Source organism: Diadema setosum, chromosome 12 (assembly GCF_964275005.1).
Source record: "Diadema setosum chromosome 12, eeDiaSeto1, whole genome shotgun sequence".
Classification (NCBI taxonomy): domain Eukaryota; kingdom Metazoa; phylum Echinodermata; class Echinoidea; order Diadematoida; family Diadematidae; genus Diadema; species Diadema setosum.
The window spans coordinates 21,946,894-22,018,982 of record NC_092696.1 but is presented as its reverse complement, the minus strand read 5'-3'; the positions used below and the strand labels follow the sequence as shown (position 1 = coordinate 22,018,982).

At 37.9% G+C, this 72,089-nt stretch overlaps 1 protein-coding gene across 1 annotated transcript; it reads right to left on the bottom strand.

Annotated features, from left to right (window-relative positions):
• Positions 1-23,109: 23,109 nt before the first annotated feature.
• LOC140235666 (uncharacterized) lies at positions 23,110-57,412 on the bottom strand. The gene is made up of 8 exons (XM_072315686.1): positions 57,293-57,412; positions 55,323-55,603; positions 54,066-54,291; positions 46,307-47,452; positions 32,749-32,832; positions 31,646-31,674; positions 30,482-30,637; positions 23,110-25,041 (listed from the first exon to the last, which is right to left on the bottom strand). The coding sequence occupies exons 2-8, from the start codon at positions 55,596-55,598 to the stop codon at positions 24,970-24,972; spliced, it is 1,989 nt and encodes a 662-aa protein (XP_072171787.1). The 5' UTR covers positions 55,599-55,603; positions 57,293-57,412; the 3' UTR covers positions 23,110-24,969.
• Between the last annotated feature and the right edge of the window lie 14,677 nt (positions 57,413-72,089).

The following is a 72,089-nucleotide window of genomic DNA, read 5'->3' as shown; positions in this document are numbered from 1 at the left end:
ATCTTCATTATGACGTGTTATCTCTATGGGAGGGAATTTATCTAGATGTGAAAATTGACATGATTGTCTTTATCGACGACTAGCTCAATTACCCTTCGGTGAATTTCTTCAAGATTTTAGTATGTTGTAGCCAATGTTATACTCTTTAAGTTTTGTTAATCAAAGTTTTAATCGGATGATGTCTTCACCACGTGAAAATGGATATAATGTAACCTTGTCAAATTTAACCAGTTTACGTGTTATCTCTATGGGAGGGAATTTTTCTGGAAATGAAAATTGACAAGACGGTCTTTATCGAGCACTACCTCACTTACTCTTCTGTAAATTTCTCCCAGATTTTAATATGTTGTAGCTGAGACTTTGGACTATCATCAGTGATTCTCCATTTTTTCATACGACGCCGAGATCACGTCAAAAAACTTGGTTGACATCAAACTTATCTTGGATGTATTGAGATATTTCTTTCTCTCTGCAACTTTCTTTGCAATAACTCAAGAAAAACAGCCCCTATCACCCCCATATTTTGCACATGTTTAGTTTATGTCACGTACATTATTTCATAAAATAACAACTACTTGATCAGACATCATCTTGGGTATGTAAATTAGGGTCAAAGGTCATAAATGTTTTAACCTGTATCTTGGTGAATACATGTCCTATCTTTCCCATATTTTGCACACGCAAAGGCCATGTTACAAGAATCATTTCACAAAATAACCACTTTTTGCTCAGATGCCATCTTGGCTGTGCAAAATTGGGTCAATGGTCAAATATACTTCATTCTGTATCCTCGTTATAGTGTATACCGAATTTGGTAACAAAGATAGCAGACCTGACTCTCTTTTCTAAATGAGAATCCAAATATCACACGTCCAATGTCTCTAAACACAGATGAAACCTATATGGTCATGCCTATTGCGATCAGGATTCGAATCATTGATTAAAAAAAAATCGGATCACCTAATTTGTCAGTCTTGACAAATTCCAAGTCTAGTTATTATTATTATTATTATTATTATTATTATTATTATTATTATTATTATTATTTCTATTATAATAATTTTCACCGTTGATATCATCACTGCATTATTGTTGTTGTTATCAGTATTATGATTATCTTCAGCATTATTGTTACTGTTATCTGCATTGCCATACTCTATTGCTTCTCTCATAGACTGGTGAAGCAGCATTGGTGATTGCTAGGTAATTCGCTGTTCCATGGTGTGGTAGCTGTTATTGGGGATGAAATTCTGTGAAAGATTCAACCTTGGAACTACATACATGGTGTGAGCATAATCTGCTCAGATGTGTGTGCATTTTCTTTGTGTATGTTTGTATCTGTTTGTGTGTGTGTATGTGTATGTGTTGAGTGCGCAAGAATAAATCTTGGACAGTTTGCCAAAATGCATTGAGAAACAATCTGAGCAAAACAAACCTCAAAACAACCAAAAACATACAAATATTTTTTTTTGTCCCGTTCTGACAAGTGAAGTTTAAACCTGTGAAATCAACTGGCTGAAAAGGGTTTTGTACAAAGTAATGACTTCACTATTTCCTTCTGATTTTTGTATTTACGAATTATTATTATTATTATTATTATTATTATTATTATTATTATTATTATTATTATTATTATTATTATTATTATTATTATTATTATTATTATTATTATTATTATTATTATTATTATTATTATTATTATTATTATTATCATTATTATTGGTAAGGAGACTTTATAGTGTTTTATGTTTTGGGCTTTTGAAATGTGATAAAACTCAAGTGTGTGATAGGAAGAAGGATAGAGGAAGCCACCTGATATTCTCGAAAGGTTAAAAACCGGCCCACGTAACTTTACTGTGCCTTGTTTGCCAGTTAGCACACATACTAGAATGCTTGTTTTGGTGATATAGGCGCAGATGTCTGTACACTAATTGTCATTGTATAGAGATTACATAATCCCTGTAGCCTGTATTATGTCACAAGGGTTTTCCTGTAGGAGGGAGGCACATTGCTACCTTTAAAGGCATAACTTACCATTTGCAGATAAAACAAATGCCCAGCATTAGTGCTTCAAAATAATTCTAAAATGTGAGTTAGGGATATAGAAACAACCACTGTAAAAATTAGAACCGGTATAATCGATGTTAAGTATTGTTGAATACACAAAATGTGAACAACAGTTGTAATAGAAATGTTTCCAGACTATACTGTCTACAGTTAAGGTTTAATTAGAAGAATAGTGATATCTCCTATTGCAAAAATTTTATATGGTGGGATGTTTTGTGATACAACTGACCTACACGTATGCATCAAAAGTAATATCTTGAATATTTTTTTAAATCACTGCTCCCAAAAGTAAACAGTAGCTTTAACCCGTTGAGGACGAGTCCCGAGTATACTTGGGGGCAAGTGCCTATGGGAAATATATGCTTCAGCAAATTCAGTCCGTCCTCGACGGGTTAATACCTGAGTGGGCTGGCTAACCTATTATGTAGGTCAAGTTTTGTATAAATTTGTTTTGTATGACTGGGACCAAAGTGAACCAACATTGCTTTGTGCAGTAACTGCTGAAACACGAATAATGACAATTTCTATGGTTACAATAGCCATGTGTGTGCGAGTGGACTTCAATTATTCAGTGCGTGCTGAAATTGCTATGTGAGCAAATGTCTGGTTGTCGGGAACAACTCAGGCTGACATTGTTTGCACACAGTTTTATCATGTAAGTTATTGTGAATTTGACAGTTGACAGAGTAAAGTAGAAATGACATATCTGAGGTGCAGGTTTAACATGTCAAGCTGTATAGCATTAATTGCATGCTGTTTGTAGATGTTTCTTTGATTATCATCCTATCAAATTGATTGATCTGTCCATCTGTCTCAGTATGTAAATCATAATTTATATACCTTCATTGGAAATCTATTTTCTGTGTAATCAAATTCTCATCTGTGATACCATTTTCTGTCCATCACTCGGAGTGGTACCTATATGTATGTTGTAGTCCCACCTATTGAATATGGTGATGGGGTTTAATGCTAGGGAACATATCAAGAGGGTGCTGAAAAAAGAAGAAGCTTATAATGCAATATGTTGCTTTGCAATATCTATTCAGGACAATGGCTGACGACGAATGTATTTTAATTGTGTGAGGAGGGGGGGGGGATGTTGCTAAATACACGTGTGAATAAACGCACAGAAGTGAATATTTTGCTGAGTAGATATTTTAGTGTCTTTTTGTGTGATAGGACACTAGCATTAAAATAGAGATGGACAAATGTACAAATGTTTTGTTCACATTACTTCACCAAGTGCTGCAAACCAACGCCATTAGTAGAAAAAGGGTCAGTGAAATAAAGATTCATGTAAAGTTTCCCTTTCTAGAGTGAGGGCATCAAGAAAAAAAAAATGTTTCCAATGTACAGCACATGATGAATGTTCATGAACAGTCCCATGAAGGCCTACATGTATCTCTTATCTCCTCATACTGCCGCTACAGCTTTTTCACGGTGCTTGCATCAACCCACTTCTTTAGAAAAGAATTGAGAGAGAAAAAAAAAGTAGATTCACCTTGAAATTTTTGTATTTCTATATTATACATGTATATTCTGCAGATGTTCAGACACATGCCTGATTCATTTTGTATCTTGTGGGTTTTTTTTGAACCTTGGAAGTCTGGGTTTGTGAAAACATTTCAGTGGTCCAATGCCTTGAGCTCCGCACATATGAAATATATATAGGAACATTTCTTTAAAGTTGCCTTGCTTCATGCGTCATCTGGCTTTTCTTTGTGTAGATTATGTGTTGTAGATTGTGTATGATATACAATTTTTGTTTATTTGTTTGATTACTTTATGGTTATTATTTTGTGTAAAACATTGTTTCTCCTATGTTCAAGTCCTTTCACTTTATCTCCCCAAAATGTGTCTTTAGTCGGCTTTTGCCACCAGATTGTTTTGAGGTTTTCAGTCAGTGTTGCTGCGTGCACAGTTGAAACACAGCTGAATGTTGATAATATTAAGTAAATTTGTAGTTTTGTGCATCAAATATCCATAAGGTGGGGTGCTGGCATTTGCTTTCACTGGCTGTTTCAACAATTTTATTTACAAATGCTCTTTGAGATTTGGGGAATATTAATCCTCTAGGATTTTTTTTCTTCAAAATTACAATATTTTCCCCTTTGCTTTGTTTTGCACTTCTAACCATGGGTGTGTGCAGCTTGTGTAAATAGCGAACCACATTGCAACATCTGTGTCAGATGATTGCTTTGGTATTCGCAAACAAATGTGGGATTCTATGTGTGCTCTGAAATGGGGGGGGGGGGGGGGAGTGGTTGGGTTGGCTGGCCGGGGGGAAGCTGAGAAAGAAAGGGAAAGAGAAAATGAATGCTCAGATTCTCAGAGTTGGAATGAACTTTTTTTGACACCGTGATGTCATCGATTGCATCTCGAGCATTTTGAGAGGGTGCTGATTAGGAGCAGCTGCAGCGAGCACTCTTCCGACTTTCGCATTTCAAAAGTAATTTCCCCTATCGGCATTTCGGCAAAGGACAGTAATCTCCTGATCATCCATGGACTTTTAGTCTGGAGGACCAACAGCTGGAGTCATTCAAAGCTCTATGTCAAGCTTAGACTAACCCTTAAAGGTCGTACAATGTATATCCCTTCTGTCACAAAATGTCACATCCAAAATTTTGCATGGTTAAAGAATATTATAATGTCCTCCAACATCGTGTATGAAAGTTTCTGGTAATATGCCTCAGAATTCTTCAGACAGAAATTAAAAGAACTAACCCAATGTTACTTGAGAATATGCTCCCCTTTTGTACGGAGAATAATGTTTGGATTTATTTTAGGGATCCCAATAAATTTACTAGAAATCTGTAGTAGAGTTTCCTCCTCTTTCATAAAGAATTTTCCAGTTTAATTATTCCTGAGGAAAAGTCTAAATGTACCTACCTCTACAATATGCCAGCTTATGAAAGGAATCTTATTTTCATCGTTGCAAAAAGGGACATGTGAAGTTAGAAGTGCCCATTCAGTTTTTTGCCCAATGTCAGACATGAAAACTGTTATACTATCACAGTATTCGTAGGTTACTGTTTTGTTTTGTTTTGTTTTTTGCCCAAAATACTGCAGACTTGTTTTGTTTTGCTTATGTTTTTTTTTTTTTTTTTTTTTTTTGCTCCAAATACTGTAGGCTTCATGAAAAATACTGCTTTCCAAAGTTGCATTGCTATACATCTCTGTTGCAGGACACAGGAAAATACTGGTCCTCCCACCTCCACCCCCCCCCCCCCAAAAAAAAAAATCTTTTCAACCCTGAGAATACTGCAGTGCTGTTTACAAGGCTGACATACCTATAATTGTGGTTTGCGAGTTTTTGCTCCCGATGTGCCAGATTTATTTCTAGAAGGTTGGTTGAGATGCAAATATCAAACAGTGATTCTCTTTGAAAGAACATCTCAAAAACAGCCGTGTTGAGGGATTAAAAACAAATAATCAGTCATGCATACAATGCAAGCACACCCTACAGTCCCCACACCCTACACCCTACTGTCGCCAAGGTTAGTAGGCGTGTAGACAAGGACTGAATTCTCATGCAGGTAAACATGGAATATGGGAGCATAAACACGATTGAGTGAAGAAGAATGTGGCATGTGGAAGATTAATTACAATTTATTGTATAAGCCATATATTTCTGAGAGTCTAAATTTTTTTGAACCAGGAATTCCTGACGATTTTGTGAGTGGTTAAATTCACAATTGTGGAGTCTTGTACTGAATGGAGAAATGTACACGCATACGTCACATCCACATTGGGATCAGAGTCAATATTTTCGTGTGTCATTAATTTCGCGAATAGCACCTGACTCGTGAAATTTGCGAAAATAAAAACCTCGCAAACTATTCGGCGTATACAGTACACTTTGGTGTGAGTAAATCGACATAATCACAACAGCAAAAGGGTTATGTTGGCGATGCTTACAAAATTCAGTTGGTAAAAAGTGCATTAGCTGAAAAGTTGCCAACCTTTGGATGGCTTCTCCCTATTACACTTATTAACCCAAGGTTTCAGTGATTAAAACATGTGCTTCCTCAATAAAAGAACATTTTTGCTGAGCCGGTGCCCCGCCCACCTTCTGATCATGTCTGGCAATTATGCATTACATTCTCTAAAACAAATTTGTGTAATTTGAGTATGTGGCATATGTGAACCATATGCACATTCTTATGGGGAGAATGTCCATCTGGAAAAGATTTATTGGCACCAGTGGCAAATAATATCGCTCATGCTTTAATGCTCCAGCATTAATGATAAATCAATTTTTGTGAGTACACTTATACACTCTTTACTACAGGGTAGAATCTGTGCATATACATGTTCCAATGCATGAATACCAAGTACAACTTGTATGCTGCCCTATTGTGATTTCAAAAAAGAAACAAAACGTTTTATTGAATAAATGCATACTGAACCAATCCATTTGACAGTATTTGCTTCGAAGTGAACTGGAATTCCTTGACCTAGCTGGCTTTGTGAACTGAAATATCAGCTGAATGCATATCAGGAACTGAAGTTTTCTCCATTCTTTTCATTTTGTTTCAGTATTTGTTGCATAAACTCACTGGAGCTCACTCTTGAAATTTGCACAAGTTTTGATGCTCCAGTTTAAAGGGAATAATCATCCATAGGAATATCTCTGTATCCTTGTGAATTCTCACCACTTCATCCCTGATCCATTATGTTTCAAGGGGGGCCCGTGTCTGCCAACATCAATATCGGCATCCATGCACACTCAAAATTAACAGTTTCTTTAATATGAAAATCAATTTTTATTTCACAAGATATTTCACAATGTCTTTGCATTCACATTTTGAAATACTGCAGTATTTCATCACAAGTGTGAATTGGCCTAATGTAGGTGTCCAGCAGGAAGGCTATTGGGATGCAGTGATAGATAACAGGATTATATAATCCTTTTTTTCCCTTGACAGGTGTTTCAAGACTTACAGCGTTGATAACTGCAGAATGCACTGCAAGCTAGGGCTAACCCTTCCCATGCCACAGTTGTGTATACATGTTAATTGCATTGCAGTCATACTGTCTGTGCCTTTTGTTCGTGATAGTTAAGTTCACAGGGAGGTTATATCATCAATGATAAGAGCTTACCCCTGAAGTGACGCGGACATCCACGCGCGACACTTAATAGTCTGTAAGATTAAACTTTCAAGGGAAATGAGTCCCACCCCACAGAATGGGAAGAAATACATAGGCACAGGGCTTACAATAAAGCTGGTAATGTGTGTAGATACAGTGCTGTAGTGAAATGTCTTGCGAAATTAATAACTGTGGTTTGCATCTTCACACATGTGACTGATTCCACTCTTGTGGGGTATTCCCTGAGTTACCCAATTTTCTTTCACTGCTTGTTTGTTCAGAAGTTTCTTTGTGAGAATCAACCCCAGTGTACTTCTGTATTCATCCTTTGACTTATTAAGTCTATGAATATATCTTGCACTGGAGGATTATGCCACTCTGGAAATGGCTGAAAATTGAATAGTGGGCTCAAGGTTGGCTAAGGGGATTGCAAGAGGCTTAAGTGTCTAATATGGTACTTGACTTGAAAGGCACTGCTGTTTCGGCATACGGTATGTCCCCCAAAAATTACATTTGGATTTTTGCATTGATAACTTCCAATATGATTAAACTGTCTGAATGCTATTTCATGCTCTAAAAATGTAACATTACACAATGTACCTATATTTTGCAGAAAACCCCATTCGATTTGTTCACAGAGATATGTGAATCGCTGTGAAGCATGTCATGGATGTGATTCTTCCAAATTTAGCACTTGGATGCTCTTGGAATTGCATATTAATGAACACAATAGACAGAACTTGGAGGGAAGGGATTCCTGACATGCTCCACAAAAATCTGAATTTCTCTTTGACCACTGAAGTAAATCGGATGGGGTTTTCTGCAAGACATGAGTAAGTTATAGTTTCATACCCTGAAATTATATTTGGATTGATTCACTACTTTTAAAGTTATCATTGCGGAGGGTTCCGTTGTAATTTTTTTTTTTTTTTTTTTTATACAGTATATTTGATGAGCATAATATTTTGATGTTTGGAACTTGTAAAACAATTTTGGAGTGGACTAAATTGTGATCACTATATACTATAGAGACTTAATGAAAGATGAGCTTTATTCAGCCCTCTCAATTTTTAGCAAACTTGGTAATATGCCACCCTAGGGACAAAGTGATACACTTGCACTTGTGGTGAGGGAGCAAGTGTCAGCAAACCTAACAAATGTGTGAGCAAACCTAACAAATGTGTTAGTGTGTTACAAATTTTGCAATGAGCTATGAACTTGGGAAAGTTGCAAATATTCATGGACGTAAAGTATTTCTCACTCCCTGCTTTTTCTAGAGCACATCTGTATAACTTCCGCATTCTTGCTTGCTATTGCTTGTTTTGTTTTGTGTGTTTGTTTTTTTTTTTCTGTCTCACTGGTCTCATGTATCACATGTCTTCACATTCATCTGTCTTTTTCAAGACATCCTCAAAGTTTGGCAAATATTTGTCTCATTGATGGAGATTATGCGGTCTGCACTCTGTGGTTCAAAGCACTTTGTGGGTGGGTAGGCCTTGAGAGTATGAATGAAAGATTTTTGTTCTTTTTTTGATGAAATACAGATCTTCAAATTTCCTTTGTTCCGTCTTAAATCAGGGGTAGATATGTGGGCACATGGTATTGAAATATAATGGTGGGTTCTGCTTTAATCATCAGATCATTAAATAGTCCAGTCAGGCAGGTACATTATATTTACCGTAAGTGTTAAAAACAAAAACATTGTGTTTACTTTTCAGACTCGTTCCAATCTTGAATACAGTTCAATTCATCTGATTTCATAGTTCAAAAGGTCAGGCTGTTGTTTGTAGTCTTTTCAGGTATGTAATACTCTTTAGAGTGAGAGATTTTCTGCAATCGGCATGAAAATGGCAGAAATGGATGTAATGTGTGAGCTTCAAGCTCAATACACAAGGTTTTTGACATCCTTGTTGACTAACGCATTTGGCTTTTGCAGAAACTTTTGCAGCAATACAATTTAATAGTGATGTGAGTAATTAACATTCTTTTACAAGGCCTGCTGCGAAGCAAAAATTTTCATGTGAATAAAACTTGTGCAAATTTTGCAAGGAGCCATGATTTGTGAAAGTAAAATACATGCGAAAATTTTTTGTGTACACAATGCACTGAATGCTAGTACAATGCTGCACACCATCATGGTCAGCAGTTGACGAAAGTTTAATTCCCCCCAAAACGGACCGCCCTTTATTAAGCTTGAAATATAGGACATACTGTAGGCTGTTTATGTATATCTTTCCTTGAAATTAGATTTGTGTGGTGGATTATTTATTATTCTTGAGTATGTAGACTACCATGATGTAAGATTTTGCTTTTCGCCTGTTCATTTTATTGTGTTCAGTTGTAAACAAACAAATACACACTGTACCGGCACTGTGGAAGTAAACAGCATTCTGTACCAGGAACGTCCGAGTCAGATTGTCTTTAAGGTTCACACTTTTCCCCGTGCTACTTAACATTCATATGGTCATATGTGCTATCTCCTGTCCTACAAGAATTCACCCACCTGTGTTGCTGTATCATGTCTGATGTTCTTGTACTTTGTTACAAATGTAAATTAAGACCGAGAAAGAACATATTATATATATATATATATATATTAAACAACAACAAATGAAGTGCCTTGAACATTTGTGTCTTATTTGAAGTGAGTGGAGGTCTTACTAGATATGGTATGTGTATCAGTGTTGTTACTGCCAGAGGGACATTATCTCTCCAGTGGTTCAGTATTAATGACTTTCTACTTCTAAGGTGGTGATGAGAACAGAATGTAAAATCCCCAGTTTCTCAAGGGGAGGGGAAAAAGCAGTAACAAATAAATGACCAAATATGAAGTATTAGATAGAGTCAACCTTGCTTAAGTCGAATCTATTTGGACTGAAGACATAGCTTCGACTTTGACTTAAAATTTGACTTATGAGGGATTAAAATTAATAGAATACTATTATAGAGAGAAGAGAGAGAGAATTTGTAGGCCTACTAAAGCATCAACTTGCCATGCTAAAGTTTGTAAAAGCATCATGGTTGTGTGTACAACTGGGTGTCGTGTGTGTGTGTGCGTGTGCGTGAGTGTGTGTGTTTGACAAACATGACAGGGTAAATGACTTGTTTTGTAATGGAGCCTTGTATTTAACCACAATCAATCATGTTTGCAGGTATGCTATGGTTACAAAGTATGGCACAAGATTTGCAAGAGCAGGTGTCAAGGGCTCATTTTCCATAAAGTGCATTGATATCGTTGTCGGTCGATTATCAAGAAAGTGGAGAAAGCTAGAGTGTTTGGCTCTCTCATTTTGTTTGTTCAGTGGACGCTAAAGTTTGCTGTCCCCGCAAAACAAAGACATCAAAACTAGAAGGTACATATCTTGTCATCAGCTGAGAACCAGAAGGGCACTATCATGTTCTATGATTTGAGCTTAAATCAGAGACTCCAACTCTCCCGTTTTCGACGGGAGATCTCCCGCCGAAAAACCATTTTTGCAAAATCTCCCGTTCTCCCGTTTGAGATTTAATTTCTCCCGCCCTGGCTCTTTGTCTCCCGTTGGATAGGATTTTTACATATTTCTATCGTATGTTGAAAAAATAAGCCTTAGATAGCACCAGAGAGCATCTAGATCCCTGGGAATTTCGCGTTTCGCACACATCAACTTTGTGTCTCCCGTTTGCTAGGGGTTTCAGGCGGGAGAATCTCCAGATCAGAAGGTACTTTGGGTTGGAGTCTCTTAAATAGAAATAAAACAATCAATTTTTCATGAAATATAAGCTTATTTAATCAAAAGTAGGTAGATTTTATAAGCGATGTTCCAAACATTGGGTAAAATAGCACCCCTGTGGCTTTGTTGTTTACATGTGGCTTTGTTGTTTACATTTTACTGAAAATTAAAATGATTTAAACTTGACACCATAACGTAGAGGAGATTGAACTCTATGATACCAATGATTCAATCGCCCCCCCCCCCCTCAAAAAAAAAAAAAAAAAAAAATCTATAACATCCTTCTGGTTTTCAGCCGTTAATGAATTTTATGACCTAATGATAATAAAAAAAAGGTGTTAAAGGAATTGTATAGTTTTGTTTGAAATGGAGCTTCAGGTTACCAACTTTTGGTGAGATAATGGAGAAACTTCTTACGAAATGTGAAAGAGCATACAATTCTAAGAGGAATTCAAAGTTTATTTCATGAAAACTGGTTTTGAAATGACTGAGATCCTAATAAAAGATGGGACCTACTTTTTATTAGGATCACTTCGTTTGACTTTTTCTTGATATCTCGGCCATAAAGTCTTTATATCAGTTGGCTACATCCCTCAATCCCTAAATCTTTTTTTTTGTCTCAAATTTGCAAGTTATATGTTTTTGTTTTCTTATTACTTTGTTCAATCTGCCACTGGCAGGAGGCTTGGTAAATTTTTAGATGGTCGACATTTTATAATCTTCTTCAATCATTCGATCAAAAATTTGTAGAAAGTTTTGGATTGCGCTTTATACAATTTACTTCTTCCTCATATTCTTACTCTGTAGTTTTGCATTATGTGCTGCTTGTGCAGTACGTGCCGAAGCCGGCTTCATGCGGTTTGGATGGAGCTTCTATGGAAGTATGTTGTTTGGAACGTATTGTCCTCTTTCCAGATCGAGATTCAGTTGGAGCAGATCAGGAATTCGACGGATCAAAAACAATGGTCCGACAAATTTAGACAACTGGGAGGAGTCACTTTGCTTTAAGCTGTGTGTCTGTTTGTCTTGACAGTTGTCTGGTACCTTGCAAGTTGATTAATCAAGAGTGATATGGAATGACTTCTTGAATGAATGTTTTGAGAGGAGACAGTGAGCCATGTATACCCAGGTTTTTCTGGTCTGTCTGCAAATGCATGCCCATATAGTCTTAACCCACAATGGGCACACATTAAAGGGGGAAATCCAGTCCGAGAAGCTGATAAGAAAGAGTATAATATTATGAGTTCAACGGTAAAATATTGATGGAAATCAGGTGAAAAATAAGAAAGTTATGACATTTTGTCTCACTCCTCGCCCCTCAGCTTCCCCCTCTGCTTAATAATCTCTTGCTTTCAAAACCGATGCCATTAACAAAGCCCCCCCCCCCCCGAAAAACCCCCAACAACAACAAACTACTGTAAACATCGATATTATGCTATTATTATGCTATTATGCTAAGCTGTTCCAAAATTTACAAGTTCTTGAATTCATGTATTGCCATTGCCAACCTATTCAAAATGAGCGGAGAAAATAATTGTGAAGATACTTTTGCGGGTTGTAGAATTCGCACTAGCCAAAAGTAGGGCAAAATGTGCAAAAATTAATGTACCGCCAACATTTCTGCATTTCTACAGTACTCTGCTATGTTCAAGCATAACACTGGAAGGGTACAGTAGCTGAAATTAGACTCAGATCATGGATTGGAGCAACCTGAGCGTTTGACGAAATCCAGTCCAGTGGTCTGTTGTGTATACAGACTGTGCATAACAAAGGAAAGTTAAGAAGTCTTAGCTAGTGTAAAGCAGAGTACTATTATTGGAATCTATACTTGGGTAATCAAATGTGGGGTTGTGAGTCCTTTTGTCCTACTAAATCTAGTTTCCAGACACCACCCCCCCCCCCCCCCCCCTGAGATATGTACCAGTTGAAATTATAAACTCACACACTCACTGCTGGATGTTAGTCACTTTCAAGAACCATAGTAAAAAAATGATGATAATAATGATAAAAAATGGCACTTATATAGGGCTTCAGACTGACATTTCTATGTGCATTAATATGGAAAAATATTGAATTAAAATACAGCATATACATTTAGTTGCCAATAATATACATATTTATATAACAAAAGAAAAATGGGATTGAGTAAACTGATAAGTTTTTAGCAATGATTTTAACTTTTCTACACTTCCAGCATTTTGAATATAAAGAGGGAGTTTTGTTCCAAAGAGAGAGAAACGGCATAAAAAGCTAAGGTCTATCACCGTTCCTGGGGAACCATGTGATAATTGCAGCTATTGGTGGGCCAATATAGGCCTTTTCACATGTAGGCCTATGTAATTCTTGCAGAGATGCAAGAAAGTACATAATGTAATAATATATTATTTGAAGGTGTGTGTGTGTGTGTGTGTGTGGGGGGGGGGGGGGGACTGTCATTGGTTCAAAATCCTTCCACAGATGTATACATGTATTCTCAATATGCAATCTATATCCATAGCATGCTTTGTATTTTTGGTTTGTAGCTAGAGTACCAGTCAACAAGATTGATTTTCAGGGTACGTGGGATTTTTTTTTTTTTTTTTTCAATCAGCAATCCCTCTTTTAAAGGACAAGTTCACCTTCATATACATGTGGATTGAGATAATGCAGCAATATAAGTGGAACTCATCAGTGAAAGTTTGAGGAAAATTGGACAATCTGTTCAAAAGTTATGATTTTTTAAAGTTTCTGTGCAGTCACTGCTGGATGAGAAGACTACTGGAGTTGATGATGTCATATGAGTACAATGATATAAGTAAAATATAAAGAGAATTCCGCAAAATTTCATTTTTTGAAAAAAGTACACTTTCCCTCAACTTGTAACTGATATATGTTAAGGGTAATATTACTCCCCCTACTTTCTGAAAGAGGCAAGTCATGTGCTCTTCTATTATGCGAGAAAAGTGAAAATATGTTGAATTTTCTTTATAGTTTCTTGATATGGTTGTACACATATGACATCACAAACTGTAGTAGTCTTCATATCCAGTGATCGCAGAACTGAAATTTCCAAAATTCATAATTTTTGAACGGATTGTCCGATTTTCCTCAAACTTTCACCTGTGTGTTCTACTAATATTGCTGCATTCTCTCAATTGTCATGTTTATGAAGGTGGACTTGTCCTTTAACCAATTCTTATGTGTAAATTACGAGTATACAGTGGAGTATATAAGCAGAGCTTTGACATCTATTGTGAAACTGTTTCTTCTTGTGTAACATTTTCCTTCCCCCCCCCCCCTCCCCTTATCATAATTGGCATTGTGAAAGTGTGCAAGTTCGTCAAAAACTTATCACACAGTAACCAGTAATATATAGTGACACTGTAAAATAATCATGAGTAGAGTAATAATCCCAATTAATTCTATTTATATCTGATAATCCTGTCATAGTAGTCGCTGTGGAGTTTAATATCCCCCTCTACATTTCACTGACAATGAACAGAGTGCCTGTTTTTCAATAAGACCCTTAATTTCAAAAGATTTTGTTTTTTCTCTTCAATAGTAGTATTTCAAGAGGTGTTTTCATTACTTCAGTTGTTAATGAATTTCAAATTTCACTGAGTTGAAATATCATTTTATAGCTAAAAATGTGTTCTCCAAAAATGTCATCACACTGCTAGCAATCTTGAGTTGGCAATGCCTTTTGCAACCTTAAAGTAGCTTGGAAGCTGTTACATGCTATTCGTGCAATCTGGTGGAGGAAATGATAAATGAAGGGTGGGTCTTGAGTGAAGACTAGATGGTACCGAGGGTTTAATTCTACGCAGGTAAGCCAGTGGAAGCATTGTTCCCCTGTGGTAGTGGGCCGGGATTTGGATATTCTCTCCAGTTCACACATAGGTGTGTATATTGGAGGAAATCCAAGGTTCTCATATGACTTCTCTGTGACACATTTACACACACATCAGACACACAGATGCACAGGAACACACACACACATACTTGTAGCAAAAGCATACTGGCTTTAGCGCTGTATCATACCTCAGGTGGGCATATAGGATATGATATGACACTTTAAAAATTACCCATTATATATCAAATCGATCAGAAATTGGTGTTAATAAATGATAGGAGTGTATACCAAAAACAGGAACACAAAACCAAACACACCACACACAATCCCACTACACTATAAATCAATTATTAAAGCCCGGGACTGTACAGTACTGATGGTTGAGGTGGGGATTCATGTTTTGAACATTCCTAAGTGAGATAATAAGAAACCTCTTATGAAATATGAAAGAGCATGTACTTTTAAGAAGGATTCATTGTTTATTTGATGAAAATTGGTTTTCAAATATCTTGTAAAACGTTAAAAGCTAAATCCTCACCTCCACCAGAACTGCAGAACTGTACACACCCTTTAAAGTACCCACATATGACATATTTGTGGCAAAACTGATATCTAACACTCTAATTGTTGTAAGTGTGCAAACATATTTCATTTTTTTCCCCTCCCGTAAAAGAAGAGATCGACTTGGAATATATACACACAGGTGTGTGCAAGGCAAACTAGCTCCAGCAAGAAGGAAGTGTAGGACACAATACACATTTCTCCCCAAAGCAAACACAGTATTGATGCCAAGTACAGTCTGAACCCGTGTGTTAAAGGCCACCTGTTCCTACAGCGGCCACCCGCTTTTATCCACCACTTCAAAACTTCCTTCTCTTACACCCCCCCCCCCAAAAAAAAATATATATATCACTAGTTACATTTGTACTTGCATGCAGGACCTACTAATGTAATAACACGGCCAATGGTCACCAAATTTATTTTCCACTGTTACCATGGTAACCTATAGAACTGTAAGATATCCACAGACTCCATCAACCTGGGACATATTAAATTGTCAGAATTATTATCTTTTTTTTTTTCTTCTTCAGAGTTTATGCAGCTGACATATTTTTTTTCCACATTTTTTTTCCTTTTTATGGATCGACTTAAATAGTTTCCTCATAGTGAGAGAAACTAAAAAAAAAAACAACAAAAAACATTGGCAATAGGTAACATGGTCTTTTGCATTAAAAACTCGTGTACCCGAGTGCATTTCAAATGGTTTGCGATAAAATTGTAGTTGGCACTGCCAACCTGTCTATAATGGCCACCTGTCCAAAAGAGCCATCTTCTATGTTTACTTTGAATTGACAGTGTGTATATTGTCACTGGGGTGACAAGACCATGTATCTACAAAATGTTAGATGTTCAGGAGAGAAACACAAAACAAAACAAACAAACAAACAAACAAACAAACAAACAAACTTAAAAAAATGGCAGCCAAACACTACATTCAATGGGACAAACTTTCCTTTGACATGTCATGGTGGCTTTATTTTGGGGGTAAGACAGCTAGGATTTTGGCAGGACATTTTTATACTTAACTAATTATCTGACCATTAATAATAATAAAAAAAAAAATCATTTTCACTAAAATTTGAGATACAAGGTCTTGTCACCCCAGCAACAATATGTGGGCATGTATATTACATATTTCCATGGTTATCTATCTATCTATCTATCTGTCTGTCTGTCAGTCAGCCTATTTATCTATTATAAAATATAGGCGTACTAGTATACATGTACACACAGTGTACATATATATTTATATGCTATATTTTTGTATGTTTTGACAATGTCAGCTCCATATGTGACATATTGAAAACATAGTTGCTTCGTGATAGCACTGATCTATGCATTTACATTCCAGCTTTGGTACACGCACCCAAACATTTTGTATTTGTAAAGTTAAATTTAAACCTAATATGTAAAACAAACCGTACAAGTAAAAAGAAATATGTATAGATGTGTGCAAAGTAAGCTTGCCCCAGTGAGTTGTGCCAGACATATTAGGGACTTCAGTTTTTTTTTTTTTTCGTTTTTTTTTTTTCTCCTGAAAGCAGAATAGGGGTGCTTTATGGGTACCCATAATGGTTTTCTCCGCCTCTCCTCTTTTTGAACCAATATTTACAACAGCTCGGGTGTTGTATTCTAAAGCCTGTGAAAGCCAAGTTGCCACTCCTTAGACCAGCCTCATGTTTTTATTTTTTTCAATTTTTTTTTTTATATTTGATATTTTTTATATTTGGTATTTTTGATGTATACATAATACATTTTTATTGATACAATTTTTATGTGAAAATAAGATATCTTGATAGAGTTCCACGTAAAAGTACCGACAGCAAATGCTTGCCATAGAAATAGCTGATGATGCTTCCTTTGTGTATATACCTGGTATTGTATGTGTGAATCACTTCGTTCCATCATAAAGTTGGAGATACATGTACTTCTTAGGTGAATATCTAATGCCGTTCCATATGGTATTTAAATAAAAATACCTCCATGTACAGTATTTAGAAATTTCATATTACTGGACATCTTCAAATAAAAGTTGCCATTAAATTTTGAGATATCGATAATTTGTAAATTTAATCACATTTAAACACACACATGTACATGTTCCAATTGTAATTTATCCATTTCCTCTCAAGTTCCATGTCTTTAATACAGGACATCATGATGTCTATGACAACTGCTGGAGGACATATTTAAATACCTTGTTGATCTTCTTTGGCCTCAGCACATATACACAGCATTGACCACACATATAAACTATTCTGCTTTCAGGAGAAAAAAAAATAACCAACAACAACACCACTTGACTATGTCTTTCTCTCTCCCACACTTACAAAAGATAATTTATGTAAATGTACATGGTTGTACAATGTATATTGCGCTGAATGTCAAACTTGTCAATCAAATTTCCCCTGGACTGTTCTTGCCACTCACACACATGCATGCTGTATTCAACATTCTAACAGTTTTGTTATACACAGCAACAGACATATAAGTCCTACTGTATGTACAATTTGTACACTGTTTAAATACATTCTTTGGAATTTGGCTATTCTCACACATACGTTGTACATGCTATACAGAATTTGGTGAATGAAATGTTTGCATCCCACTGGAATCCTTCCTTTGCTAATTGACCTAGATGTATGGATTAATTAGCAATGAATGGAGATTAGCTAATCTCTTTAATCCCCCACTCTGTCATCATGGCCCTTCTGTTGGACTGAGGCACATTCTAATGCCCACATGGGCTGGCTGAGGTCAAGTTTGCAGGAATTATCTGAATGCTGATGCAAAAAGCACGGCAAGTGATGCTCCATTTGCATACACCATGTTCCCGGCCGCCACGGCGATTGTGTTTCAAGTCGCCACGGACAAAACGGGACGGTCATGAAACAACACGAGGACAGCTATGGTGCTGATGAGAAAAATACATAGTAGACCGTAGTAAGACATGGTGAAGGCAACAAAAAGTGACAGCTTGTAGTATGTCGCAACAAAACTTGGGAGGCGGTCTGAGGTGGGAAGTGAAGGGAAATATGGCGTAGTCTAGCCAGACCAGACACTATGAGAACAGCATCTGAGCTGCGTTTTTACTGCAGTGGAGACTGGAATAGACAAGGCTAGAATACAGCGGGGGGAAAAAAAAAAGAATATCCCATCTACCCACAGCGTACTGTATGTTGTGGACAAACGATGCTACTGTGGCTGCTGGGAACATTGTGTAAAAACGTACAGCTATAAGCATGGACACACAAAAGGATAAAGTATATTTATGCTCTCTCTCCCTCTCTCTTTCTCTGTCACATATACATAAGCCAACATCTGCATTCAAAGGCAGACCTGCCCATTGTGAAGATTTTCCTTTCATCATGCAAACTTTGCCGCATCAAGAACAGACACAAGTCCAGCAAGAAAAAACACAAACCAGAATCACAAGAATCTAGTGTTTTTTTTTTGTTTCCTTTTTGCTACCGTTTTAATCTAGACAATGTAGACAATGTACACACAATGAAAAAAAAAAGGAAAAGAATTATAGGAATTAGAGCGGAACAACATACAATCGGTTTAAAGTTGGGTGGAGAAGGCATCCTTGAATTGCTTCCCCCCATAAAGATATGATTTTATATCAGCACAGATTTTATTCATGGAAGGTAAACTAAGATGCTCCGTGACAGCCCAGCGGGCGTCAAAACAGCTTGCGTGTCGTCGATTACAATGGAAATGACAATCGGGGCGTCTCCCACAATCTCTTTCAAAGCAATGGTGTGGATTAGACTGGGCTTTTTGTAGCGTCCTGTCAGTTGAAATGTAGTCCGAAAGATGTTTATGTTTGCACGCCCAGGAAATAAAAATGCAAAATTTTTTGTTACAGGACTAGACTTCATGTACTGTCAATTGCGTTAAATGACAAGATTTGCTCTTTAGAATCACCTCTGAAATGTCATTGGAATAGAATCTTTGTCAAAACTACGAGCAAACAAATGAAACAGAACAAATGAAAACACCCTGCTCCTATCAGTGACTAAAAAATTGGGTTTTCATTGTGAACATGAGTATTTAGGATAGCGACATGAAACGAACAGTGGCTTTTTATTACAAATATGGCATATGAAGAATGAGAGCTATTGAGAAGTGTGTCTTTTTACAATCTTCATCTAATTTCTAACCCTAAAACTGCTTGTTACTTCAATGCTCCTGAACTCATATGTGTTGCTTCGTCACGGTGAGCACCGGAATTACTGTCTTATTGCATTCATGCCTGTTTAAGGTACCGCACCGAAGGAAGCTTTAGATGTGCATCGACTGTACAAAAGGGACAATTTGGGGTGAACATGCCCCATTTTTGAAGTCTTGCAAAGTGATCCTAGTTTGTGCGAGCATGCCCCCTCTTGCCATCTGACACAATGTCACCTGAAATACACAGACTGTGTGTGTTTGTGTGTGTGTGTGTGTGTGAGTGTGTGTGCGTGTACAAGTACATCATCATGTCATCACAAAATCAATACTTAGTCGCAGTGTGAAAGAAATTATTTCACAAATACATGGGAGAAAAAAACAACAAAAATCTAAAAACAAAACGAAGTTATCACTCAAATTTGTAATTTTATGCACTGCACAGGAAAACAATGTGACAGACATGGGCAAAAATGGTTTTAAACCGAAGGTTGCTAGGGCATGTTTACACTGACACTTTGTTTGATTAAAATTGAAGACATAAAACAGGAAATTAGGTTTGGAATACAAAAAAGGGTGACTTCTATGTTGTTTAATCTTAAAAAACCATTTTAACCCTTTGCGTGCGTTGAGTGCCGATTGACATTGAAAACCTCCAGGCATTGTACACACTGTCCAAAGTCCCTGGCACAATAAAGGTTGAAGACATGTTTGATTCAGATCTTTCAATGTGGGAGTACAATCAGTGTGCACATTAGTTAAAAAAAAAAAAACAACATCAACAAAACAACAGTATTTACATCATTTTGACCTCTGATATTACCTAGTGAACACTTGTCTTAATATTTCTTCTTTTTTAAAACATACATTTGGCTAAAACTGCATCAAGATGGTTAAAATACATTTACAATTTTTTCTCTTGTGATGAAATCTGAAAACTCCCTCAACATGTACAGATGACAAATTCTCAAAAAAAAAGAAAAAGAAAAAGAAAAAAAAAACAAACACACTGGATTAAGTGCAGACTTAAAACTACTTCAAAACACAGTCTGGAAAATAAAATATATATAATTAAAGGGTGTGTACAGTTCTGGTCGAGGTGAAGATTTAGCTTTTAACATTTTGCGAGATATTCAGAAACCACTCTATGAGATGTCAAAGAGCATGCAGTTCTAAGGGGTATCAAAAGTTTATTCGATGAAAATTGGTTTTGAAATGGCTGAGATATCACAAAACAAGGTGAAACAAAGAGATCCTAATAAAGTTGTGGCATGTCGCCTTTTATTATTAGCACTTTTTTGGATATCTCAGCCATTTGAAAACCAATTTTCATCAAATAAACGTTGAATCCTTCTTAAAATTACATGCTCTTTCATATTTCATAAAAGGCTTTTCATTATCTCACTTATGAATGTTCAAAACATAAATCCCTACCTCAACCAGTACTGTACAGTCCCTTTAAACACATGCAAGCAAATCTTGGACAGTATGCGAGTGCTGGATCAAACACATCACAGCAATACTGGTTACATGAGCTTACTTTAACGACACTGAAAAAAGAATCTGATATCTTTTGTGTGGTATAACACAGATACCTCATATCCTCTTTTCATACAGTGTGACCGTCATATTGTTGTTTAAATCGCTCATGCACGGAAGTAAAATTGATAATGCACAAAAACACTACCGCCTCCTTTGCCACCCTCACCCCCCCCTCCCCCCCCCTCCCCCCCCCCCCCCCCCCCCAAGTTAGCTTTCATCATCAAACAAAAATGGTCTTCATCATCAGGGAAGACCCTTATTTGACATTGCCTTGCAATCTCTCTCTCTCCCCCCCCCCCCCCCAAATAAGGGTACACTATACAATATGAGAAACACACGAGAAGTTACCGTAATTCAAAATAAACACTTCTCGATAAGGTAACATTCAGAAATGCAAAGAATCGATCAGCATTTTAAACACTTTTCTTTTTCCTTTCTTGGTCAATGAGGCAATATTGAGCAAAGTGAATCACTGATTGTCAAGCTTCAAACACAACTTCGTCACTCGTAGGTGAGGAATTTACAGTATATCAGTGTATTTTAAGATTATCCTGAACAATTCTTAAATATATACAACACCTGCAATAGGTTTGAACCATGCATGAAGTTCAATCCCATCACGGAGGTATCAACAAATCTGAAATATTCATCAAAAATTGCTACATCCTGCAAAGTCAACAACTTGTGTTGACTAATTGATACACACTGTAGTTTTGCCAAATCAATGGCCTCCAAAGTAAAACTAGACTTAAAGAGCAAGGAATTTCATTCACAATGCGTTCATAATAATGATAAAAAGATTGAAAAAAAAAAAAAAACTTCTACAGTATAATCCTGGTACACTGAAAATGCACATACATACAAATGTGACATAAAACTGCGTCTCGATTAAAAAAAAAAATGTGGACACAAAACAACTGATTTCTGTTCAATACTGACAAAATAGACAAATATGTTTCTGGGCAACTTACTGTCATTTAATACCCAGATATCATCGTTAACTTTATCATTTTTATTTCTTAACCATCTTTCTCCTCAACAAGGTCATGATGTCGTACACTGCACACGCCACGCAAGTTGGTGGAAATGCATTCGTACACCTTGTCTCACCCCCTGACTACAAATGTAGCAATTTTTTCTTTCCCCTTTCTGCATTCTTGCTTATTTAATACTTAAAAAAAAAAAAAATCCATTTGAATAAAAGGTCCCTACGAATGTGGGACACACATACATGAACCTACAGGCTGGCGATTTATGTATTGTACACACATATACATGTAGGAGCTTTGGCTCTATGTAATACAGAACATCAGATTAATACTGCAACTTTTTGAAAGTTAAAACCGTACTCGGCATAATATTTGCCAGTAGAAGCTGTGTACGAGAAGAACGCACATACCTTTTCGAGAAGAACTCATCCATTAACAACGCACTGAAATACAAGTAGTAGACCACCAAAAAAAGGGGGGGGGGGAGAAAATCATGAGTATGTACAGCTTTGAAAAGTTGAATCATGCCGCGTTCACGGACTGACGCAACGCAAAGACAGCATAAATACATTTTCATACTTCATTCTGGCGTACAGAGTGATCAACTTGTTTCAATAATCAGCTTTGCACTGCCTGAAATTGTTGGCATTTCGCATTGCCTTACGACCTTGCCCAAAGCCAGAGACATGGGAAGAGACAGAGAAAAAATAAAACAGGAATAAAATATCAATGTCATACAATTTACAAGTCACTGTCTCTATTGTGAAAATATCACTACGCTGCTTCTGATGGGGCAGAGTGTGGTCTGTATTGATTTGCATACAACTCCGCTCAGTAATCCAGCATCAGACTATGCTTGTGACCACCTTTTCCTGAAGTTTGCAGACATCTTTGATAGTGAATCTCGTTAAGAGGGAATCTAAACAGAGTAAGATGTGCTGCCAATGCTCAACATCACAAAATGCTGCCTTCGCTAGTTTCCCCCTTTAACCTATTCAATCTCTGTTGTTCCTGTGCAACAGTACCGAGTAGAATCCAAAAGGTTTGAACTGTGCGCATTTAAAGCATCTCCAGGAAGTGGGCGGGGACAAAAATCCAGTGCTCGCTCAAAGTCCAGTCATCACTCCCCCCCCCCCTCCTTCCAGGTTTGGCAGTAATGTGATGATGGAAGTACAACTGATAATGAGAACAACATCTCGTAGTTTCACAGGTTTGCTGTAGATTACCGTTCTTTAAATGCCGACCTACAGCCCTGCCAGGCATCAGAACTCAACAAACTACCTTGAGAGACCCTGCATCTCTCTTGCGCTTGACTGATCTAACATCCATTGTATTAGGGCGCTCTTACTTCTTCTGGTTTCGTTTTTTTTTTTGTTGGAAAAACTATGAAAAAAATAAACAAAAAAACCACACAAAGTGGACATAAGTATTAAGTCCGGTAGTACGAGGAAATTATATTTTAATCATCGTTCATTCCTTACATTAAATTCACACGGTGAAGTTGTGTCATCACTGCACAAAAATTGCAACATTATGAAAGCATACAACAAATTATCTCATGAACAATAACTCACGGTACAGCAACATCGAAATGCACTTCTACAGATGGGTCGTATGTGTTGGAAACAGCGAGGCGCAGTTTTCGAGAATGTCACCTGCAAAAATCTCAATTCTAAAATCACAAATATATTCAGGTTGAAAATGTCAATTCTAAAATCACAAATATATTCAGATTACCGATGAAAACAACCAAAGTTACGACATGAGAAGAACATCGTACCCTACGCAGAATTGGAATGCTTTTATTTCTTTTAAACCTACATGAAAAACCCGAAAATCATTCGAAGCAGACTGAAAGAGGATGATGAGGTGGTTAAATATGCTTTTTGAGCCGACAGGTCGCATCACTCTTTCATTTGAACACACATCTACTTGTGGGCCACGCCAAGCACAGGACTACCAGAGAGCATTGGCCATCATTTCTCTGCAAAGACCAGGACAATCTAATCATTTGGGCCATTGTTCCAATGTGGTATGTGAAATTAGAAGATCTCGAAAACAAAGGTGGCTGCACTATTGAATAACAACTGATTAAAAAAAAAACACCCAACAACATAGAATTTGAAATAGAAAAGCCCTTAATTTACTCTGTCTTTGTAATACATTGCCTCTTCGGTTATTTTCTTGTTTTCTTTATAATAACGGCTCATAATAACACCTCATCCTTAAAAAAGCAGGGTGCGTGTGTGTGTATGTGCATTCATGCTAACACCTAAAAAGTTTTAATCTGTCTATGTACATGAGCATACATTATGAAATCTACAATACTCACCAACAACTTTTTGAAGGTGACTAGATTATTAAAAGCAAACTCTCCACCGACGTGTATTTTTTTTTTTTTTTGTATCTTACCTTGCATAACTCATTCTTGAACACTTCTGTCTTTTCTTACACAAGAGTATCTTTACAGCATGCTGTTTTCAAATCTCAAAATTTTTGTACAAATTCTTTCTCATGTCTTTATCCTTTTGTTGGTGTTGTTGTTGTTGAAGTGAGTGAGAGCTAAAAAGAGTAGAAGGATACATAAACCACTCCTGAAAATTGTAAACACAGACCTGTACAAAATATTCATAATTCCGTTTCCAATCATCGCAGGCGGTTAAAAACATTTACATGGAAAACAACATCAGCTATCAGGATTCCCAGTGAAAATCTCTCAGACATATGGTGTAATACCGCGTCTACGCTGATCACAATTCTACGACGGGAACCCATGGAATTCTAAAAATAGCCTCACAGAAGATACACCAGATTACGCATGTTTTATCATAATTATATTCATGGTAATTCTTTTTTTTTTTTGGATGTCCTTTGAACTTTTCTTTTCTTAATCAGTCTGTAAATCTAAAAATAGACATTACTTTTGTTGATGTGTTTTCTTTTTTGAATGGTATCCCTGGAGTGGAGAATTTAGGTCAACGACCTCTATACAGATGGGACGACCTCAGTTTGACCCCACGCTGATTGAAGGGGGCGGGGTCTGTGAGACTGACGATGAATCCTGGACGCCATCGACCTGTAGAGGGCGATACAGAGGAAAGCAAGAAGACGACGTGAGAGAGGCGCCATACTGAGGAATTTTAAGATGACTGTGAATTTGTCAGAAATTGTGGATAGAAAATAACAAAATCAGATACACAGATGACAGAAATAGAAACATCGCATCATCAGCATTTGAGAACAGCAGAGGTCTTCCCTCTAGAACAGGCTGCTGCACTGTGGTTAAAGGGATCATATAGTTTTGGTTGTGACCAAACTTCAGGTTTCTAACATTTTTGGGTGAGATAATGAGAAACCTCTTATGAAATATATGCAAGAGCATGTAATTCTAAGAGGAATTCAACGTTTATTTGATGAAAATTGGTTTTGAAACGGCCAAGATACGCAAAATAGAGCAATGTAATAAAAGATGGGACCCACCTTTTATTGTGATCACTTTATTTTACTTTGTTTTTGGATGTCTAAGCCATTCCAAAACCGATTTTCATCAAATAAACTTTGAATTCATCTTAGAATAGTATGTTCTGTACAATCTTATAAGTGGTTTCTTGGTATCTCACAAAAAGTTAAAAGCCTAATCCTCGCTTCCACCAATATTGTACCATCCCTTTAACCTGGAATTGATTAGAGACAAGAAAAGCACAAAACGAAAACAAAACAAGCCCTTGACATGCTTTCATCAGTACAGGAAAGATCAGACAACTTGCACTACTGTAAAACATGATATTTTTGTGGCATGAGATTTTCGTGAATTGGAGCCGACGGCCTTTGTCGCGGCATGAAATTTTTGCGAGTTGCCTCTGACATTCAATGCATATACAATGTAGTGTATACAAGAACTTTTGTGTGCATTTAAATTTTGCGAATCTTGGCTCCTGCAAAATTCGCAAAATCAAACTGCACATGAACACTTCTTGTTTTACAGCATCTTTTGGAAACTAGACAAGACGGAAATCACATCACACAAAGTGTGTTAGAAAATGCTGTGATTCTCTGTAAACGCTAATAACGCTGATGGCAAATCACTCAAGGAAGTCCACCATGCAGTGGAGGCAGAAAAAGTAGTAACTTTGAAGACTGACTAGCACAATTTGACTTGTGCATATTTAACCCATTGAGGACGGTTTGATTTTGCTGCAACACACATTTCCCATAGACGCTTGCCCGAGTACACTCGGGACTCGTCCTCAACGGGTTTGATTGGGGTACCCGCACTTCTCACACAATCATAATATCTGCCAGAAACGCATCACCCTTCATTATCATTTTGATGAGGTTCACTGACATCGATGACCAACCCGGAGAACTGATTTCTAACCCTCTTTGCACACGGGGAATATTTTCTAGTTTATTTTGTCCATTACGATGCGTATCAAAAACAGGTAATCCAACTGCGGAGGGCTACCATTTGATAACTGTCAGCTTTGGAGAGTGCAATGTTGGTTATAAGGAAAGAAGAAGAGTTTCCTTTTCCTCACAGCCAATATTGTGCTCTCCATAGCTGACAATATTATAAAATAGCAGCCCTCCAAAATGGATTACTTTTTTTTTTCTTTATACGCACAGCACAGTTTATAAATGACATTAAAACAGGACTTGCCTAGTGAAATTTACTGCAACAAAACAACACTTAAACCAGGTTTTGGTGACCTTGGACTTTGACCTTCGACCCCATCATTTCAGAAACTAATAGTTCATTCATTTCTGACATTACCACACAATATTGCTGGTGGAACTCTCCTTGACAAAGTACAGTTACCTTTGACCCTTGATCTTTGCTCAACTGCCACATTCATAATCACGCAAATATTCATCAATTCATTTCTAATATGTCCATTGAATTACACTAACACTGGACATAACATGGGTGAAGTAATGCCTAGAATTTACAATTTAAGCAAAAGTTTGGATTCACTCTTAAAACGTTTTCTCTCTTATCAAGATAAAAGAGGTCTGGGTGAGACACACATACAGACAAAAGGACAACCTCAAAACACAACTTAGCCTCTGTCATCCTTTGGTACAGAGGAATGAAAATGAAACCATTAGTAGATTATGACCACAGGTAACAAAGCTTCTAGTCAAAGACATTAATAGAACTCTCCAGGAAACTTTGGGGTGGGGGGGGGGGGGAGAAAATTATGGATCTCAAATGATATTGATATGGTATGGTTTCTCCCAATCACACAAAGAAAGACTTACATTTAAATTCCAGTATCTTGTTTCCTTTTAGCATTTTTTGCAGGTATATTGGCCATCATTATCATTATCTTGATATTCTTTTTTTTTCTACTCAGCTCCAGAATCCTTCTAGGCAAGTTCTTACAACTTTGTACCACCAAGCAAATATTATGAGTGAGTTTTTGGTGTATAAATATCCTTTTCTTCAAATTCATGAAATTCTTTCGTCGAGATGTTTTCATTGCAACTAATTGTCAACTGATTGTCGATGTCGGGCAATTTGTCAATCAGTTGCAATATCCTTTTCCTCTTTCTTTTTTTTTTGGGGGGGGGGAGGGGGGTGGGGTTCCTCTCATAGCTGCAGTAATATCTATTCTAGAAATTGGTCATCTGCCATGATCGGATACATTTTTGCTCACATGACAGGGCATTAAGCTGTTTAACTAATGTACATGCTGAATATTTTGCGAGGTCTTTATTTTCACGAATTTTGGAAGTCAGGTGCTATGTGCGAAATTAAAGATACGCAAAATAATGACTCTGCTCCCGATATGAATGTGACGAAGATGTCATACATTTCTCCGTTCAGTACAGTACTCAACGATTGCGAATTTAACCACTTGCGAAATCGTTGGGAAGTCCCAATTGACGAAACTTTAGACTCGCTAAATATATGGTGTATACAGTAGATGGTAGAACTGTATTAGAATGATTGGGTGAGTGAACTCCACACACTGGGCAGCACCAATTACATGCAGTAGTCCCCTCTGCGTGCTTCAGGAGTGTGCTGTGTATAAACATGCTCTCTCTCTCATATCTCGAGAATCTTGCAAAAAGATATGATTTGTTTAAAGTTTTGTTTTTTAATAAAATCAGAAAACTGTTTAAAAGTATACATACAGTCAACCTTGCTTAAAGTCAACATCACATAAGTCGAACAATTGCCAAAGTAAAAGGACTTTTCAAGGCCTCTTATCTTTACATTTCATTGATATTCCAATTCCTCATAAGTTAACTTTTCTGTAAGTCGAAGCTATTTCTTCAGTCCAAGTAGATACGATTTAGGCAAGGTTGACTGTATATATGGTTCATAGACTATTACGTACACTTTGATATGACGTAAAGGCAGGCTTTCAAGCGGGATAATGTAAAAAAGTAGGAATAAAGTAGGAACAAAATCTCTAAAAAAGTAGGGAAAAGTAGGACATGAGAGGGAAAAAGTAGGGCATTAAAGAAAAAAAAGTAGGAATAAATCAGGACATGTGCAGGCTTTTTGGAGTAGTTTTCGTTGATACTCACCAGAACTCTGGATCAGTGGCGTATCTAGGGAAAACGGTGCCCAGGGCAAACGCGAAAATTGCGCCCCTAAATTCTGAAAAAGTGTTCAACCCCAACCCCATCCCGGTAGGGACTTTAAAAAATGTCCACATGATATGCTTTTTCAAGCACCTAAAAGGGGTCTTTTGAGGGTGATTTAAATGAAATAAATTTTGATGAATTTTGGCGAGCGAGCGCAGCGAGCGAGCCGAACATTTTTGTATTTCAGGTGACAAAACATGGAATTCTTATCATTTTTTGCTTATTAAATCTTACAATTCCAATCAAGATACAGTGACGGCCTTATAGGTAACGATTAATATCAACAAACTAAGGACTTGAAAAAATACTCTCAATTAGTATGCGCGAGTGAAGCAAAATTTTTATATTTCTGCATCATCATCACGTTCTGTTCTTTTTTTTTTGCTAAATTTTGGCGAGCGAGCACAGCGAGCGAGCCGAGAAATTTTGTATTTCAGCTGACAAAACATTGGATTCTTGTCATTTTTTTTTTTGCTTATTAAATCTCACAATTCTAATCAAGATATAGTGACGGCCTTACAGATAACGATTTATACCAACAAACTAAGGACTTGAAAAAAAAAAATACTCTCAATTAGTATGCGCGAGTGAGCGGAAATTTGTATATTTCTGCGTCATCATCACGTTTTGTTCTTATCTTTTTTTGATAAATTTTGGCAAGCGAGCGCAGCGAGGGAGCCGAAAATTTTTGTATTTCAGCTGACAAAACATGGGATTCTTGTCATTTTTTTGCTTATTAAATCTTACAATTCTAATCAAGATATAGTGACGGCCTTATAGATAACGATTCATACCAACAAACTAAGGACTTGAAAAAAATACTCTCAATTAGTATGCGCAAGTGAGCGGAAATTTGTATATTTCTGCGTCATCATCACATTTTGTTCTTATCTTTTTTTTTTTGATAAATTTTGGCGAGCGAGCACAGCGAGCGAGCCGAAAATTTTTGTATTTCAGCTTACAAACATGTCTTTTTTTTTTCTTTTTTGCTTATTAAATCTTACAATTCTAATCAAGATATGGTGACAGTCTGATTGATAACGATTCATACCAACAAACTTTGCATTGTTTGCATTTCAGCTTACAAAACATGGAATTCGGAATTCTTGTGTGAACACAATAAACATTGTTATTTGTCTGCGTCATCATCATGTTTTGTTTTTATCTTGTTTGATTTGGTTTTCTGCCCCTCCCCCCCTTCTCTCCCCCCCCCCCCCCCACCCCGTCTTGGCGAGGTTTTTTTTTTCCTTCTTCTTCCTCTTCTTTTTTTTCTTTGGTTTTCTTCTTCTTCTTCTTCTTTTCGTTTTTTTCGTTTTTTGCGCCCCCAAGGAGTGGCGCCCGGGGCACGTGCCCCCCTTGCCCCCCTAGATACACCACTGCTACCTGTAAATCTTAATTTGTACTCACAACCCTGCTGCCTCAGTCTCAATTTTGCTCCTTTGGAGAGCTTGGTAATTTTGAGCAATGATGAGAGCTGGATGAGCACTGCTCCATGTCCTAGGCTGCAATATCAGTGGGATCAATCACATCTGCACAGGAGCAAAAGCTGAGGCTGGCAGCAGTCTTGTGGTTGATTGGTTTGTGTTATACCTCTTTCATGCTGAAGAGGCTCCTCCCCACCAGTAAGAATCTGCAACTAGAGTCTACTCATCACTTCTGAATATCAACTATTCAAGTAGCCTTGCACATTTTTTTTTTTTTTGCGGGGTTTTTCACCAAAAAGTAGGAAAAAGTAGGAAAAAGTAGGATTTTGAGCAAAAAAGTAGGAAAAGTAGGGACAGCAGTAAAAAAGTAGGAAAAAGTAGGAAAAGTAGGGCCACTTGAAAGCCTGTAAAGGATATACCATCGTAAGTTCAGCATTAATTTTTTCCATCAAGAAGAGAAGCACGGTACCAACACTACGTGTGGCTTCTCACCTTTGACGCTGGTGCTTCCTCCTCAGCTGTACCATTGGTGGTGCCATTGTTCTGGGGGACCTCTGGTGCTGGGGCCTTGACAGGCTGCGCCGCGGGCTCAACGGCGGCTGGTGCATCTGGCGGCGTCACGCAAACCACGGGCGGAGGCGGGGTGCTCTGGAAGGAGGTTCGGGCAAATGCGAGGTCAAAAATTGTCATTCCGTCAGATTCTGTGCTTTTCTGGTCAAATTCACACTGACCTTACATGCCAGTACACTTGGCTCTGTAACATTTTACAATGCTTTATTGTGAAAGTGGAAATTATTGCAAGAGCAATTATTCCCTCTTACACATAACCATTGGGTAAGATGAATTTCGCATGTTTTTAGTTCTGCGTAGTCAAAATATAAAATATTATTACATGTTACGAGGAAAAAATATTGTGTTTTTATTTTTACGGTGTGTCACGTCATGCAGAGTGAAGGCAATTTTCCACTTTTACAGTAGTGTACCATCACAGTGATATTTACTTTCTTTTTTTACTGTCACTACTATTAAGATGGTATAGTAAAAATTCATGTTTTTCAATTTCATAAGAGCCCTTTGCTACTCACACACCTGTTTCACATGCAGAGGTACTGTTTACCATTGGGTGCAGTGATTTGAATAATGTCCAAGTTATCACATTTGATGCGTATGTGTAGGTCAGTTGTATCACGAAACATCCTACCGTATAAAAATTTTGCAATAAAGCTTAAAATATAAAGATATCACTATTTTTCTCAATAAACCATAGCTGCAGATGGTTTAGTCTAGAAACAGTTCTATTATAATTATTGTTCAAATTTTGTACATTGAACAATACTGAACATTGACTGTACTAATTACTAGTAACATTTTTACATTGGTTGTTTCTATCCCCAACTCACATTTTAGAACTATTTTGAAGCACTGAAGCTGGGTTCTTGTTTCATCTGCAAATGGTACATAATGCCCTTAAAGGCTAAGGACTACTGTAAAACGAGGAATGTTCATGTGCATTTTAATTTCGCGAATTTTGCGAGTGCCAAGATTCGCGAAATTTCTTGTCTACACTATATGCACTGAACGCCAGTGGCAATTCGCAAAATATAATAATGCCCCGAATATATCAAGTTTTATAGTATTGGGACTAAATTTACTCACCTTTGGAGCCTCTGCGGTGGGTACTTCATCTGGTGGGAAAGAAAAACGAAGGTTTGAATGGTGAATCTGAGATGAAAACACATTATATCAACCAATAAAAGAAGCAAAATTGAAACACCTTCTGTGCTACTGGCAAAACACAAATGTTAGCATTTGCAGGTACAGTTGAACCTCTATTATCCGGCCTCCCTTTATCCGGATCTCTCTATTATCCGGACGCAATCTCGCCGTGATTTTTTAAAAATAATTACGGGAAGAAAGGGGGATTCCCAACTCCTTGAGAACTCCTACCCAAACACACATGAATGACATATTACTTCCAATACGATTAACATACATTGCATCAAATTTCCTTCCAAATTGCTTACCTTCAGACATTTCAACATCCCGAAACATCCCAAAATGTAACAATGAAAAGGTTGCAGTATACACATTACTACATGTGGTACTACAATGGGCTACATCAGTACATGTGTATGTATATGTACATGTATAAAGCATTGAGTCTCCCGTATCCGGCCAAATCCCTTATCCGGATGAGCCCCGGTCCCGACTTGTCCGGATACGAGAGGTTCAACTGTATGTCATATTTCCGACTCCAATCCTTTCTAACTGAAAAGCAGGGACGAGTTGGCTCAAATGTACATAAGAAAAAGTAGTTCTCTTAGGAGTGTGTAATAAAATCATTATGAAAAACAAGAACCTCCAATTGAAAAGAGAGCTGGGAAAGGTCAAAATTTGGATTCTTTCTCACAAGTTCAGAATTGCTGGGAGCTTCACATATTGGATGAAAGAAAGACTCACTTGCTATGATGAATCCAATATAATCATCACTCACATTGTCAGTTGGCTCATAAACATAACTGACAAAGCACTTTCTTGTATTTCGAAAACACAAATGCTAACATAAAGATCCAAGCCCCACATCCGTGGCTTTGCTGACTCGCGCGATTTGAGAACGGGAAATTGGGGTACAAATTTCAGGTTTTCTCTCAACCCTTTTGGGGATTGATAAAATACAATTCACTGCATGTCATATACATGTAGAGAAAGTAAAGAACCATGCTCAAGGCTACCCCCATTCATAGCCAGCCTCCGCTCACCCTGCGCAGCTGGTGCTGCCTCCTCGGTGGAGTTGGAGTCCTTGGCACCATCCGTTGCCTCGGTTACGGCTGCATCTCCGGCAGCTATCAGAGTGTGGCAGGGATGGAGAGCAGGAGGAAGACAACAAAAGAAAACAAAAACAAGAACAAAAATGAGATGTGAGTAATAGTCTCTGTTACCAGCAGTTTATATGCAAGGGCATATCTATGGCTGGAGTGCTATGGCTAAACCACCAGTCATGTTCTAACCCACTGTAAGCATACACCATTAAATTAAAGATATAAAGAAGAAAAAAATATGAAACAAAATCACAACAGCCCCACGAACAAAAAATAGCAACAGGTTACCACCATTTCTAAAGCATCGATCAATCCCCCCAAAATGTAAACTCTGAATCAACGTTCTTTGCTATTTAATCATTTTTGGTATTGCATAAAGAGTAGACATTTTGATTCTACATTTGTCTAAAGTTTGTCTAACAATTATGAATATGCACATAATTTCTATGTGACTACAGAAGGCTAACCTTAGTCATCAGTACAAGCATTAAAAACACACATCATTATCCAAATAAATAAATAAATAAATAAATAAACAAATAGATAAATAAATAAACAAATTTTCTGCTTGATAATTTTTCTGATTGCATGTATCTGACAAGTTAGAGATGATGGTAGAGGGCCATTTAACAGTTATGTCAATTATCAAAAAAATAATATCAGAAATGACTTCAGCTCTCTGCAAGCGCAAGTGCAATTGCAGGCAAAAAACAGCTGCACAGGTTTTCTCAGACGAAGTTTGCAGAATCAACAGATTCACCCACATCAACACTAGCCTGCTGAGGATCTACGGAAATGTTTGAGACAGTAGGAAATTTGCCAGTAGAAGAAAAATTCTATCAAGGAAAAAAATGTAAAGAAAAAAAAAATACTGAAAGCCAAAAAGTAGAATTAGGCATGCTCCAGGTGTGCTCTGAAGAAGGCATAAAAGTTCTCAGGCTCTTTGCTCAAACAATTTACATACACTAGCATTCTCTGTGATGCTGGGATCCCACTGTTGCGCAATTCACTACACATGCCACGATTGGTCATTAGTATACAAATAGTGAATGGTCACGGGTGTGATGGTATAAGATTTCACACAAGATAGAGAGACACTCTATTCAACGAGGTGAAGCCGAGTTGAATAGTGTCTCATCTTTCACTGAGTGCGAAATCTTGTACCATTGCATGAGAAAAGACCATACACTATTTGTTTTATACAACACCTCAGATGTCAACAGATGTCCACAAAGATCCTTGAATTTAGTGCAGAAATGGCAACCATTTTCCTCAGAAGACGAGTAGCACAGTCACAGTCAGCTGTGCACACGTATGTACACCCGCAAAACTGATCAGTCGGAGTTGTTTACAAAACTGAGCACATTTTGACAAAATATGCGCTTGCAAGCGCACTTGTAATTGTTGAGTGCATGCAGCAAGTGTTTGTTTATTGTGACATCAGAGCCATGCAATGGCACAAAAACTTTGAGTCGATTGTGAGTTTAACACGGGAGTCAATGAAAATTGGCGACATTAGCCGTGTGATATCCATTTTTGCTTGCACAAAATTGCACTGCTGCAAGAGACAGCGTGCGATGGTACTTTTAACTGCATGTCACGGGCAGTCAACCAAGTGGGTTAGCTGCAGATTGCACAACAGTGGGAACCCAACGTGCGTTTCACTAGAAAGAAAAAAAAATTGTTAATTAACATCTAGTCCCCTTCTATTTTTCCCTTACCTTTTCATTATTTCCCTTCCCCTGGATTCCCCCTTCACTCCCCCTCCCCAATAAAAAAAGAATACACATGAACAAAGCCTGATCTATCAAAAGAAAAACAAGCAAACAACTAAAGGAGCTAATCATAACTCTCACTAGCATTACAACAAATCAAGGCTGGTATCTCTAACACGTCAGCATGGGCAAAAAACAAACAAAAAGGCGAAAAAAAATGATTTGAAGGAAGCAGAGGTACATGAAGTCTGGGTGGTATTTGTTTTCTGTCTACCATCACCCACATTAAATGTGTAATGTTGCTTTACAGGGCTGCACACTAACTCATTTTTTTCTACTGATCTGACCTGTCTATGTTGGACCAGTCGATACCCAGGTTTTTTTTTTTTTTTTTTTAATTATTGGTCAGAACCTGAACTTTACTGGTCCTGCTCTTTTCTTCGACGGGCCCCCGACAATATGATTATTATTATCACTTTTTTCCCAGTCACATAAGACCTGTAAATTTGGCAATTCCTGAAAAGTTACAAGCCCAACAGTGATTTTTACTGGTCTGGGACCGTTGGACCAGTGCCAGTGTTAAGTACTGGCTTGTAAATGTCACTGCCACACTTCCTGATGTTGTTACAAAACTTTTCAAGTCGCTTACCTCTCAAATACTCAAACTCATAAATACTCAAACATTGTTCGAATGCTCTGTTAAATCTATTCATAGCTTAACTTGGTACAGCATTATGAGATATAAATCTCACAAAAACAAAAACAAAAAAACAAGTTGTCACTTAAAAAAAAAAAATAAATAAATCACAAGACTTAGTTGGAATTAAACAAATTGTTAAAGACTTGTTATGTTACCAATATGACTGACCACACCAGGTTTTGTATGAACACTGAAATGAGTGCAAGTGATGGTTTATACAGTTTGATGAATGTTACGTAATGACTGGACATTTAATAACACACAAATGTATGGTGCTTTCACCTTTAGTCTGGGACACACACACACACACACACACAATGATGAAAAAGAAATAAACCAATAAAAAGACAAAATATAAAAAAAAAATGACTCTACAGGATGGCTTGTTGTTAAGATAGATGCAATTGTAGGAACAACTTATTCAATGACTGTAATAATTTAAATTTCCTAGCAATATTCTGGGTGCACAGCCTGCATTGTGCATCCACAAACACCGGCACGCCCACTTAACTTATGATTGATGAAATTACAAATAAAAGATCTTAAAACAGGTTAACTTGACATTTCTATGAAAATTCAGCATTGCATGTACATGATCCCCTCCCCTGTTCTGTATTAGCTTTAGCATATATGCCATCTCGGGTTCAACAAACAAAGTTGCACCTTCAAATTTGCCTGTTTAGCACAGCAGTCCTCAGTTCATTAATGCTATCAAGGCCTGTGTACTTCAATACATGGATGAAAGTGGCCCTACTACTTTTCCTTTTTGCAATCCCTGTTGGGCTCCCAGAGTATGAGGGGATTCGCAGACAAACAAACAAAAAAACAAAAAAAAAACAAAAAACCAAAAAAACCCCAAAAACACACACACACAAAAACAAACAAACAAACATTATATTAGTCTTACTTTCTACCTTTGTATCCTGGCTTATCGTATGTGTAGACTCTTGCTGACTATAAACTAACTGCATTCTTAGATTTTCAAATGACTGCAGCAACAAAATTCTTAAATTCTAAAACTTCTTTAGTATCATAGAATAATGGCAAACTGAAAAGGTAAATAATAAGCTCCTTGTCTTACTTTGATTCAGTATCTATCAGACACAGGGGTGCTACCATAGAAAATGATCTTATTCGAAAACCAAAATCCATATTAATTCACATCTCGACAATCCTTCATCTCCCATGATAAATATGTTACAATGTATTCTTGATGATCTGCAGAAAACTGCATGCCAACTGTCACAGTAAAAAAGCATAAAATACAAATAAATGAAAAAGGTTATAATGTACCGGTACTGAAGATTTGTAGTCCTCGATAAAAGAAAAAGATAAAAACTTATAATGTGTGGGCAAAATAAATGGATATTACTCTTCTGTCAGATGTCCTATGCACATCAGTTGAAAAAATAAATTAAGATTGATAATATGCTGGGAGAAAAAAAAGGAATAAACTCAAATAAATCTGCAGCTGCCTCAAAAGTATTTAAACTACAAAGATTTAAGAGAAATATTTTACTTTGTCCATGCCACATGAATTTCACCTGAATAAAACTGGAATAAATTAAGATGAAAAACATATTAAATTGGTACAATCACAGTCTCCTAAATAACACAGCATAAAAAAGGAGAAACAAAATAATCCCCATGCACACGGTAAGAAAAAAAAATGAATAAAAAAGGACAACAAATGTGAAAATAAAAATCACAGGTGCTTCAGAATCCAAACTCTTCTGAATAAAAATATTTGAATAATAAAATGTCCTCTCATTGCTGTGCAAAATTATCTGCGTGAAACAAGGATGAAATGTAAAAACGTTAAGTTTAAAGCTCTGAATAATCTGCCGTCTTCTGAATAAAACAATAAATGGCCTCTTAATCCCTCGCTGTACGCAAATCATCTTGTTTAAGTGAGGACTAAATGGGGGTAAAATAATAAAGTGCTGAGTAAGCCCGTCTTGGGTAAAAACGCTGATAATAAAATAAAATCAATAATAAAATAAGCATCAAAATAAAATCTTTAAATTAAGTTACTACTTGTACTTCAAGAGGACAGTCCAGTGCATATCTGCAAGAGAAGCCAGTATCTGTCATAAATATCATGTTCAGAGTTCTTCTCCTTCTCAGCAAAGCCAAGAAAAGGTTGTTTAAATCTGTCTCACTATGTTCTCTTCGAGATTGAAATCTTAAGATGGATGGAGAAGGATCAACAGCTCATTCATTTACCTTAAAAAAAAAATCAGAGAATAAGCAGGCACTCCCATACACCATTCACTGATAATTTAATTCATGCACACATCCTCCTGAACAATCTTCCAGCAAAGACATTGCACTTTCTCAAATGCAATCTATACTCAACTCCAAAGACAATTATTGTAAAAAATATATATTTTAGATAACAAAGTTAGATCTTCTGCCACGGGAAACATTGATTCACAGAGCAAATAATGTTGTTTCGAGGACATTCAACTGGAATTTTTAAACAATGCAAGCAGTTTCACCTGTATGAGCAAAAATACAAATTATACATTTCGTTAATAAACATGTTTGGTATTTCAAAGTTGGCAACCTGTAAATGAAAAATGACATAGTATGACAGTTGATATCTAGATCTCAGAGAGAAAAAATACATGATTTAGCATATAAGGCAAGTGATCTCCCAAAGCAATGAAACATGATACAGTATATCGACATTAATATCATACACGGATATTTTCAATATTATCTGTGGAGAGAAGAGAGAGAGAGAAAAAAGCAAAACATGGAATCATTAGAATGAGAAGTCTGGAGGAAAATCACCTGCAAAGAAATGAGAAAGTGGAGAAACAAAAGAACACAAAAAGTGGATTAGTGCATGCATGTTGCTGGATACGGTTCTCATACTTTCCTTGGACAAATCTCGGCTTTGAAGAAATATCTTTGAGATGAAATTCTAAACATTGAGATAAAATTGGCAATTGCACCTGAAGGATGAAGACGAAAACACATTCCTGCTTACATTAAATTATCATTTACGTTCTTTTGATCTTAACGTTAGTATGTGATTTCTGTATGTATGCGTGCCTTTGTATCTTCTGCATGACCATGGACTTCCAGAAAATATAAAAATATTTGCAAACTGATATATGACTTTGATACAGAGATTAAATTGGAGTAAGGAATCACACAAAATAAAAGTACTCAAGGGATTCAACAGTGGCATGTGGTCCTAATAAATTATATTATTAAAAGCACAGTCCATTTGCTAAGAATCATCCACAAGATATTTGCCTGTCATACACTCCTCATCAACAACACACCACACCTTGTAAAACTGTCTGGAGTATGAGTAAAGAGGGCAGCAAAAAACCTGTGACTCTTATTCCTTGCAAAATACCATACACGGAATGACATACAGCATGTCTCAAAAAAAAAAAAAATTACAGATTTTCACATTGATTACACCCAATATGATTAAACTGTCTAAATACTACTTCAGAGTTTTAAAATATAACATCTTAGCTCTATTTTGCAGAAAACCCCACTCAATTTGGTTAAGTGGTCACAGAGAAATGTGGATTGTTGTAAAGCATGTCATGAATCTGATTCTTCCAAGTTTTAGCACTTTGATGCTCTTGTGTGTGAATACAACAGACAGAACTTGGAGGGAAGAGATTTCTGACATCCTCTACAAAACTCCTCATTTCTCTTTGACCACTGAAGCAAATCGAATGGGGTTTTCTGTAAGTTGTGGGCAATGAGTTATAGTTTCATACCCTGAATTTGTATTTAGATTGATTCACTATTTTTAAAGATATCATTGCGGAGGGTCGCGTTGTAATTTTTTTGGGGGACATACGGTATAATTGAATCTCTTGAGCTGAGAGGAAATGCACGGTAGGCTCATTCATACGAGAGAGTGAGAGTAATGAACATTATGGTTATTTGAATGTTACAGCGGAAGTGTCTGAACAGAAGCAAGTGTGCTTTCAAAACAGTATTGCATGAATAACAGTGAGTTCCCACCACAGGATAATATCAAAACCGCTAAAGAAAAGATATATGTATAAAGATATAGTGGTTATTACACAATCCTATTAAAAGAAAAAGAGTGACAAGAAACACAGTGCATTGAGAATCTGCAGTAAAGATGGGTGTTTTCAATAGGACTTCCATGAAATAAAGTCACTATAAAAGTATAAAGAACTGTAGAGTGTTGAAAGACATTAAAGAGTACGGGAAATGATACTTTCAATGTCACTAATTCCACATTCATCAATGTAAGTGTTATATTCTGCATGACAAACCTTGTATTCTTTCAACAGAAAAAAAAGAAAAGAAAAAAAAAGGAAATAACATCTCAGAAATGTCAAGTAAGAAAAACTAGTCTTAGATCCAGGAGACACAGTATGGAAAGATAATATTTCTCAAGTTATTATGGTATTAATACTGTTGGTGGGGAAAAAAAGAGAGGAAAAACTCCTCAAACAAAAGTCTACAGAAATGACTACAGCTTACATCAAGCATTGTATAACCTAAACAACAGTAACCTACATATTCACATTGTATGATTTCTGAGCAAATTTTATAGCACTTTAAAGCACAGTATGCCAGTATCAGAACTAAACTCAAGGCTTGTATGTTTAGGTATGATCAGCTATTCCAGCCTTTTAACATCATACCTGCAGGGATGCCAACCTTATTAATGGCCATTACAGAGAAGATATATCGCTGAAAAGATATATCTTTGGCAGGGGAAAAAAAGACACAGTACTTTAATCATTTCTTGCAACAGACATGACATCTGTGCAGTAATATAATTTTTTGGGAAAAAGTATTTTCAGTGAAACCTGCAGTATCTTTTGGCAAAAAATCAGTACAAAATACTGAAAAAAAAAAGCAAAATGGTTGGCATCTCTGTGCTTGGATATAACATGTCTGTGTCTTATCCTAATGTAGTGCCAATACCTCATTAGGTGATAGCATGGTCTCTATGTTAGGCTATCACTACACTGTCTGAGATTCTATTTCAATAATCATTATGTTTATTTGTAACTTTCAAAAATCCCAAATTTAAAAAAAAAAAAAAATTAACATGCATTCTCAAGAAACTCCTCATTAGTAAGGCAGTCAATCTTTTTCATAGTTAAAAAAACAACAAACAAACCAAAAAACAAACAAACAAACAAACAAAATCCAGCAACAAAAAGGGGGTAGAGCTGATATGAATTCAAAGTTGCAGAGTTAGTGTATGACACTGGGAAAAATATAATGTCAAGAGTTACATATAGCTTTTCTCTGAAATTAGTGTTCCTTGCTCCACACACAAAGGACAGAAATCAACTCTTTCCAGTCAAATTGGCCCAACCGTGGTTAAATTTGGGAAGGCCTCTGCAAAAGGACCGAGTCAGATTGCGAAATTGCAAAATATTGACACTTGCAAAAAAAAACAAAAAACTGGGAAAAAAAAGAAGAAAGAAATTACAGTCAACCTGGCTTGCCTAATACCCCTTTCATAAACTCATCCTCCTATTATCCGCATAAGAGTAATGCGGACAATTCAATAAAAAATGCGTTCACAAACTCTGAGAATAATCCGCATTATTTTTACGAGCGCCCGTTCTGAAAAAGGCGGATAATCGTCATGGTGACTGCACACCCCCCTTCTGCGGGAAAGACAGGTGACGTTTGACCGCACCCCGGCAATTATCCGCATTATTTGGGTTTGCGTTCATAAACTCAAAATCTCGTCCCGACGCTGCTATTATGCGGATAATAGAAGGGTCGAAATAATGCGCATTATTCTTTCCCCTCTCCGATTTTACGACCAAATGTTGCGGATATTATCCGCATTATTGAGTTTATGAAAGGGGTATAAGTCAAATCTATTTAGACTGAAGAAATAGCTTTGACTTAGAGAAAATTCGAAGAAATTCAAGGGATTAAAATCAATAGAATACAAAAAGTATAGGGATTGAAAAGACTTTTGACTTAGGCGATTATAGGACTTTAATAGTGAGGTTAACTTAAGCAAGGTTGACTGTAATTAGAAAGAAAAGTTAACATGGAGACTAGCAGCTGAGGACCCATAGAAAACAAAGGATTAACAGCACACAATGTACATTACAGAATTTTGAGAATAGAGGAGAGAAAAAGAAAGCAACGTATGTATGTATTGTATGCCCATACTCTTCCCTGGTCATACAGTATAAGGCTGAAAAACATTACAACTCACTTCAAAACCTTTAGATTAGACAAATTACGAATCAATTCCTTCAGTAACTAATAGTAATGATAATAATAATGATAATAATAGTAATAAAAACTCGTCGGAGATCAGCAGATGCAAAAACATCCATTTCTGGATTTCCCACACCAGCTTAGGATTCATTTGTATGGTGGAATTTACGTTATAAGAAGAAGCAGGGATCAAGGACAGCGCACAAAGACAGAAAAATATAAATATAGTAACTGATGAACTGCAATCTCTTCTAAAGTGTAAAATACAGCCCCTACCTGCATCTTGAACCCACTTATAGGAATCCACCTTTTAATATGCCAAAGGAAAGGATTTCAAATGCATCCTCCAAAACTGCTTACAAGTTCTGATGCAATTCTTTTCCTTTTCTAGCAATAACTCATGTATATCTTTTATGATATTCATTGGGAGAAATGATTAATCTTTTGGAGATGTTTAATACTATATCACATACGCTGCAATTCCCGAAACAGTGTAAATTATGGCCCCCTTGAAAGCATAGATCTCTGTTCTATCGTCAATTTTCCGCACATGCATAGCATGCGCTGACAAAATACTAATGAGAACAAACAGAGAAGAGAACCTACTGTACATCTTAAAGGGAAGAAACAACGCAGACCAATGATAAATAATGCCAGGCGACGGGGTGCAATTGAAACTAAATGCTAGTTGGGATATTTGCACTCAAACTGGGGTAGGGCAAAGGCTACAAGGAAGTTTTTGGTGGAAGCAGGGCAACAAATAGCCTTTTGTCAATGCCCTCTTCCTGTATGGTGAAGAGAGCCCAGCTGAGTGGGGTTGCGCGAGGGCCTTTTGAGATCTGCTTCGCATCCTTTTGTTAGCCCTTTGAATTACTGGCTTTTGCTCCCCGATTTCAGGAGCAAAATTCGACCAATCAGCATGTTTGTCTGCTCGAACCCGATTTGAATACAGCAAATGCACGCCGCAGACCTCCGCGGGTGGTCAGTGATGCATGCGAACAGGCGTGACTACACCAAGGCTGAGGATGTGGGGAGCGCACCATTCCATTGGTCGACCAGAACCCTTTAATATGAATATTCAGTAGGGTTCACGTGTCATGAATAATAATGTGTGAAGCAGATCTCAAAAGGCCCTCGTGCTGTCGCGCTCTCCTGGGCTCGCTTTGCTCGCCAATTACAGCGAGAGGGCCTTGACAAGAGGCTAGGCAACAAAGGACATTAAATGCTTTCAGCTGCAAAAGGAGAGGAAAGTTTAGCATCACACAATTACGCAAAAGTGATAAATCTGTTACTGCATAGGAGATATATTTCACAAATCACAATTTGAAAGACAGTTTTGCGAGTGGTTCTCTTCGTGGTCAAGAATCACTGTGATGGAAGCATAAAATAGTATTGTGTATAATCCCTTTTTGAGAAAAAATGTGATCTATTTCCTACATGAGAGACAATGGGGAGATTCTGCTACAGGTGGCGATATTTCCTAAAGTTGTTAAAATTTTGCAAATTTCGGTCAATGAACAAAACATACAAAAACAAACATTGCAAAATACATGGCATATGTTGTACTTTATTCCTGTTCACTAGGTTGAGTTGCAATATGTACCTAAATTACTCTCACACGGTGTGTGGAGTCTCCATTTTAAAGCTCTAAAAACCTTCAATAAATCCATAATGTTTTTGCATTTTTCCTTTGATATCAAAATTCATACCCATCCCCCCCCCCCCCTTTAAAAAAAAAAAAAAAAAGAGAGAATTTTGAAGGAAAAATCACATAACCTAATGTTCCCTCACTGGGAACATATTTGGAGCAATGGATAGTTTAGAGACTTTGAATATCAGTCAATCATCAACAAGTGACAAGATTTAAACAAGTATACAGCTGACCTTGTATCAAAGAAACAAAGTTGTTTAAGAGTTACACTGAGATGAAATTGTTTTAGTTGACTTTATATATCCAGGGATGCACACTAACCCATTTTTTTTTTTTTCCTACTGGTCTGACCTGTCTGACAGACCAGTAGATACCCATTTTTTTCCCCCATATTTTTTTTTTTTTTACTAGTCTCTTTTAATTTTGGAAAAAGTAACTGGTCCAAAAGTAATTTTACTGGTCCTCGACTGTCGGAGCAGTGCCAGTGTGCAGCGTTGCCAAAGGTGTACATTGCTCCATAGGATGCAGAATTTGTGATATTTCCCGAGCAAGTGTCTTTATGCCAGCAGCACTAATAACAAAACACAGATAGCATGTTCCAAGAGCCCTTGTAATGCCAGTAATAACGTTCCATGACTTTTAGACAGCGCATTATAGTCTGGAACCTTCCATGTCACTTACACGACCCTGTGTTTCACTAAAACTCACTGACTGGTAGCTCGTGTTGATGAGCTGTACAGCTGTACACAAACTAACCCCAGGATGCCAGTGATGGGAATAAATGTACTAGAGGGTTTGATAATCTCTTTCAAAGAGCCATTTTCTCATCAAAATGGGCCTGAAACATGAATTGCTCTGGTGTGTATCTGGATGTTGCCTTTAAAATATGGGCAACCCTCATTTTCTCTACAGCAAATCTCCCATGTATGGTTGAAAAGAAAAGATAAAATAAGGAAAAAAAAAACACAAACAAGCTAAAAATCAGCATAATCAACATAAACTTGTCATACAATGTATCAGAAGCATCTTATGTGTTATATATGGGCTAAACATCTTTCCTTTTTTTTTTTTTTTTTTTTTGCTATATTGTACCTACCCTCCAGTACAATCAAGATATACTGGACTGCTAAACACTTGCTCACTTTTGAAAAAAAAAAAAATCCACTACAAATACTTATCTCCATTTGCCAACTTCTGCTAACTAAATCAATTCAATGACAAATTTTTGCATTATTGCATTTAATACTCAGATAAATATTTTGGGGTTATATCAACTAGGGAGCTAAGGCATATTTTGTAACATTTCATATGTGCTTAACTTTTTCTGAAACCACCCGTGTGGGAAAAGGGAAAATGAGGGAAATTGTTGAAAAAAAGAAGGAAAAAAAAAAGGGGGATGAGAATTGAGATGAAATACTTTTTTCCACATCAAGGTTACTAAAAGAAAAAAAAAAAGTTGTGACTATGAATATATTAATAAAGTTAGTGAGAACATCAACCCAAACTCAGTATGATCAGCACATGCATTTTTTTTTTAATAGTTAGCTTCCAAACATGCATTAGTCATAAAATGCAAGACCACTACAAAAAAAAAAAAAAAGAAAAAAAAAGAAGGGAAAATCTTGTTTTGAAGAACAAATTGGTTATGTATGATGAACACGGTTATAAATAGCAAAAAGTTCGCTGCTTTTACGACATCAAAGCATGAATGACAAGAAAGGGCAGAGAGGGAAGTACCAGAACTTGTGCACAAAAACCAGAACCAAGACACAGTGACAAAAGTTTGCGACAAAGAAGCAACAAGTCTCCTTTCAGGAATAATGCAGCAATAAATTTGAAACATGCCAACATGGGAGAGTCACACTTGTTTCGTGAGGGTACCTCATGCATAGCACTGCAATGAATACTATGTATGTTTGTTTAGCTCTGATTTCAAGTACTTTGTTAATTTGGCGAGGATAAGAGTTACAAGATTTTCTCCTTAAATACCAAAACGTCCCTGAGATTTGTTTGAATTAGACATCAAACCATTTGCGGTAGCGATAAGGAACCAACACTGGATGGAACTACGAATGAGAAAGATACTTTTACATTCTCAGTCTCTACAGGAAAGAGCTAATTGTTTCTACATCATTTGCTGATGAGTGTATAAGTGGCTGAAATCATTTTGCGGCATTCCCACCTCTCAAAACAGACTTCCAGACACAAAACTTTACCATGCTCTTCCCAATCATCAGTCCTTTAAAGACAAACTGGGAAAAACAAGACTCTACAGAGAATTTTTATCAAGGCAAAACAAAAAAGAAAAAAAAAAGAAAAGAAAGAGAAAAAAAAAGCCTTCCCAAAACATTTCAAACTTTGATATTTGTATCTCAAATACACCACTTATTCCTTGGCCCAACATCTAAATTCTAAAGGGTCCACTATCACTGTTTTATTTGAGATTTGCACATTTTTGTAATAAGTGTCCAAATCAAAGGAACCTAAATTCATTTGTTCATTTGTTTCTATCATCACAGCTACACAAGAAAAGAAACCCCTTCCTTAAGACACATTTTTTTTTTTTTTTTTTTTTTTTTTAATTCTAACCTAACTCCATGATATATGACTTTTTGAGATCTGGCTATTAATGCTATCACCACATCAAATCAATATCTGTAAAGGTTTTACATTTTGTTAGCTTGATTTTATAAAAACTTTTTAATCTCACCAAATGGAAACATTAAAAGAAAGCGAACAGCGGGGTCACTGTGTACTTTTTTTTTCTCCCCCCTTTTTCTTTTCTTTTTCCTTTTTTTTTTTGGGGGGGGGGGCTAAAGTTTAATGCTACTTTAAAATTTGATTAATTTGTAAGCACAAGTTCTTATGTACTGACTCTGAGAGCTAGAAAAGGCTAGTACAAGGTAGTAAGAGATAGGAGAAGAAGACTTCAGATGGAGAGAGAAAATTTTTGTCATTTCTTTTTTTCCTGGATCACATGGAACAGACCAGCATGGCATTCACTGCTACCAAGTTCCCCAGGCCTTTGTTGAAATGTTGAGAAGAATGAACGAGAGAGGAAGCAAAGTCGAAAAAAAAAAAAGAAAGAAGACTGCAGCAACGGCGAAAACTTTTGTCAGAGTAAAATGGCCAAACACATAAAAAAAAGAAATCAACTGAAAACAAACAACTTAAATAGTACGCCAATCCAGAGGGCGACCAAAGCAACCTCACCAGACACAGACTCCGCAGGAACATCGGGTGCCGCTGGCAATTCTGCCGGCGCAGCAACAGCAGCTGGTGTGGTCTCCGCGGGCACCTGTTGGTGTGAGCTGGGCTCTGCCGATGCCTCTGCTGGTGCCTCTGATGGCTCTGAAGGGTGCTCTGTGACACGGATCTCTGGAATTTGGGGTTGCACTTCAGGGACAATTTCAGTTGTTTCTGCTTGCTGCTGCAGTTCTGTTGGGGGCGTTGGGGTTGAAGCCTGGTCATGCGTCGATTCTTCACTGGTGGGGGCACGGGTTTGTATTTCAGGGACAGGTTGTGCAGCACTAGGAATCTCCAGTTCAGGTGCATGAGATACCTGCTCCTCCACCTCTGCTTTTTCAACATTGTCCGTGACAGCAGCCGGTGCAATTTCAGTTGAGGGTTCTGAGGTGACCGGCTCCGATGCCAGGGGTTCGTGGGCCTTTGGCTCAGAAGCAGGTGCTTCTGTAACCATGGGCTCTGGAACCGCTTGCTCTGGAACCGTAGGAGCTGAAACAGCTGGCTCCGAAACCGCAGGCTCCGAAACCGCAGGCTCTGAAACCTCTGGTTCTGAAACCACAGGTTCTGAAGCTGCTGGTTCTGAAACCACAGGCTCTGAAGTCAATGCTTCCGAAACCACAGGTTCCACCTCCATAGATTCACAGACCGCTGGTTCCTGTGCCGATGGTTCTAAAACTGTGGGCTCCGCATCGGAAGCTGGGACCACTGGTCTTGAGTCTGTTTCGGGGGCACCCTCAGGTGTTTTAGAGTCAGTTTCTTGGCTAACAGGAGCAGGTACCTCTTGCTCCTGCTGGGAAGGGGCCGGTGATTCCTCTACTTGGGGGCTAGGTAAGACTGGCTGAGAATCAACTTCCTTCACAACTTCGGCCTCTTCTTGAGGTGGCTCGGTTTCCATTGGTGTTGGTTCGGCTGGCACTTCTGGCTCAACCTTGACCGGTTCAACTGCGGGGGCTTCTTTGGCTTCTGCTGGTACCTGTGGTTCAACCTCGGTTTCATCTGGCTGCACTGAAGGAGCTGCTTCTGCTGCTGCCTGCTCTGCGGGCGGTTCCGATGTCTCGGCTGGTGGTGTCGGCATCGACTCTATTAGAGTGTCATCTGCCACCGCGACTGCTTCTGAGAGGAGAATTACGGGATACATGTGTTTGTGCATGATCATGGAAAGAACATTCAACTGCAATGGATTGTGTGACAGACTCGGACCTTACACAGGGTGTATACAGAGGGGCGAAAAGAGCAAATGATAAACAAGACTTGCCTGAGGGAGGAAGACCATAGACAATGGGCGACGAAACACACGGCAAAACCTCAAGCACAGTTTGATTTGGATGATTTTTTTTTTCACTTTAAATGACTGATTTTAATAATGCAAAAAAAAAAAAAAAAAAAAACTTTGAGAAAACTTTTATGACAATTTCTCCCTTTTATGAAGCTCATCAAAAGATTTCACAATTACTCTATTTTGCAAGAGCCTCTGGCTATGAAATAGACAATGTCTCGCTGACATATTAGTTATTTAATAATCAAATGACTTCCACTTCATGCTGAATTGATCTGTTTAACCCTAAAAAGACTGGGGGGGGGGCGCCTAAAAGGCCCCCCTCGACATTTCGCGCGATTACTCTGCAACATGCAATGCTCTCTGCGCGATGCTCTATGACTTTTTTCTTTCGAGTTTCCCGCACATTTTGACGCCAAATTTGTGACGCCCGGGGGTACGGTTCTGAAGTTACATAACTTTTTGTACATGCACGTGAGACCGAAAATGGCTCAAAAATGTGATTTTGTGTACAAAGTCAATGCAAATTGAGTTTTTTCACATGGTTCACATAAATATATGCTTATTTTTACTCTCAATGGCTAAAATTAATTTGTTTTAGTAGTATCATGCTTCAAAAAGTGTCTGCCACAAATTTTGTTTAAAAAAAAACAGCAAAAACAAAAGGTCGAAAAAACAAAGAAATACATAAGAAATGCATAAAACAATAAAATAAATAAGAAATTAATTTTGATACCGATTTTTTTTTTCAAGTACATTTGCTAAGAATGCCACAAAGAATAATTAGACCAAAAATGAGCACTTTTGGAGCTTTATTTACTGATTTAGATCAAAGAGTCTGATTTCGCGCATAAATTAGCATAATTAATCAAAATAAAAGAAAAGAAGACTATTTTGGAAAATTTAAATATACTATCTTGTAGATTACATCGCACACTACCATTGTGCAAATTTCCGCGGCGATCGCGCAATCCACTGCTGAGATCTTAAGGGGGGGCCCTTTCGAGCTACCAAAATAGCCCAGTCTTTTTAGGGTTAAAACTATCTATTTATTATTATTATTATTTTTTTTTTTCCCTCACCTGAGGACAGTAATTTGAATAAACTTCTTTCCCTGGCTGCCAGTTGATAAACAAAAACTGCCACTTTCATATCAATTACAGTCATCCCAAGACAAATTGGTATTTGGAATATAAATAAATGATTAAATGACCACTAAATGCTCGCAATTAAGAGGGATAGCATCTATGTCAAACCACAGAAATCTAAAGAAAATATGTCATGAGGAGTAGCAAGGATACAGTACATACAACAAAACGAAAGATAAGGTAGGGGGTGGCAAGACTTTGAGATGAAAAAGAAAAAGAGCTCGATGACAAAAGACAAACATCAAATAAAAAAATAGAGCAGCTAGAAAAAAAAGGGTAATGAATGCTACACCAACATCTTGCACACACTGTGGAGACAGTCTACAACAGTTTCTTAATCATAATTTGGCATGGGGGTATTACAGGGATGTAAACAGACACAAAAACAAAGAATACGAACATCAGAGATAAGAATCAATTAGAAACGAAACTTTTCAGCATCTCACAAAATAAAAACTGATAAAAACAATAAAAAAAAACATTTGAGCAGATGGTAAATATGGGGAAGAATTTGCAGAAAATGTAACTGTGTGAGCAATGAGAGAAGAAAGCATTCGTTATTGAGAGATAGTTACATTAGTAACTCTGAGAATCCGTCACCTGTAACGGAGAAGGAAATCAGAGATCATTCAACATCTGTTCATGATAAGAATATGTGCAAAGAGGAGAAACCAGGACAAAGGGTTGGAATGCACGCAAGACAAAAACTGATGAAAGACACATTGATACCGAGGCAACACGGCATGTCAGCTGCTCTCACGCTATGCAGAATTACTCGTGCCAAAATCAGAGGCATAATCTTACAGCTCAGCCAAACTCCAATGCAGGAACGTCAAGATGGGGACGGTGTTTTTACACCTGTGTGCAAGCCACCGGACGTGCTATCTGGGGGGAAAAAATTCATGCAATTTTCAACACAAACACTTTGGGTTAAGTGTTGTGGGGAAAAACACCAAGTGAGTATGTATGTCAATGCAGCATAATTTCTATATTTGGTAAACAGAGTACTCACTCCGCGCATGGAAGGTCATCTTGGGACAAAATTCCCTTGGAATTTGTGGAAATGATTTGAAGGATGGTGGAACAGAACATACTACCCCATTATCAAAACACAGTGAAACATTCTACACCTTTGACAAGTCTCACTTTTTCTTCCTACATTAGATCTGGGCAACATGCGGGAAGGAGATTTCATCGACACAAATTTACGTAGTCTGCCAGCCACAAAACAATTATCTGAAAAATAATATATGTAGTGGCGATGGGGCGAAGCCACAAAGCCAGAGGGGTGGAAGAATGCGAGGGGAGGGGGCCTATCCCATTCCCATGGCCATGATGTTCAAAGAATTGCTGTGTACCAAACCTGGTACAATCCTGACTCTCAGACTGAAACTTTGCCTCAGTTTCTGATACTCCCTGGAAGACTAAATGTAACATATATATGCACAGCTGTGCAACATATCCCAAACTTTAAGCTGTTTTGAGTGTCCTGAAACTTCAAGCACGGTTTCAATACTAAACTTAAAGCAATGTTCCATATTAATACCGAAATTCAGCGAGAATTTGGGGATCAATAATACCTTCCATAGATGTATACTTTATACCAAATACTGCCAGGTATGTGATTTGATCAAACGACACTATCAGGACACCCAGAGGCCATCACTGGTAACTCAACAGTTGCCTTAGTAACCGCCACAATTGAATTCAAATGAATTGGCACCATAGTCCAAATGTTCAAGCCATTGCCAAACTGATTCCCCTCAAAATGGCACAAGTCAGAGATTATGTCATCATTGAAAATTATTCAAAACACATAATTTGATAGAAATTATTAAATTTTTGTAAGTTTCATTAAAGGACAAGTCCACCTTCATATACATAAGCATTGAGAGAATGCAGCAATATTAGTAGAACACATCAGTGAAAGTTTGAAGAAAATCGGACAATCCGTTCAAAGTTATGAATTTTTAAAGTATCTGCACAGTCACTGCTGGATAAGAAGACTACTACAGTGTATGATGTAACATGCGTACAACGATATAAAGGAAAATAAAAAGAGAATTTCACAAAACTTTACTTTTCGATTAAAACTGCAAATTTCTTCGACTTGTTAATGACGTATGTTAACCCTAAAAGGGCCAGGGGGGGGGGGGGGCGGAATCCGCCCCCCTCGACGTTTCGCGCTATAATTCTGTAACGCGAGAAGGCCTCATCGCGAGGCTTCTTGACTTTCTTCGTTCAAGTCTCGCGCAACTTTTGAGACCAAATTTGCAACGTCCGCGCATACTTTTGCGAAGCCACGCCCATTTTTGTAACGGAATGTCGCTCCAAAACGGGCACAATTTTGTGATTTTGTGTACATTTCCTATGGAAAACAGTGCTCTGTCATGAAAGGCATAAAAACCTGATTATTTTTACAATTAATCACTTTCATTGATTAATTTTGTGCTAATTATGGTAGAAAAGTGGTCAGTGACAATTTCCAATGAAAAAACAAAGAAAAAACAAAAGTTGAAAAACAGAGAAATACATAAGAAATTCTGAAAACAATAAAATACATAAGAATTGAAATGAGTTTTGGAAGTTTTTGTGATGTACAATTGTTGAATATGCTAAAACAGATTTACAGATCAAAAATTAGACTCTCAATGCTTTTAATTAAGCTAAAATATCACCTTGAGCTTAATTTGCATAATTAATTAATTAAAATTAGAAATTGATTGTTTCAAAAAATCTTATAACACAATCTTGTAGATTATGACGCGGGTCTCACGCATGCAAAATTTCATCGCGATCGCACCACCGATGGCCGAGATCTCGGGGGGGGGGGGGCGGAATCCGCCCCCCCCCCCCCGGTCTGAGCATAGCCAAAAAAGCCCGGCCCCTTTAGGGTTAAGGGTAATATTATTCCCCTTCCTTCTGAAAGAGAGAAGTTGAGTGTTCTTTTGTTATGCGAGAAAAATGGAAATATGTTGAATTTTCTTTATTCTTTCTTTATATCGTTGTACACATGTGACATCACAAGCTAAAGTAGTCTTTTCATCCAGCCGTGACTGAGCAGAAACTTAAAAAATTCATAACTTTTGAACGGATTGTCCGATTTTCCTCAAACTCTCTCTGATGTGTTCTACTAATATTGCTGCATTCACTCAACCCACATGTCTATGAAGGTGAACTTGTCCTTTAAAAGGAAAGGCAAGGACAATTGTGCAAACTGTGAAAAAAAAATCTCAAATACATTATTTCAAATGCAACCAAGAACTCACAAGCATACTAAAAGCACTTTGGGCCTACGATCAGCTTGTTTTTGCCTGCAATATATTTCATTGTTGACTGCTGATTACAAGCAACACCTTCACATTTCTCAGCTATAGTATTTATGCTAGTTAATGACCACAGTTAGTTCCCCAATGATAAATATTCCACACTATTTACAAAGCTTTGAGATTTCATTGACGCTGGTAATCAATTTTGCCCTAAAATAATCTTGCCACCAAGAATCAGGTAGAGCTGGCTTGGTTCTGATGAGGATTTGAGAAAGATGGTACCATTCATGTGGAAACGATGTACAAAAGGGGCTCGCCTTGCACAGTCTTAAGACTGAGGAGTGTCTGAAACCACTACCACCTTGGATTGTCTATTCATGACACGGTACCTTCAGGTAATAGTCTCAGCACAAGGAGATCAACATTTTCTCTACCCAACACAAGTCAATTATTGTCTACACAGGGTCTGTAAATGCACCCTACTAGGGCTAAAGTACTTTAAAGAACACACTACAACCTTGCAACATTAAACCTAGTTCTACAAACGGGAATGAATGTTTCCTTTTATTTGACAACTCTTGTGTGTGGTTTGTGGACACAAAGTGAACACAAAGCACACTGGTCTGGGAGTAAAGACTGGTCACAGAGCATACAGGGCAAATCCCACCTTGGGCCCTTTCATCTCATCCAAACAATGGTATTACATAATCAGGCCAAACCCCCTCTTTAAACTAGGTCCTGTGTTCCCTCTGCCCACTGGGGCGCATTAAAAAATCAATGGCCTTGGGGATGACAATAGACCCAGGACTGCTCTTTGAAAATCCCCGCCAATTCCACTTTGGGAAGATCCCCTCACGTGGGCTTTCCAGTCCCACAGAGTGAATCCAAGCTTGGAATCCGCATCGTCCGCAAACAAAAGAACATGTGGACATCCACAGGGGTCTGAATGGTCAGTCTTCCTCAGGACGGAGGTCAGTCAGCAGAGAATGGGAAAAGAAGGCGTTCGTTGGCCAGGAAGGGGAGGGGAGAAAGCAGCAACAAGAAACAATGACTTGCAAAAACCGGGACCCTTAACCCACCCCACCCACAACATCCTGTGGCCTTCGCTAGCATATAAACAGAGCGTTCAAAATTCACAGCCATTGTGAAACAGCAGACAGTTTTCTCCGTACTGTATCAACCTCGCCTCAGATGTTGTGATACATGGAAAGGAAGCACACAAACCAACAACTTTCTGGACCTGGACAGACAAAATAAATCCAGGGGCCTGGTAAAATGGCTCTGCTTACCGATGGGTGCTTCATACTCCAGTGCGTAGACATTGGAACACTGATGCACTTTCGTCCATTTAAAGCCTAGATGAGAAATTCAGTAACTTGAAATAAGTACAAATTAAAAGATACTTCATGCCAGCCACTAGAACAATGCATTTATAACACACAGGCAATTGCTGCAATACTTACTGGTCAATCAAATATGTGAACTACTATAAAATGTTATGGAAAAAACAAACAAACAAACAATTAACCAGTGTAACTGCACTTGTTACTCTAACATCAAAACTTTGCACTTCATTGCATTCGAGTGGTGAAACTTGACTTGCAGCTGGCTTTCTTGGAAAGGTCAACCATGTTCTGAGTAATTGACTCAAAAGGAATTTTGAATTTTGTTCTTCTATCTCCTTGTTTTTGACATCCATCCATTTCTTAACTTAATGGTGATCTTGAGTTGATCTGGGGTCTCACAAATCTCACGCTGCCAATACAGCACAGCAACTCCGCATGACTAGGCGCTTGCTTCCGCATGAAGTGTCTGGATGAACGCAGCCCTGCAGCAAGATCATCAAACCTGCAGAGGAGGGTGTGTGGATGTGGTAGACTGCCCTCCTGTCAAGAAGTTTGCAAAATCAGCTTGGGGGGGGGGGGGGGGAGGAGGGAGGAACATACCACAAAAAGGAGAGGGGACAATCAGAGAGAAATTACGTCAAAACAGTCCGACAGAATGTCACTTTATTGTCGTCTTTGAATGATTACCTTCCTGGTTGTTCGCGGCATCACCGTCCGGGCCCACCCCATCTTCTTGCTTGCCGTCTTCTTCCATGGCCTCATCGTTCCCGGCGGCAACCGCCTCCTCCTGCTTGTCCTCGGAGGCTGCTGCAGCTGCTGCTGCCTCTGGCTCCTCCTCTGGGGCCTCCTCTGGTGCCGCCGTCTCCTCAGCGTCTCCATCGGCTTGGTCCTCCTCTTCCTCCTCCTTTGACAGCTGTGATGAGGTCCAGCATGGCAGACGTCGGGTCAAGTGTAGTCCAAATGACATAATTAGAATTCACACTTTTTATCAACCATCCACTATAAAAAAACCTTACATTTTGTCATTCTGCAAGCCTCAGCACTTTTATATGCTTTCGATGGGTCATACAATAAAATATTTCACTTCTCTGCATTATCAACTTGCTTAGGTGATTTTAGAGGTGATATACAAAAACAGAAATTGCAAAAAAAGCATTTTTATATGATATGATTGCTTATCACCAAAGGTCATAAAAACCCAATTATAACATGTTGCTTTCATCAAATTATTGCTGGGTGGCTTGTTCCATCAACATCCCAAAGAGTATTAAAGACAACCTCCTTAAAAAAAGAAAAAAGAAAAGAAAGGTGAAATTACTTTGCAAACTTATTGCTTCCCTCATATTCAGCACTGTTAACAGGAGTGTCTGTAAACATGCTCTCTGTTTCAGAAGCTGAAAAGTGTTTATAATTCACAGACTTTGTGGACAATGCCATCACCATTATACTCCTTGGCAGGCGATTTAAACTGGAAGTGTGGCAATGCAGCAACTGACGGGTAGGAAGAGAATATCTGACAGCATATTATTTGAGATTCTGTCTTCATCACTGTTAAGAACAAACATTCCTTTTGCCAACATCACAAAATTTGGCATAGTTGAAGAATAATATCTCTCAAAATTGCGTATGAAATCTCACCTCAAGACTTAAAAAAAAAAGAAATGAAAAAGTAACACTATGTCACTTGAGAATATGCTTCTCTTTTGTACCCAGAGCAATTGTTGAAATTTTATTTTGGGTCCAAATAAATTCACTGAAAATTTGAAGTATTTATTTCCTCTTCATTTCCAGTTTTATTTTTTGGAGGAAAGGTCTGAATGAGAAGTTCTACCTAACTCTACAATATACCAGCCTACGAAAGGAATCAAATTTTCAGGGTTACAACAGGGACACACAAAATTTTTATGAAACAAAGAATAAATTAGGAATAAACTGTTAACACACCTTTGACTCAGGTTCTTCTTCGGCCTCATCTTCGGCCTTTCGCTTGCGTCCCCTTCCTGTGGTCTTCTTGGCGGGGCTTGGCTCCTTGGGCGCCGACGTCCTGGGGCGGCCCCTTGATCGTCCCGAGGGGCTCGCAGTCGTCTTCTTCGGAGGTGGAGGCGACGACCTCCTACCCCTGGCGGGCACCTCTGACATGTCGACCTTTGGCTGCTTGGCCAGACGGGCGCTGCTGCGGCGGCCCACTGGGGCATCGGTCGAGCGTGATCTGCGCGGCATTGTGGCTTGTCGAATTTTGATGTGGGAAACAGAATTAAGAAGGGGGAAAAAAAATCCTTTTTAATATTCACTTGCAGTCAAATGCAGAAATGATAGTTTAAAAAAAAAGAAAAAGTCTTGGATTAATAGACCATTACATCACAATTAAATCAACTACAATTCTCACAATTTCACAGCACTTCAGACACAATATGGCACTGACATTAACAAAAAGCTATCTGAACTGTGAAGTACTGTATACGCTATAATTTTCGCGTACATAAATTTTCGCGAATTGCCGATGTCACACATTTTCGCGAGTGGTTAAATTCGCGAATGGGGGACCAGAGAAAATATGAAGTGGCAAAGAAAGTGTGAATTTTCAACTTACTAGCAACGAATGCTACCACAGCGACTGGGCTGTGTATACTAAATGTAGTAATCGTTAGTTAGACGTGGACATGCATAATATGTACAGTACGTAAACAAGCTTAATAGCCAGTATGGTCTGTTCGGTAAGCTGTAAAATGTTCGTATCGTCAAGGCAAGGGATTCATTTTGGAAGGTAATATTTTCGCGTGTTGTTAATTTCGCGAATAGCTCCCGACTCGCGAAATTCACGAAAATAAAACCCACGCGAAATATATAGCGTATACGGTAGTTCTCAATACCCATATATGGCCATGTATTGCAAAGACCAGCACCAACACTTTGGGCTTCCATGGCATAAGAAGTATCATAAATCAGGCTGCTAATAGTGCTATTCAATTTCATGATTTTTCAGCTAGGCTCCCCTACCGACAGTGACAGTTTTTGAAGCTTTAACTTCCTTTTTTAAAATCCACAAAATGGACATGGATTTCTCAGTTATCATATCAATCATGTGTGTAAACATTTTCTAACCAAGCATCTGTCAGTGTCATATAGATTTCTAAATATCCAAAATAATAAAGTTTGTCATTATTTACCTGCTATCTAGGAAAAAGGAGGAAGCATCATGTCAATATTAACAAAAGCACAACAAGATTCTTATGTGTGGGTATTGAAAAAGCCACAGTGCAGTTACAAGTCTAGCTTAGCCTTTTTACCCAACTATGTCATGTGCACACAGCCAAAGGAATTGAATTGAATGGCGACAGAGAACAGACACAACTTTCACATACACGGCACAGGCACAGCCACGGGCACACAGGTTCAGCATTCAGTGCAGTGTTTTGATTTTTAATACACTTTCTGCAGATGCTCGGTGTAGTTTCATTTGAAATGGCAACTAAAATCAGACATAACTCGAAAAAAATCCACAGTCATCCAATATTACAACATTACAAGAAGATTACACCATCAACACTGCCTTTGGGTAAACATTTAACACGGAAAATACAAAAGTGACTTCTTGATCGAGTCTACGAGTTTACAAACTAGACTTCCTTCAAGTCGTCAGTTCAACGCACAATCTATCCGCATACGTACTTGCAGACTCATAGCGGCGAACATAGCATGATTACACACACACACGGGCTGGACGCACACGTACACACGCATCAACACACGGGGTACACGCTATCCTTACGAAAATGGTCGGTGCAGCGAGCTTTCGTGTAGCAAACAATACATCTGCGACATCACCATTAGTATGTCGTCCTTTCACGCGATGAGCACTACAACCAAACGTGGAAGCTGATTCGAATAATTCTACGTAGCTATCTTATACTTACCAAAGTGATGAGGGATCACAGACACCAATCTAACGGGTGGAAATCGAGAAAAATAACAGATAATCGCAGCACCAAGCTCGCTCACCCCGCACGCTTGCCTCGATTTGGGAATGACCTTTGTAATTTCGCCTCTGCGCCTGACCTCTAAGCCCGCGAAACAAGCGCCCTCTACGGTATACAAATGGTCTTTCAAACTGCAAAACCGCGTTCTCGATCCGAAACAATGCACCGACTGCCACTCTGGAATCCAGCCACTAATCAATAGGATAATCCATCTACGGATCTGTCTGTTGAATCTCTCTGTCCACCCGTGCATCTACAAGTATGTGTACCTATCCGTCCACAACATTACCTTGAATCTTTCCCTCTCGCTGGCCAGATAGTAATTGACTTATCTATCTATATGCCTGTTACTAGTAATATCTGTCTTCATGAAAATGTCAGGATAAGATAATTTTCTCATTTTTGTTTGCTATGTCGTCAAGGTGTATTACCTGACACTAGTGTGTACATTATCAAATTTCTACGCTTTGCGCAGTATTTCTTCTTTCAAATCCCTGACTATGAAACCTGAAGAACGTGCCTAAGACTTTTTTTTTTCTAAAATTAATGCATCTGTCCATAATCTACTAGTACTGGACGTCCGAGTCAAGCATTTTTTAAAATCATAATTATGACGATCCACACAAAATGTATGACATCTAAATGGTTTATTCCATGTACAAACTGTCCATATTATTTTGTACAGTGCACGCACATGAATAAATCAAAATTGAACCAAGTCAAAGAATTTAGCAGGTCAATTGCCTGTATACATTACCATGGTAATTGATTTCTACTCTTTGTGCAGTACTCGAAAAGAATGTTGTCAGTATAACATTCATCTCAAGGATTTTTTTTTCTTTCAATTTTTATTAAACAACATCAAACAAAATTACAGAGATCAAAGACATGATTATACAAATAAAAATAAACAAGAAAAGAAAAAAAATAAGATAAGGCAGCATACAAAAACCAATAATGTCGATTACAAATCACTAAACAATATACATTGTATCAAGTAAAACAGTATTATAACGAGGTTTTCTGGAGCATAATTTTACAAATAACCCTTTGCTTCATCAGGTCCGTAGTCTATCAAGATACAGAAACAAACAATAAAAAAGGACCAACAAAATATGTGGCACATCCGGGGCTCCGGATTCAACTACGAATAAATTAAAAATCCAGTCTCCATTTTCGAAAATGTAAAGCAAGCTTACCCTTTTTCTTTGCCAAAAAATACTCTAAATCCTTGTTAGTGTTAAGAAAAAGCTTTCAATCCCATGAACTCTGGGGTGGTACCCTGAAATTTACAAGTAGCAAGGATTTATTTTTCCTAGACGGAAAGATTATGAGTGACAGACAACGAAAATCTGTCCACCCTTGATTGTGATAACCAATAAGATTTACTCGTGCATTTTTTTTTCTTATTGACTCGACATTTTAAAGGGACTGTACAATACTGGTTGAGGTGGGAATTCATGTTTTGAACATTCCTAAGTGAGATAATGAAAAGCCTCTTATGAAAAATGAAAGAACATGTAATTTTAAGAAGGATTCAACGTTTATTTGATGAAAATTGGTTTTCAGATGGTTGAGATATCCAAAAAAGTGCTAATAATAAAAGGCGACATGCCACAACTTTATTAGGATCTCTTTGTTTCACCTTGTTTTTGGATATCTCAGCCATTTCAAAACTGATTTACATCAAATAAACTTTTGATACCCCTTAGAACTGAATGCTCTTTGACATCTCATAAAGTGGTTTCTGAATATCTCGCAAAACGTTAAAAACTAAATCCTCACCTCGACCAGAACTGTACACACCCTTTAAATATCCTCAATAATGCTTGATATCATTACTGTAAAGTAGTTGTAAAGTAGTTGGAGTGGTAAACATACACTCTGTAATTTTCCCTTTTCCCCCTACCCTTCCCCCTTTCTCTATCCCTTATTCTATCCAGAGTAGCTAAGTATAGGGTCTCCATACCGTCAAGCCTCGGCTTATTTTGGAGACCCTTCTGTTCAAGTTCCATTAGTTGTTTGTATTTGTTTTATTTTGTACTAAAAATCTATGTGTCGACATATTACTGTTTGTCATATGACTTGTACACAATCATATCTGATGTATAACGGAATTAAGCAGAAATAAATCAAATCAAATCAAAATCAAAATATTGCAAATCAAGGCATCCTGATAATTCACTATTTAAATCACACAGCTATCCGAGAATATGACCAATGAGAATATGACCAATCTCTAAACAGGACTGAGTGTTAAATTAACATCTTCATGAACAATATTAGATACATGTATTAATATAATCTGCTGTACTGGTCTAAAAAAAAAATGCTTTTTAATGATTAATGCTGAGCTACATCATAGTTAAGCACTGGATATCTTGTAAGTCATTGCCTTTATTTCACCCTCTTTACTCTTGTCCCTCTGTAACCGTGTGTCCAAGTCCAAGTTCAATTTTCCCTCATTATTCAATTCCTTATTCTGTTTGAATAATTTATTTTTTTATTTTTTTATTTTTTTAACATCCGTCAGTGTGCTGCACCCCCCCCCCCCCCACAATTATCATTTCATCTCCGCATATATTGTACATAGTTTTCAGGCTGAAATTTTCAGTCTTGTGTACCTGGTGGCTCTTGATGCTGATTCTGTTTTTATTCTTTTTTTAATTTTTTCTTTCTTTTCAGAAATAAAAGAGGAATGATGGCGGAATTGCGTCAAAAGCCGCCAGAACCTATTATCAAACAGTTTGTATAATTTGTAAATAGGAGTTTCTGCAATTTACAAGCATTGCTTCTCAGCAGGTCTCCTATCTCTTTTTTTTTCCACCTGATGTATAAATATGTTAAGTCTCTTATCAGCTCTGTCATGATTGTCAAATCATTGATTTTTGTCTTTTCGCCCAATATTACAATTTTGTAATTTGTTATTCTTGGTGGAATTCAACAAATAAATTGAATTGAATTGAAAATGATAACGAGTAATGTAAATTAACTCTCAAAACAGGAGTAAACCTAAAACAGGAGTAAACCATGTACAATCAAGCTTTATTAGATCAATGTACTTTTGTTTCCATATCCCAGGCCCGTAGCCAGGGGGGGTGCGTCGGGTGCGTACGCACCCCCCCAAATTCTGAAAGGTCCACTTTTTCATAATAACGGTTTTTAGCAATTCTCAAGATAACAATCCAAATAAATATAAAGACACATTATATGCTACGTAAATGTGGAAGAGTACGTTTAACAATGTTAAAAATAATTGTACGAAACCCTTTTGTTGTATGAACCATCGGATCGTCCCCATGCACACAAACACAAATGTTATGTATCAATTTGTGCGAGCTATTATTATATTGGCACTGCATGCCATGGCCCTTGGCGCGTGTGACCGGTGTTGTTTTTTTTTCCACTGGCCGCCCGAGTACGTGCGATTCGTGTATGACATTGAGGTTGACACTTGCATTTTTTCACAGGAACAGAGGTAAGTGGATGAAAATCTAATAGCCTCAAGTTTACATATATAATAAAAATTAAAGAAATTTCCTCGAAATTATTATAATCGAAAACCTGAGACATTTCATATCTACGTCTCACAAATCTAGTACATGTATATATAAGTACATGTTGGCATGATAATGCCTGGGGATAGATTATTATGTCAACTATTTTCCATTATGAATGCATGCTCCAATCAAATTGTGAAAAGGTGGTCATGAATTAGCATTTCTTACGAACGATCAGGAGAGACAAAACAAAATGAAAGACCTGTCTTACTCCAGTTCTCTTGTAACACTCATTGGGCCATTATGCATGCCTAACGAATTATAACAGCTGCTTTTTCTAGCCCTTTTGCTAGTACCAACATTCGAGAAAAGATCATCTATCAAGTAACTATACGATCTCCGTGCATAATCTAATGCTTTTAAACACACTTGCCTACTCGCCTTCAGCTGGCATTTGCTTACGGTTCCAACAAATTATTAGTTATACATTTTCTCATGTTGTGACAGTTTGATTGGTTCTCATTTTGAAGTGAGCCAAAACCTAAGAACATTCTCACTTATAATTTCCAAAGAGTATTATGCAGGCACGCAAACTCAATTTAGTTGTATTTCATTTAAATGTAATGGGTAAGAGGGTATGAGAGAGAATGCTGAGTTATGAAGTAAAATGGTAAAGTAAAAAGTTTGTCAGATAGTATTACAAAAGCCTGAATATTGCAAGAGCTCCGGAGTAAAAACAGTCAGGGAAAAACCCTATGTATGATAACATTGTGAGAGCCGGTTAGAAACTAACTTACAGGTAGCGGATTTCTTTGCAGGCCAAATTCGGAAATGTACTGTTGATTATTACTTATACATTTTCTCATGTTGTGACAGTTCTATTGGTTCTCATTTTAAAGTGAGCCAAAACCTAAGAACATTCTCACTTATAATTTCCAAAGAGTATTATGCAGGCACGCAAACTCATTTTAGTTATATTTCATTTAAATGTAATGGGTAAGAGGGTATGAGAGAGAATGGAAAGTGCTGAGCTATGAAGTAAAATGGTAAAGTAAAAAGCTTGTCAGATAGTATTACAAAAGAAACTCATTCTTTTTTGTTTGTTTATTCTATCATTATTTACTTATCTCTCTTCTAACTTAAAGGTAGTGGATCTCTTTGCAGCCCAAATTCGAAAATGCCTAGAGACAGCTAGTAACCAAATATGCTACTATAATTTAGTAAATAAGAAATAACCATTCCAATATGTATCTTAGTGTGCACAGTAAGACAGATCAAAGCAAATAGAAAAACATCTGAGCACCTCTAAGCCTGAGGTCTGAATTTGCACTCAACTTCTTCCAATGGCTAACGGATGTTTAATTTTTGAATTTCACTGACCTCCAAATTCCACAAAGAAAACCTTCTTAGCATGATGGTTAATATGACATTTGACTGATATTGGAGATGTTTGCGAATCGGATCTACTACCTTTAATATTATTAAATCTAAAATGATTATTTGAAAGTTCGGAAATGCTGGAAATATCCTACCACAAGGAGGCAAAATGTAAATGGTTCACATTTACAATTCATTTTGTTTTAAAAATTTTCTTATTTATTTTCGTTTTTGACAAACTCGCATACCAGGCTTCAGGCCTGCTAACGCGGGTATACAATAGAAAAAATAAAAGTTAAAGCAACACCAGGAAAATCACTATTCTCAATTTTGCGGCGCGCTACGCGCGCAGAGTCTCGAACACAATTAAACTTTGCAACTTCCTGGCAAAATGAGTTTTTACTATTTCCTAGATGAAATACCGTAACGCGATTGCATGCAACAGACAAAAATACAAATTTCCTCGAGACTTTAAAACGTCATTAAAACAGTCAAAATTCACAATTTGCGGCGCGCTTCGCGCGCAAATTCTTATACAACTTTTGTAGTTCGGTCGTCCAAAGAATATATATATATATATATATATATATATATATATATATATATATATATATAATTGTGTGTGTGTGTGTGTGTGTGTGTGTGTGTCATCATTGGTATTGGTACCGAAGGTCCGTTTTTTTAGTGACCGCACCCCCCTTGAAAAATCCTGGCTACGGGCCTGCATATCCTTACATCTTGCTTAAACGTACTATATGTCAGTGTGTGTGTGTGTGTGTAGGTGTGTGTGTCACAGTGTGTGTAGGCCTATTAGAGCTCTAGGGAGGACAGGGGGACGAGGGGGACACAAGGGAAAGGAGGCCCAGGGGAGATAGAATTGAGAGAATCGCAACGATTTAAATTTCAAACCATTTTATTATTATTTATCATTTTCAGACGATATATCATTTTGTCACTGAAACTACATCCACCACGATTCCTATCCTCTTTTTTTTTTTTTTTTTGGGGGGGGGGGGGGTTGTGTTATGTCCTCACCACGCACTCACCCCACCCCCCCCCCCTCCCCATCTCTCCCTCTCTCTCCCAGGCCTCTCCCTCCCTCTCCCGTAGAGGTCAGTCGCGTCTTGCACGTGCGGAGTCCACGTGCGGGATAGAGATACTGAACACACATGTCCAGTCGCATCCAGGTCAGTGGTAAGTCGGCGGACAATAATATCAGAAAGGTCCAGGAATAAAGAAACTACTACACAGTTGCCCATACAGTCAGGCACTGCTACACAAGCATTACTGTACGTGATATACCGTGCTCGGACTGCATGGCCTATTCAGGGAGTTGACTCCCTGGCCTATTGAACTGCTGTGTACAGTTCCCATCCGGGGAGACACATCTAAATAATGTAGATGATATTGTGGCCTAAATTGTGATCTTTTAAATATGTCTTGAAAACGCGCGTAGGTCACATGCGATCGTTAGTTGTTGTATTTTAACCCCCCTCCTTTGTTTGGTTTTGTTCCGCCAACCAGACACATCCGGTTCGCAATCTCTAAATAGGCCTGTCTATCAATAGATCGACGGGAATTCTTTCAGCAATATATCTGCGGGGAAAGTGATCGAACATTCCGTCTACGATCCCCGTCCGAAACCATAGAGCAAAAGAGAATTCCAGTGAAAAACAGAAACTATAGTGTATAATGAAATAATACGGAACCCCGCATCCGAACACTCGTCTGTTTACATAAACCCAAAAGGCCTCACGAGCCACGCCCCTGCAACTTTCTGCATACGCAAATCGGGCAGCGGCCGAGCATGGTGGCCCTCCCTAGATACCTGTTGATGAAAAAAAAAATGATTTCGCCGTGATCTCATTCCATGAATGAATATCTGTAACACCACCTCCATGATAACACGAGGTCACTCTCATGCATTAAAGATATATATCAAGTCTTTCAAGTTACTAACACGTACTCATATTGCTCACTCAAGTACTCCTTGATTTTTATCTGTTCATATTTTATTATCCTCAAAGTGTAACTCCGAAGTCGCATATTTCTCAATAACAATCTTTGCTGGTCTAGAACAGGGTCCTTTCACCCAAACACATTTGGAGTGTATCATTAGCAACATGAGTGGATTGCACACGTGTATGGGGATAAAAATTCCCAATTTATTATGCTATCATTATTCAATGAGTTCCAATCTTGCACTCAGAATTTGTTAATGTAGGCCTACATCTACTAAACCTCGAAATGATAAATTATAAGTTAAGGCCTATACAAAATAAACTTACATAACAATAGCTCGAAATGGACTGAATTAACTTTTCATTTCAGTAAAAAAGCTATTCACAGTCTTCTATTATGTACTATATGGATGTAAATGATAATGATAATAATAATAATGATAATAATAATAATGATAACAAAAACAACAATTTCATAATGACAATAATAATCATAATGATAAGAAGAATGACTTTGATGATGATAATGACAATAATAAATTTTTATAATTACGATATCATTATTATTAATATTATTACTATTGTCATCATTGTAATCATTGTTATCATTATGAAATAACAGATGCTCATTCACACCTGAGTAATGCATGCATTTTGTTGTTGTTGTTGTTGTTGTTGTTGTCGTCGTTGTCTTTAAACCGATGTGATATTTGATAGAAATGTCACTGTTAATTTTAACTTCACACACCTTTCAATTATCATGAAATATTTTGATCAGATAGAAGCTCCCCATGTCAATGTTCGACGCTAAAATTGCACTTTATACGGTAACTTTACACCGTAAAATTGACTGAGAAGAAGTGGCTTTCATCTGCTTCAATGGGTGTTTCTCAAAAGGTTCTGTCTAAGCCGTTGTATACAAGGTAAAGATAGTAGCAAAAATTACGAGAGGTAAAAAAAAATCATGATCATATTTTATTGTAGTATATTTCTTTTAATGTAGCCAGAAACAGATATAATGTGGCCACGAAACAGTACTGATGTTGTGTTACTAAATGTGTATGTGGATGTTTTGTGTGGTTGGAAATGAAATAAAGTGAAATGAAATGAAATGAAATGAAATGAAGTGAAATATAACAGTGAATTAAGACTTGTATACGCAACTATTATATGGGATTGACGACTTTCAAGTCTCTTCCGAAGGATCTTTGTTTAATGAGGATAACTGCTTGTGTATACTTGGACACAACCACCCAGCCATGCAGGGTCTCGAAGCAGGGATTTCGTGATATGCATGGTCTAAATTATTCATAGAGTCGCAACAGGTGTATGCCAGAGATAAAAAAATGCCAGAAGTAAAAGGTCAAAGGTGAATACAATATGGGAGGTCATAACATTCATTTCATTTCATTTCATTTCATTTATTTCCATTTTCAACAAAGAGTGTCAGTGTATAAAACATAACATGAAGAAAGAAAGAACACTATTTTACATACATCGAAATATAATATAAACACGAATATTGTTGAGGAAGAAGAAGATGCATGCTATTTACTGCATAACGTTGAAAATGTTGAAAATGGAGGGGAAGCCAAAAAGGTGAAACTTGTAATATGTATTCCCCTCCAAACAATCATTAATAAAATACGAAATAATAACCTTGTTATACGGGAAGAGAAACTAAAACACATCGAACACTAACGACTTAACTAAATCCTACAAAACCATTTACAAGGGCAAAGGCAATGTCTCCTCATGCAACTTGCATGTCGCTTAGAGCAAGTTTAGTGAAACATGTGATAGGCGAAAATGTAGAAAAACACACCAAAACAAAAAACACAAACAAAGAAAGGAATAATCAGAGGTTTTTTTTTTTTTTTGGGGGGGGGGGGGTTACAATTTTTGTCTGAGTGAAATAAAGTTTCTCAATTGTGTTTGTATCGTCTTAATCAATTCCATATATTCGCATACTACATTCAGTTCCGTCTAAGCTGTATAAGTTAAGACACCAAGTATTCACTGACGCGTATTCACAAGACCTTTTTTTCACATTTCTCTGTCCAATATCATCATTTCAAATCTTCACTGCATTGTGACTCTATTTTTTTTCTATATTTGCCCCCGTGATCAGGATCAAGGTCTTCAATTTAACTCAACGAGACTAGTAAACTATCACCATATACTGGACAGCAAAAGAAAGTACCCACTTCTGTCAAAGGCTGCACACAAAAATTCACCACCTAGAAATAGACAATTTTTGTACACAGGTATGCTGCAATATCCATTAGTAATCACATACCCAATAGCAAGTGATTATCTTTATTACAAAGAAAAAAATGGCATGCACAGCATCTTGGTCACTGAATCAAAAGTCACAAAATGTAACAGAATGAGCCTCACAAGCCTTACAAGACGTGGCATAATTTTCTAATGGAAGCTTGCTTAGACCAGAGTAAAGTAATGTCCAGTCTAAAGAGCTAACTGATTTTATTCTGAGAATTAGCATAATCAGGAAGGGTAGCATCCCTAAATACAGAATACACTCATTAACATCATTTTGACAAAACAGATGTTCATTTGACATATTGGTTGTTTAAAAATGTTATCCATTCAGGGGGCACTGGCGTATCCGGGGGGGGGGGGGGGATAGGGGCTGTCGCCCCCCTAAGATTTGGACCGGGGATTTGGGAGGCGGAAAAAAAATGCGTGTATACTGTATGCATGCACATGAAGCGGGTCTCCTTTGCAACCTTTCATCAAATAAGATATTTTTTTGAATATTTCACTCAAAGTGTGCACCAGATCGTTGAATTTCAATTCAAAATATGCAAAATCTCTCTTGCTTGGGAGGGGGTAACCCCCTCCCAAACCCTCCCCCTCTGTGCCTCTTTCCCTAGCTTAGTACACTTTTTAGATTTACAAAAACTCATGAATAATTCTGAGTGCACAAGACTTATCACTTATATTCCGAAAACTAAAGGTTCCCTCATGTATAAGGGGAATTTCCCCTTTTAATCGACCCTTTCCTCCCTCAGTCCCCCCCCCCCCATCAGTTTTGTTGTTGTTGTTGTTGTTGTTGTGATTTCCCAAATGTTGATTCCATCAAATATGCGTATACGAGATATCTCAATTTCAACCTTAAAAAAGGCAAAAGCTCCATCGGAAGGGAAGGATGGAGATAACACTCACCCACGCCTTCTCCCACACCCTCCCCTCCCCCTTCGCTCGCTCCGCTCGCTCGGGTTCAGTCGCGTTCATGATATTCAGTGAAAAGAATTAATACAAGAAGCGTATTTAGATAATACCATTTTATAAGCAAATTGTTCAATAATAATCTTCATCAAAATATACTGCTACCTTAAACAAGTGGGGCTGTTTCAACTCGTTAAAACACGCAAAAACATGCATCAAATTGCACCATTTGCAACATCTAAATGCAAAAAGTTCTCACCGTGGGAGGGGGGACACCCCGCTCCCACACCCTCCCCTCCACCCTCGCTCGCTCCGCTCGCTCGGGTTCAGTCGCGTTCATGATATTCAGTGAAAAAAAATAATACATGTAACAAGAAAGTTTAAATCATACCGTTTTATAAGCAAATTGTTCAATAATAATCTACAATAAAATATACTGCATACCAACCTTGAACAACAGTGGGACTGTTTCAACTCGTTAAAACACGCAAAAACACGCATCAAATTGCACCATTTGCAACATCAAAATGCAAAAAGTTCTCACCGTGGGAGGGGGGACACCCCCTCCCACACCCTCCCCTCCCCCTTCGCTCGCTCCGCTCGCTCGGGTTCAGTCGTTTTCATGATATTCAGTGAAAAGAATATATACAAGAAGTGTATCGAAATTATATCATATTATAGGCAAATTGTTCAATGATAATCTACATCAAAATATACTGCAACCTTCAACTATCGTGGGGCTGTTTCAACTCGTTAAAACACGCCAAAACATGCATCAAATTGCACCATTTGCGAAATCAAAATGCAAAAAGTTCTCACCGTGGGAGGGGAGACACCCCCTCCCACACCCTCCCCTCCCCCCTCGCTCGCTCCGCTTGCTCGGGTTCAGTCGCGTTCATGATATTCAGTGAAAAAAATTAATACATATAACAAGAAGTGTATTTAAATCATACCGTTTTATAGGCAAATTGTTCAATAATAATCTACATCAAAATAAACTGCTACCTTAAACAAGTGGGACTGTTTCACGTCGATAAAACGCGCAAAAACATGCATCAAATTGCATCATTTGCAACATCAAAATGCAAAAAGTTCTCACCGTGGGAGGGGAGACACCCCCTCCCACACCCTCCCCTCCCCCCTCGTTCGCTCCGCTCGCTCGGATTCAGTCACGTTCATGATATTTAATGAAAAAAATTAATACATATAGCAAGAAGTGTATTTAAATCATACCGTTTTATAGGCAAATTGTTCAATAATAATCTACTTCAAAATAAACTGCTACCTTAAACAAGTCGGACTGTTTCACGTCGATAAAACGCGCAAAAACATGCATCAAATTGCACTATTTGCAACATCAAAATGCAAAAAGTTCTCACCGTGGGAGGGGAGACACCCCCCTCCCACACCCTCCCCTCCCCCCTCGCTCGCTCCACTTGCTCGGGTTCAGTCGCGTTCATGATATTCAGTGAAAAAAATTAATACATATAACAAGAAATGTATTTAAATCATACCGTTTTATAGGCAAATTGTTCAATAATAATCTACATCAAAATAAACTGCTACCTTAAACAAGTGGGACTGTTTCACGTCGATAAAACGCGCAAAAACATGCATCAAATTGCACCATTTGCAACATCAAAATGCAAAAAGTTCTTACCGTGGGAGGGGGGACACCCCCCTCCCACACCCCCCTCCCCTCGCTCGCTCCGCTCGCTCGGGCTCGGTCGCTTCGCTCCCTCGCAAACTAACCGCCCCCCCCCCCCAAGATGAAATCCTGGCTACGCCGTTGATTCAGTGGCCATTTTTGCATGGTGGAAAGTGCTGTTGTGTGGGACTTTTGATTCATTGACCAAGATGCTGTGCATGTCATTTTTTTTTCTTTGTAATAAAGATAATCACTTGCATTGGGTATGTGATTACAAATGGATATTGCAGCATACCTGTGTACCAAAATTGTTTACTTCTACGTGGTGAATTTTTATATGCGGCCTTTGACAGAAGTGGGTACTTTCTTTTGCTGTCCAGTGTATTTCTCGATTAGGGCATAGAAAACAGCGTTTGTACCGTAATTTGAAAATCCCAGTCATTTCTCGAGAAGGAAAGAGTGCAAATTGGTGAAAAGTTCCACCGTTACACCCCCACTTTGGAGGGGGAAAAAAGCCGCAGGGTTAAAATTCCCAGGCCATTCACACCGTCACTGTGGAAGGGGTGGGGGGGGGGGGGGATCCTATACCAATCCCTTTCGGTTCGCTCCGATGTTACCTATTATATAGTAATGATTAGCAGACTGATATTTATCGTGTCTCACATACTGTAGAAGCAGGAAAAGAAGTATTAATAGAAGACGCCAAAGAAACATATCTGGCTACAAGAAGACGTGCAATTTAAGCCCAGTTACCATGCTCTTCAGGAATGACTGGTACGGGAATGGACATACGTCGCAAGGTCAACAGTGAACAAAAGGAATCATAATAGGGGCAACAGAGATAAATTGATTTTGTGGAAGGTTGCCAATGGGTCTTGCGTTCCAACAGTCAAGCTGGAGTGTTTATTCCTCAGACACTTCGTTGAGTATATTCATAGATTCACCACCTTTTTGTGTGATATTGTTTAGGCTTGCCAGATTGATTTGCTCACTAGTCGTGCCAGTGACAGTCAAGACTGCGGGTCAGTTTGAAAAAGTGGAATAAGCCAAGTCCCGCTTGCAACTGATCGTACCTTTGACGCACTCCTGACACAATATGACTGTCCTGTTACGCCGGATTTTAATCGGATCTTTCCATGTCGGTTTAGGAGTAAGTGCAATTACATACATGGCACATACTAACTAATAAATATACGCACCGCTCGCAGGATTAAGATTATACTGTAGATTAATTTTTAGAAAGACATCCATCTTTGGTGCAAATGTGTCCTTTTCACTTTTTACAATGTTCGATGTGTAGGCACGGCAAAATATGAATATTGATTTCGGCAAATGTATTGTTGGGAACGCAACGGGACAAATTCCACACATCCTCTTCACACACACCGACAGTCAAATAAAATACATATGGCTAAATGTGGACCTCGTTTGGACTTCGTTGTAGGTTCATGGTCAAACCGAGGAGGTAGAATACCTCCTATCTATGGTCAAACCAGCGTTACATGCGTTCCTACAGTGGACTTCTTGACTTAGTCATGGCATTCGATCCAAGAGCTCCTCGAAGAGGTCCTGCTCCTCATTTAGCCGTTATCATGACCAGGGGCCCGTTGCATATAAGTAACTATTATGGTAACTTTGCCATCCAATGGTAACTACTATGGCAACAATAGGTCTACTCAATTAACAGCCAATCAAAATCAAGAATTCCATGGAAGTTACCATTGGATGGCAAAGTTACCATATTAGTAACTTTTATGCAATGGGCCCAGATATTGCATAATCCTGAATTGTACAGGAGGTGGTGTGGCTGAAGTGACGATTAGACCGTAGACCCCCAACATGATATCCCTGGTTCAAGTCCCCGGTTGTGCCATTAGACAAGACACTTTGCCATCATCACTTATACTGGAAGTCATTTAGAAATGACCCTTGTGCTTGCATACGAGAATGCGTTACTTCCCTAGCGGTTTATTATAAAAACAAACCATACAACTAAAAAGTAGTCCGTGCGAAATACACACACGCACACACAAACGCACAGTACAAATTTACTATTGTAACAGTGTAACACCATCATATTTCATAATAATCGAGAACATGACATGCGTGTATGATCAGCATAATACCTCATGTTGTTATTAACAATCTTGTACATGTGACATACTGCCATATTGGAGAAGCAAAAATAGCTTTCCATATTCTCTCTCTCTCTCTCTCTCTCTTTTTGGCAATAATTTGTTTATCTCTGCCAGCTGCAAATAATTATTTGAATATCAAAGTATATGCAGCATCGTTTATTTCATCACAATCAATATGTTAATTGATGGGCAATTAAGCAAGCTAAGTGACATGAAGAGTAAAGAGATATAGGGAGGGAAAGATGGGGGGGGGGGGAGCTGGGAAGAGAGAGAGAGGAAGAGGGGAGGAGAAGTGGGCGGGGTCGAGGGGGATTGAGATTTAACCGTTTCTGTGCCGATGAGCCAACTGTGCACAAATTTAACACACAAACCTGTATGGACAGATAATCAATGTGGCATCCGCATCACACGCAGATGGTTAATAACCATGCAGCATGCAAACCACCACTGCAGTTCTCCTTTCCTGGAACACACTGCATGGAAGATGCATGCACAATTATAAAGATTTCGTACGATCGTATGTCCTCGGTAAACTATAGGCCTATGCCACTCATGGCCAGCGTGAGATCGGTACTCTTTTCAATTTCCTTTTGTTTGTCTTCCCTGTTGTTTTTTTTTTTCTTCTCAGCTATTTCTCGGTACGTGTTTGGCAAGACCCAGTGAAGAACCGAAGTACATGTATTTCAATCTGTCCATGTCAGTAAATAAGTGTCGTTGGACAATGAATGGCCTGAAAACACTGACCTCGGCAAGCCTACGCAGTGCTATACTTTCCTACCAACCATCGTGACTCAAAAAGAGCACGTTATTTGCTCCTCCCTGGTTGGGTGAATATGGATCAGGCCAGCCATGAGAGTGAATATGGCCGAAGGACAAACACGGACAGTTCTTGGTGGCTCGTTCACTACAACTTATTGG

Coding starts and splice junctions, on each gene's coding strand:
- LOC140235666 (XM_072315686.1), bottom strand. CDS start 55,598: ATGCCGCGCAGATCACGCTCGACCGATGCCCCAGTGGGCCGCCGCAGC. Junction 47,453..54,065: donor TGCCGCGAACAACCAGGAAG/GTAATCATTCAA, acceptor TTCTCCTCTCAG/AAGCAGTCGCGGTGGCAGAT. Junction 25,042..30,481: donor AGGAAGCACCAGCGTCAAAG/GTGAGAAGCCAC, acceptor CGCCCTCTACAG/GTCGATGGCGTCCAGGATTC.